At 37.7% G+C, this 72,089-nt stretch overlaps 1 protein-coding gene across 1 annotated transcript; it reads left to right on the forward strand.

The window, feature by feature from the left end:
* The first annotated feature begins 35,731 nt into the window (after positions 1–35,731).
* Positions 35,732–40,827, forward strand: LOC145086048 (Thioredoxin superfamily protein). The gene is made up of 4 exons (XM_079023762.1): positions 35,732–36,133; positions 39,024–39,126; positions 39,989–40,150; positions 40,513–40,827. The coding sequence occupies exons 1-4, from the start codon at positions 35,871–35,873 to the stop codon at positions 40,672–40,674; spliced, it is 690 nt and encodes a 229-aa protein (XP_078879888.1). The 5' UTR covers positions 35,732–35,870; the 3' UTR covers positions 40,675–40,827.
* The last annotated feature ends 31,262 nt before the right edge of the window (positions 40,828–72,089 follow it).

Raw genomic sequence — 72,089 nt, forward strand, 5'->3', positions numbered from 1 at the left:
TGACTAATTCAAGACATATAGGTGTCAATATATGTAACAACCCGTCATTTCAGGTCATTGAAAATCGAGTCTTGTAACCTCTTTGAAAAAGTAATTAGAATATCATCGAAAAATGAAGTATTCAAAAGCTCTGTTTGGAGTACGCTATGTAGTAGATATCGTCTTAAGTTTTCCAAGCATATAAAGAACACTAAAATCCGAGTTATAACGAAGAAGTTATGACCATCCTAAGTTTTCCGACAAAAACCGGCAATACGAAGTTACGTAAAAACGCAAAGTTTCAATAAAATACTTTTTGACCTTAGTTGTCTAAATGAAAGTCATAGATATCGTTAAACTGCAAACGTACATAAAAAGAACGCCCAAAACGGACATCGTATGAAAAAGTTGTGAATTATTAACGAATTTTCTTACCCCGACCTTTTAAAAATAAATAATAAAAATAATTTCGGAATTTGCCGACGGAATCTAAACGAAAGTTGTAGATCTTAGTCTCACCTACGTGTGAATATAAAGAACGTCGAAAACGGAGTTCGTATGAAGGAGATATGAATTTTTGAAGTTTAATAAATAATTAATATATAAATTTAATTATAAACTCTTGGTAATATGCGAAGAGGAGTCAGCAGATAGGGCCGAAGTACGCCCCGCGTACCCTCGTACGCCCCGCGTACTCAAATCTAAGGCCCCGATTCGTCCACGTCACACCCTATGCGAGCTACGCCCCGTCCCATCCGAACTCCGGGGCAGTCGAGGACTCGGTCATGCATGACGCATGGGTACGCCCCGCGTACCGAGGCCTCTCAGCCCCTATAAAAGGGATGCGAGGGTTCCGGGAAAACTTGCTCATTTCCTCTCGTTTCTCTTGCGTTTTGCCTCGTTTTCCGTGCCCGTGCTAACCCGAAGCCCTGGTCATTTTGCCCAAGTCCCGAAGATCGTTTTTACTCCCGAGATTCCCGAGAATCCCGAGAAAAATCCATTTCCGGAGACGAAATTCTGCCCGGTTTCCATCTCGCTTTCTTCAAACCTTCAGGTGAGTTCACACCCCCTACAAACACACTGTAAATACGTTTTAAATGCTTTTTATACTCTTTTAGGGGGGAATACAAGTAAACATACGGTTATTATCGTGTATTTCATAAAGTTTCACTATGCTCATTTTTATCAAATGAATCACTTGTGATTCACTACTACTATGTGAAAACTCTTGTCATACTTTGCATGCACTAGATTTATACAAAGTATTTAGTAATTCCAAAGTATCCTTCGTTGCTAAACCATTTTAATACATTTTAAAAACTTATGATTTATGCATTGTCAAAACTTTGTAAAAAGGATAATCTTTGCATACAAAACTATTACTTTAATACAGACTTAGTTGAGAATCCGTGAGACAAGTACATCTTCAAATACTGCCTTTTTACTAGAAGGTATCGCTACAAGTCCTGCCTATAACCAGAGTCTCCCGTTCGGAGAACGTGTCAAATGTGTATAGATCTATACGGGAAGTCATGATCCCGCACCCTGACTGTTAGCTACAGTCCGTCCTTTGGGGTGACAGTTTGTCATAACGCTACGACGCCTGAAGAACGTCGCTACAGGCATATTATGTTTAGTATGGTTATAAAACTCATCGGATATACAATTATTATAGTACTTCTGATTGATGAATGAGTAGTTATTAAAACTATTATTAATCTAGCAAACTGAAATCTTCTAATAGGTTTTATTATTTAAATCTATGCTTCAACCTTCCAAAGCATGTCTTTTGCTTTCGGTTTTTAGTCTGGGACATTAGGCTAACTATTACTTTAGGAAAATATGGGATTTTCCCTATATACAAAACAAACAACTAATAGGAAAATAAGGGATTTTCTTGATTTAACAATCTATATTATTCAATACATATATTCTCATGCATTTCACACTTTTATAATAAAATAAGGGATTTTCTTGGAAAACATACACTCAATTTGGAATGGCATACAAACTTTCTAAACCACTTATGAACTCACCAACTTAATTGTTGACACTTTCTCTTTGAAATAACTTGTATTCTCAGGGAACCGCTAAGCAGGTTTGGAAATCAACTTTTGGGGATTAACGCGCTGGCGTTAATTACTTCTTTTGAAAGATGTTTATGCATTTATCTTTTGAGCATGTAATGAATGCAATGATGTGAACATTTTTAAAACCTTTATATATGTATGGTGGTGTGTACTTTCCTTTCTATGAACTGTTATAATACTAAATATGACGTCCTCCGCCCCCGAACATTTCCGCCGTTCTGGTTTGGGGGTGTGACAATATATGTTAAATAGGATCCATTTGTGTGCTCAAGTCTTCACTTGACACTTAGCATCCTATACCATCCGTTCATCCAAACCACTCACTATAGGTGAGTTCATACCCCTTAATTAAACTTTTAAATGTTTTTAAATGCTTTTATGGGGGGATACAAGTTGAATCATGTTAGTTATTATATCAATCACATGTGATTAATAACTACCAAGCTATGGAATTACTACACTTTTAGCTGTTTTACTAAGTATACAACTTCAAAATGAATTCTCAAACGTTTTTACATGTTAAACTCTCTATCAAACTTGTTTGCTATACTAAATCTTTCCTTTCAAATTCTCTTATAACTATGTTTCAAACAAAGTATTTCTTATACTTTAAACTGTTTATGTCAACAAACTGCTTTTAGATCATTTTATAAATTGACATCAAGTCATCAATTTTATTATTAAATTCTTCAAATGTTTTAAAACCCTTTTTTATTGCTTTTATATTGTCAAATGCATGCCTTTATATGTATAGTTATGTAAGTAATGTTTAAAGGACTTAGGACTGCTAGCTCACTTTAATTCTTTTTCCTTATTTGGATGTGGCCTTAGGGTATCGGTTATTTGTCCGAATGTCATCTAAATATTAGTTATATATTATGTATACATATATAGACATAAAAGTTCTATCAGTCAATTCAGTACCTGTGGGGCAAAGGCATACTTTCGGTTATACACATACATTACTAGTAACTATACAAGGTATAGTTAGGAGATACTACTTACTATTCCTAGTACAATGAATCACACAAGAATCAGTTCATTCATGAGTCTATACAAATATACTATTACATACTATATGAAGAGATACTGTTACATACTATATGAAGAGATACTATTACATACTATAACAGAGAATACTAGACAGAGAATAGTAGACAGAGAATATTTTAACAGAGAATACTATACAAAGAATATTATAACAGAGAATACTATACAAAGAATACTATATAGAGAATACTATACATAGAATACTATTACTATAACTAGATTAAGAGATAACATAATGTGAGATACTACTTCATCACACATCGACCATTTCGTTATGTCACGTTTTGTAACCAGAATCTCCTGGAGGGAGAGTGTGAGTTTGCGTATAGATCTATACTGGATTGACTATCCTACACCTTTGTTGTTCGCTACAGTGGGACTTGCAAGTCTATGGGTGCCAAATGTCATTTCTTTTGATGTCTTTCATCGTTGTATTTTAGTCAGATTAGTATGGTAACAATCACATCACATTTTGCCTTAAACCATTGGTTTTAAGGTAGTTATTACTTCAGTGATTAATACAAATAATACTATAGTACACATATAAATTTACCCATTATTTTCAAATTGTGATCTTCTCACATAAAGGGTAATATAAGGCTATATTTTCATAATAATAGTTCTACATGGGAAAAACCTTCATTCTTACAGAGAGGCAAACTTTCAAAACAGTCGGGTCTTGGTAGAAGACTACTTTTTATACTAATAGGAAATATAGGATTTTCTCGGGTTTCATACTTATACAAACTTTTTCACTAAACATTTACTAGTTTTTTCTTTACAAATTTACAAAACAATGACACTAAAATACTTATGAATTCGCCAGCTTAAATAATAAAACATTTACTAGTTTTTTCTTTACAGTTTTTTCTTTACCAAGAGTTTATACTTTAAATAATAAAATATTTAACTAAGTATATGTGTCTGCATTCATACAAAAATCAGTGTCACAATGACAAAAAAAAAGTATTACGATTGTTGAATATCACAAGTAAGCTCGGGGATGTATGGTTAGTCCTGGGAATGGCATAGCCTAATCAACTATGCTAGTCCGAGGAGTGATTAGCATATGCCCAAGAATGGTTGTGATATGGCAACTAGTCTAAAAACTTACCAACACTTCCACAATGAAGACATTAGGAGTATCCTGTGTTACTATAATTACTTAGTTGAGAACTAAAAACATCTTCATTAGTAGGTCAATAGTTGCTAAGTGGATACACTAAGGTTATATGTAACTAGGATGTCATAGACTTAGAATTTGTGAATTTTTGCTTTACCCCTGTTCCTTGTGAATTTGGAATTAAGGTCACTTATTCGAAGGCCTATCCTACTTTGATTACATATGACTAGTATGCACTTTACAAATAGTGAAGTAACTGTTGAAGATTATCTTATAATTATCTAGTTAGTACGTTTAATAATTATTTCGTTACCCCAATTCTCGCGTAGATAACATGGCGGGACTCCATCCCCACAGCGACCCGTACCTTCCGAACGAAGGCAATGATGGATGGTTCGAAGAAGAGCCAGAAGATGATCATCAAATCCCTTTGGATGATCACCATGCTGAAGGCTTTTTGGATGGTGCTAACTCCGAGCCCGAGATTGAGAACCTACCCCCGGTGGCTCCCAACCCAAATCCTAACCCTCGTCCGGCTTTTCAAGGCCTAACGCCTCCTTGGGTAGAATGTTTGGAGACATGGAGCGAAGAGCAAGATCAGCCTCTTCCATTCAATGGAGACCGAAGCTTCTATAACCTGAGCGAGGGAAGCTCAGGAGACAGGGTTCTGTCTATCCTGGTCTACAGGGTTGCCCGAAATGAAATACAGGGCAGGACAGCTCTCCATCGCATCACAGAGGTTGATGCCAATGCAAGAATGCATACCAGCCGTACCACCCATCTTGAAGATGCTCGTGAGAGTTCTGGGAGAGACCATGAGGCCCTGCTGCAAGCACTAGCTGAAACTCGAGCCGAAGTTATAGAGCTGCGAGTGCGCCAGAGGGTGTACGAAAGACATGTGCTAGATATGGAACGTCAACTGGCTGAACTAAGGGTTCACCAGAGGTATGACCGTCACCTGTAGGAGATGTTATACTTTCTTTACTTGTAATAAGGAATCGTTTTTCTGTCTATGCCCTATGTAGCACTTTTCTATGTATCTACCCCAGTACCATAAGTACTTTTAGATAGGCCTTTATGTTGTCAAAACTTTCCTACTACAGATATGATATAAGACCCTTTACAAGGTCAATTTTCCCAAACTTATTACATCATAAATATCAATGATATTGATAGTTGGCTAATTCTTGTGTCACTCTTTGTTCAAATACTTTCATCATACTATCGTTGGAGTCTATCTGCAACTCACTCTAGTTAAGTTATTGGACTATGGTAATTTAGCGCCGGGATCATTTCCAATTCTCTTTCAAAGGTTGGATCATGTTATCCACCAACCAATGGTACCCCGGTTTGGACGACAAACGTCTTGTGACCATTCTATGAACTTACTTCTACTCTTTACTAGGACTGCATCATAGGGATGTAGGTCAAACCCTCGGGAACATACTTCTACTCTTTACATGAATGATCGGAATACATCTAGGTTCAACCACAATCACTCACAAACTCCTTTTCTTTCGTATAACAGAATCATGCCGTCATCCAGAAATAGTCAACCGAGCAACGAAACCCCTATCCTTCATATTGGCGCCGCTACATTCCAAGCCGCAGTAACAGCTGTCGTGGCAGCTGTCCTTGCAAACCTCAGCTCTGGTAGCGCAAACAAGGCTGGCAAGGGGGTTGATAATTCTAATCATTGTATCGATCCGGGAAATCAACAAATGATAACAGTCACAGGCTTGCAAAGCTGTAAAACCGAGAAGAGGAAACGAAAGCGTCAAGCCCAAAAGGAGAGCAAGCGATCCCAAAGACTTGTCATGCAACAGCAACAAGTGACAACCCCTGCCACTTCAGCACCGATCAAACCATACGAGGGAAAACTCCCGAAGTGAAACAAATGTAGCTTTCATCATAATGGGGCTTGCCATGAAATGCAATGCTGCAATTGCCACAAAATAGGGCACCATGCTCGTAGCTGTGGAGCACCGGCACGACCCATCACTCAAGTCCCTGACATCGGAGTCAACCAAGCTTGCTATGGTTGCGGTGAAATCGGACACTTTAAAAGGAATTGTTTGAAAAGGAGTAACAACAAAATAATCGCGTCCACATAACTCCGACCCGACACATCACCTCCACCACCGATGCTGGTGCAAGCCAGATATGTCACCTATGCAGTGAGATAGGACACCTTCTGAAGGATTGTCCAATATCAAAGAACTCTGGTGCAAACGGGAAGATACTAAGGATCACTGCTGCAGGAGAGACTACTCCGGACCCATGTTGAAATACATGGGAGTTTTGTTATATTGAACTCATAAATTGTTAAACACTAGTGCAACTAGAGTCTTATCTTTTGCGAGATTCGGCCAGTCAAGGAGTCCTCGTGCTGCGTATACTTGTTTTTGTAGTATACCTTGTTCGCAGCAGTAGTCTTGTAGTCAATCTAAAGTATTGAAACTCTGTTAGAAGTTGCACTGTTGTGTTGTTTGTAACATCATTTATGATCTAAGTCTAATGCCTCTTATTCCGAATAGTCTGACATTATCGTACAACTTGAGTCAATTTGATCCTCACAATACCAGTTTTGTGCGTACATCTCTTTCTCCATAATCGCCTTCCCAGCCAAGCCATCATTCCAGAACTCTGAGGTACTCATGCATAGAGTACCTTATGATTCGTTTCCTTCCCGAAGAAACCTCAGCAAACCTTCCCGGAATACCACTCGTACAGTACGTCAAGTTCAACCCGAAGACCTATACGGTTAATCTATTGCTGAAGAAAGTATACGCAAGGGTGGTATATAATCAAGGTTCTACAGACTTAGAATTGATGATTCCGCTTTAACATCTTTTCCTTGTTTGGATGTGAGCTTAAAGAAGAATCATTTATTCGACTGCCTTTTCAATCTTAATTATATACGACTCGTATACACGAAGTTGCGATTGATGAACCAAATACGAATCCTAAAATGAACTTCAAGACGGAGACTACTCAAGACTACGAGCGATCGTGTTGTCATGCGAATAAACTTAGAATCCAATCAAATACTACCCCTGTAACCAAATCGCCTTATAGTCTAGCACCTACAAAGATGCAAGAACTGTCCGGTCAACTTAACGAACTGCTCAGCAATGGCTCTATAAGACCAAGTTTCTCACCCTGGGGAACTCTAGTCTGGTTCGTCAAGAGAAAAGACGGATTAGTTAGTATGTGCATCGACTAGTGGAGACCTCAACAAGATTTCCATTAGGGGTCGTTACCCTCTGCCTCGTATAGATGAATTGGTTGACCAACCGCAAGGAAACGATTTAGCTTTCGGAGATGGACCTGAGATCCGAATATCACCAGTTACGAGTGTTAGAGAAGGATGTCCCGAGGACGACCTTCTGAACTCGATACGGACACTATGAGTCCGTAGTCATACCCCTTGGATAAGACAAATGCGTTTCAATATTCATGGACTAAATGAATAGGGTGTGTCGTCCTTACTTGGATCAGTTCGTCATTGTCCTTATAAATGACCTACTTATCTACTCTCGTAGTAAGAAAGAGCATAGAAGCATCTACGACTCAACCTACCCCGCGAACTTAACAACGTACATTCTACCTTCCACGTCTCAAACTTGAAAAAGTGTCTATCCGATGAGACTCTTGTAATCCCACTCGACAAGATCGAGTTCAACGAGATCCTCACCTTCGTGGAAGAACCGTAGTGACCATGGACCGAGAGTTCAAGCAAACGAAGCAAAGCTGCATCCCATTGGTGAAGGTTCACTGGAAAGCCAAGCGAGGACCGGAATTCACATGGGAGCGCAAGGATCAGTGAAACTGAATATCCTCATCCCTTTTTACTTGATTATTCGTAGCTACTTCCTTGCTTAAACTCTAATTTCGGGATGAAATTCCCTCTAATGGGGGGGATGATGTGACAACCCGAAATTTTCTATCCTGTTCAGTCAAACACTTTAATAGAAGTCAAAACTGTTTCTGCTAACTTCTAAGCTTTTTGGAGTCAGTTTGAGTGTTCTAAAGCCTAGTACTGCAAGAGATAACTGGAGAGAGGATACTTTAGGGTAAAGTGTGCACCATTTATGTTCCAAAACTCCAAGAGTTTGGAGTTTACGGCCCAAATGGTACTGGGGCCGTAAACCCTAAGGACAATATAAGTGACACTTACTCATGTTATCACTTTTTCACATTTTCAAGTTTAGAAACCATTTCTCTCTAGAGTATCATCCAATTCTTCTTCCAAATCATCCAAAATGTAAGTGTTTTTTTTGTTTGATTTGTGTTTATAACCTTTCATCTAGTTGTTATACTCCATTTCATCCATGAATTCTTCATGTTTACTTAGATCTTCAAGTGTTCTTAAAAACACCAAGAACACACATTAGTGTTCTTGGACCTTAAACACCCAATCAAACGTCTTGATTGTAAGTACACTTATCCTAGCTTGTTATACACTTCAAATGAACTTGTTTACACCAAGAAAAACCAAAGAAACACATGATTAAAAGTGTTTACGGCCAAGGCATGTTCTTGGGTCGTAAACCCTAAAAGATGGGGCAAATTGAACCTTAGTCCCTCCCTAAGCCTTGGACACTAGTCTAGATCACATCCTTGAAGTGCTTAGGACCTTAAGCATCAAAAAGACCATGAATACATAGAGTTTACGGCCGTAAACCCATGACGAATGGTCTATGGGCCGTAAACTCTATAAAGGAGTGAGATTGTGCCACCATGACTTCCTAAGGTTTAGACTTGAAGTAAGGATGCTTCTTTACGACTTATAAGGCCTCAAGACACAAAATGGTACCTAATTGTCACACCCCAAAACCGGAACGGCGGAAACGTTCTGGGGTGGATGACGTCATGTCAAGTATCACAACATATGCAGTATAGTAATCAAAGTACAACAAGAATTGCATTAATAGTAATAGTTTTACATGGTTTACATTGTATAGAATCATCAAAGTAATACAGAAACTAGTATAGATGCAGCTTGGCACAAAACCGTCTTCAACAGAAGCTCCTGGAATGTACCTGTCTAATGCTGACCTGAGAATACAAGTTATTTGAAAATCAAGTATCGGTATTTTTACAAATGTTGGTGACTTCATAAGTATTTAGTGTCATTTTATTCAAATAAATTTATTAAAAGTAGCATTTTGGTATTAACAGTGTATTAGAGTCTTTTCCAGAAAATCCTATATTTTCTTAAATAAAAGTAGTCTTCTACCAAGACCCGACAGAGTTATGTGGTAAAAAGTAAGTTTTCCCTTAAACACTATCATTATCAAAATACGGTGTTTTACTTTAAAGAAAGTAGAAGAATATCAAGGAAAAATAACATATGCCTCAGCAGTGAAGACTGCTAACTAAGGCAAAGAAATCATAGACTCCAGGAGAGTGTCGAATGGGCGACACGCCTGGCTCATTCTAACAAAAGGGAGACACAGACCCCAGACGGTATCAAATGAAAGATACGTCTAGCAAGGTCTAAAAACAGTGAACACAAACCCCAGACAGTATCAACTGAATGATACGTCTAGCAAGGTCTGAAAACAGTGTATACAGACCCCAGACAATATCAACTGAATGATACGTCTAGCAAGGTCTAAAAACAGTGTTGTGACAACCCGATATTTTCAACTCTTTGTAATGACCTAAAAAGGGTCAAGTATTGTAACCACTTCTGAGTAATAAAATTTACTTTCATAATAAAATGTACAAATAGTTCTATTTAAATTCCTTCTATGTTTAAATGTCTTTAAACCATGATCGTACGTAAAAAGAACGCTCAAATCCGACTTCATATATCGAAGTTATGATTTTTCCAAGTTCAGCTTAGCATCAGACAGCTAAAAACTCGAATCGGAGATCGAGCGACTTTTGGCCGGAATGACCTAAACGAGAATCGCAGGTCTCGACAATGGTATTTCAGCGGTAAAAAGTCTGGCAAAAACCGACATCAGATAAAGAAGTTATGAATTTTCAAAGAAATTCCTTAAACACGATGAGTTATAAAATAAATAATAAAAAAATAATTTCGGAATTTGCCAACGGAGTCTAAACGAAAGTTGTAGAGCGTAGTCTCACCTACGCGTGGATATAAAGACCATCAAAAACGGAGTTCGTATGAAGAAGATATGAATTTTTGAAATTTATTAAATAAATTATATATTTATTTAAATCAAAATTCAAGCCTTATCCGAAGAGGAGTCACCGTCCTCATCCGAGGTACGCGCTGCGTACCCCTGTACGCCCTGCGTACCCGAGAGACTTCGCCTCTGATCGTCCACGTTGCCCTATCCGAGGCTTCCGACCCGTCCGACCCGCCCGTCCGACCGACCCGTCCGACCCGCTGTCCCATCCGACCCGCCGTCCGATCCGACCCGCCGCCCCATCCGATCCGTCCCATCCGAAGCCGAGGCAGTCGAGGCTTCGGTCATGCATGACGTACGCGTACGCGCTGTGTACGAGCGTACGCCCCGCGTACGAGGCTTCTCAGACCCTCCTATAAATAGAATGCGAGGGCTTCCGAGAAAAATGCTCATTTCTCTCCTTTCTCTCACAATCTTGCCTCGTTTTCCGTGCCCGTTCAAACCCGAAGCTCTGGTCTTTTTGCTCAAGTCCCGAGGGTCGATTTTACTCCCGAGAATCCCGAGAAAAATCCGTTTCCCGAGACGAAACTCTGCCAGGTTTTCCATCTCGCTATCTCCAAACTTTCAAGTGAGTTCATACCCCTTAATTTACCTTTTAAATATTTTATAAATTCTTTTATATGCTTTCAAGGGGGGGATTACAAGTAAAACACACGAGTATTATCATGTGTTACATAAAGAACTCTTTTATATGCTTTCATATATTCAAATCACATGCGATTTACAAACTTTTAAGGAACTTTCATATATATAACATATGTTAAAATAGCATTCTATCTTTTGAAATATAAATTTGTTGTAATGCATGTATAAACTAAACTTTTCTTAGATTATTTGTATACTTTTCTATCTTAGACTCTACACCAAAAATCTATGCTTTCATAGCAAATGATTTCTTTTCTAGGTATTTCTAAACAAACGAGACATACTTTTAGAAAACTATAATAGGTATAGTTTTACGAACAAATTTCTAACTCTTATGTACTAGAAACATGAATTTCAAGAAGTCACTTTTGTGTACAAGAATAAACGTAACATTTTAACAAGTAGATCTATTTTTATACCACGGTTTTGTGAGACACTAACTTCATGTACGTTCGAGTACACATTTCAAGTCCTGTATTATATACCAAAATCCCTTGGAGGGGGAGCATGGTGTTTGTGTATAGATCTATACGGGCTTGACAACCCGCACCCTGACTGTTAGCTGCAGTCCACCGTTTGGGGTGACAAACGTCATAACATTCCAACGCCTGAAGAACGTTGTGTATAGGCATTCCGAGTCAATAGTATGGTTATAAAACTCACATGGGGTATTAAAAATGCATTGATTTACTAAGTTTTTCAAACACATTGGTTATTTTACGCTTACATACATTTTAGAAACAAACATTGGTCTTGAGTGAAGGCTACTTTTATACTAGTAGAAAATATAGGATTTTCTAAACACAAACAAACAAAGACAAAACATTTCATTTCATACAAACATTGTCACTTAAATACTTATGAAACTCACCAGCTTAAATGCTGATCTACTCTTTCAAAATTACTTGTATGTCCCAGGAAATCAGTAATTTCAGGTATTCATTACGCTTTTGATGAAGGGATGCTGCGGCGCCAGTTAAATCTCGTATTTTTGACATTATATTGTAATTGGTTTTGAACATGTAACTTCAGACAAATGTAAACTTTCAATTATATATATATATATATATATATATATATATATATATATATATATATATATATATATATATGATGGTTGTATTGCTTTCTTTACTATGTATTCATTTGTTACATTACCACATGAAGTCATCCGCCCCCGAACGTTTTCGCCGTTCAGGTTTGGGGGTGTGACAGATTGGTATCAGAGCAATGTTTATAGTGAACTAAGTATATCGAACCACATAAGATATACAAACTATAAATGCTTAAGGGACTAATACTCTCTGACAAAACAAATTTTCTTTTTATGCTTAAGCAGCATTGCGTTCAACTTAAATTGATAGTTCATTTAAGTACAATTACATGCATACCACAAATTATGTTCATGTTATCCAACTATACAAGTATTTAGACAAGTTGACACTACGATTGAGACTCGATATATGTAATCAGATTTTGGACAAATATAGCGTGATCAACTATATTTGCCCGAGATTGGACCAACGTATATCGAGGAATGATCGTAGCAAGCAACAAGTCAAAACTTACCAAACCATTACTGGAATCAAACACAAGAATTTAAAAACTATAGGAGTATTTGCTATCTAAACTAGTTTAACTTACATGTTTTACATGTTCCAACTTTATTCAAATTCTTATAACCCTATTTCTCGTACAGTCAAATGGCTGGATTTCACCACCCTGGCGACCCCTACTTTCCCAACCAAGGCAACGGAGGATGGATCGAAGATGATCCCGAAGAGGACGAGGAACCCATAGAAGTGGGTGATGACTCCGGTATCGACTCAGAGCCGGAAGTTATCGATCCACCACCCATTCAACCTCCCGTCTTCGTAAGGAACTTTCAAGGACCGACTCCCGTCTGGGGAAGTCACCTCCACCATTGGAGACAACAGCAAAACCTACGCCCTCCCTACGGCATGTGCCGGGACTTCTATGATGTCCGCGGCGGAGGTTCGGCTGATCGAGCACTCCCGGTAATGGTGGGTAAGTTAGCCAATCAGTCCTATCAATCTGGAGTTCAAGCTAGTCGACTCCGGGATGTCAACGTGGAAGTGCAGGTTCACACTTCTGACATCTGTAGGCTGGACAAGATACAAGACAATGCTCAACTCCTAACCGAAGCATTTCAAGCGCAAATGATTGCAGCCCTCGCCGAACTGAGGGAACAACAAGCTGCTTTTGATAGGCGTCTAATGGAGTTAAAGCAATCAGATGCGGAGTCAAGCTCCAAGCGCAACCTACGTCGCAAGTAGTGCTTGTCAAAGACTCAAATTTTGTTATAGCTTAGGACATCGGCTAAAAGTCTTTAAATTTCTCGAACTTTGTAATCGGAGACCCTTATAGGGGTCAAATTTTCATGATCGTTGTAACAACTTTTATATTAATATAAGTGACACTATTACTACTATGTTAAGTATTTCGTTCGAACCTTGAATGGTCTTTGTGAAACCAAATACTTGTTTCATACCTTCAGTCTTACAAATAACTTTCATTCTTCTATTTTAAGACTCATACTATCATCTGTTGTTGAACTATAGCGATTTAGTTCATGAGACACATACATTTTCTATTCGATCAAGCGTGTTAGCTTCCAAACCTGACACCTTTGAAAGTGCTAAGGAACTGGCACAATCTCTGATTGACTACGGAGGTCATCAGAACTCAACCACTTCTGCACCAGAACCACAGAAAGGAAACAACAACAACAACAACAACAACAACAACAATAGCAGGAAGAGAGTGTGGAATAAAGGGAAGGGTGGGTCTTCCCAGGAATCCGCAAAGAAACAACTGGTTTCAGTGAATGTTGCCACTGTACCTACTACAGCTCCTACAAATACCTACCCAACAAAGCCTTATGTAGGTAACCTCCCAAAGTGCACCAAATGCAATTACCACCACCATGGACCTTGTCGGGAAATGCAGTGCGCCAACTGCAACAGGAAGGGACACACAGCCCGTTTCTACAAGGACCCCGCAAAGCCGATCACTCAAGTTCCCGGTGCGGGTGTAGGATAGACTTGCTACGGTTGTGGCGAGGTGGGCCACTACAAGAGGAACTGTCCTAAGGCAGCAGGCACCGGAGGTGTGGGACGAGTTTTGGCAATAGGCCACGACGAAGCTGTAGCTGACCCAACTATAGTTGCTGGTACGTTCCTTCTCGATAATTCATATGCATGCATATTATTCGATAGTGGAGCGAAGAGAAGCTTCGTGAGTCAAAACTTTATTCATTTACTTAAACCTAAACCTAGCAAGTTAGAAAAATCATTCACTGTAGAGATGGCCAATGGAAAAACCGAAAACACTAACTGCATATACATGGGCTGTACGTTAACTTTAGACGGCCACTCTTTCCCAATCAATTTCATGCCGGTCCAAATTAAAAGTTTCGACGTCATAGTCGGCATGGATTGGTTGAGTCTTCTTCGCGCCGACATCATGTGCTTTGAGAAAGCAGTCCGTCTTAATCTCCCTAACAACGAAACATTAGTTATCTACGGCGACAAATCTAGTACAAATCTTCGCATCATTTCGTGCATCCAAGCTCGCAAGTGCTTGCGGAAGGATTGTCGAGCATTCCTAGCGCACATCGTTGATACAAGTCAAGAACTGAAGGACATCAAGGGCATCTCGGTAGTACGCGACTTTCCCGATATCTTTCCAGAAGAACTACCAGGATTACCACCGCAACGCCAAGTCGAGTTCAAAATCGACTTAGTTACAAGAGCTACCCCAGTAGCGAAGTCGCCTTATCGTCTTGCACCAGCAGAGATGCAGGAAATTTCCAGTCAACTTAATGAACTCCTTCAAAAAGGATTCGTAAGACCAAGTTTCTCACCTTGGGGAGCACCGGTCTTGTTTGTAAAGAAGAAAGACGGATCGTTCCGTATGTGCATCGACTACAGAGAACTGAACAAACTTACTGTCAAGAACCGCTATCCTCTACCCTGTATCGACGACCTATTCGATCAACTTCAAGGGGCGAACTACTTCTCGAAAATAGATCTACGATCCGGATATCACCAATTACGAGTTCTAGAGGGGGACATTCCAAAGACAGCTTTCCGAACTTGTTATGGACACTACGAATTTGTAGTGATGCCGTTCGGATTAACCAATGCACCAGCAGTATTTATGGACCTAATGAATAAGGTATGCCACCCTTACTTGGATCAGTTCGTCATCGTCTTTATCGATGATATACTTATCTACTCTCAAAGTGAGGAAGAGCATAGTCAGCACCTACGAAAAGTCCTAGAAACACTGCGAACGGAGAAACTCTATGCGAAGTTCTCTAAATGCGAATTTTGGATTCGAAGAGTCGAATTTTTAGGCCACGTTGTTAGCGAGAAAGGTATACACGTGGACCCCTCCAAAATTAAGGCCATTGAGAACTGGTCGGCACCAAAGACACCTACAGAAATTCGTCAATTTCTAGGTCTAGCTGGCTACTATCGCAGATTCATAAAGAACTTTTCGAGCATTGCGAAACCTCTTACTTCATTAACCCAGAAAGGCATGGCCTTTGACTGGGAAGCGAAACAAGAGAAGGCATTCCAGACACTAAAGCAGGCCTTGTGCACCGCACCGATACTATCCCTCCCCGAAGGGATAGAAGACTTCGTAGTGTATTGCGATGCGTCAAATCAAGGACTTGGTTGTGTTCTTATGCAGAGAGGGAAGGTTATCGCTTATGCCTCTCGACAGCTTAAGACACACGAAGTGAACTATACGACACACGATCTCGAGTTAGGAGCAGTAGTATTTGCTCTGAAGATCTGGAGGCACTACTTATACGGAACAAATAGTACTATTTTCACCGATCACAAGAGCCTTCAGCACATTTTCGATCAAAAGGAACTCAACATGCGACAACGACGATGGGTTGAGTTACTAAATGACTACGAATGCAAAATTCGTCATCCTGGCAAGGCCAACATAGTAGCTGACGCCCTCAGTCGAAAGGAATACACTGGTCGGAGGGTCAAATCTCTGACCATGACTATCCATTCCCACTTATCCACACAAATTAAGGAGGCACAAATGGAAGCTTTGCAACCTGAAAATGTGGCGGGTGAATCCCTGCGAGGAATGGAAAAGAATCTAGAAGTCAAGGGTGGCGGAGCCTACTATCTCATGGACCGAATCTGGACCCCGAAACATGGTGGTTTCAGAAACGTAGTCATGACCGAAGCTCATAACTCAAGATATTCTGTTCACCCGGGTTCAGATAAAATGTATCTGGATCTTAAGAAACTGTACTGGTGGCCTAACATGAAAGCAGAAATTGCTACCTTCGTGAGTAAATGTCTTACTTGCGCTAAGGTTAAGGTCGAGTATCAGAAACTGTCAGGATTACTACAACAACCAGAGATACCAGAATGGAAGTGGGAGCGGATTACTATGGATTTCATAACCAAGTTACCCAAGACGACAAGTGGACTCGATACCATATGGGTCATTGTCGATAGATTGACCAAATCCGCGCATTTCCTACCCATCAAGGAGACTGACAAAATGGAGAAGCTTACAAGAACTTACTTAAGGGAAGTAGTGCGACTGCATGGTGTTCCGATATCCATTATCTCCGATAGAGATAGTAGATTCACTTCAAGATTCTGGCAGTCACTACAAAGTTCCCTGGGAACTAGGCTAGACATGAGTACAGCCTACCACCCACAAACAGACGGACAAAGTGAGAGAACAATACAAACTTTAGAAGATATGCTGAGAGCCTGTGTGATTGACTTTGGAAAGGCATGGGATATCCATTTACCCCTTGTCGAATTTTCATACAACAATAGTCATCATACAAGCATAAAGGTTGCTCCGTTTGAAGCCCTCTATGGTCGAAAGTGCAGATCCCCTCTGTGCTGGACTGAAGTTGGCGATACTCAGTTAGCTAGAGGAAGAGTTCCTGAAAGCACTCTCACCGGTCCAGAAATCATACGAGAAACGACAGAGAAGATCGTTCAGATTCGTGAACGATTGAAAGCCTCTAGAGACCGACAGAAAAGCTACGCCGACCAAAGGAGGAAACCTTTGGAATTCCAGGTAGGAGACCACGTCTTATTAAAGGTCTCACCGTGGAAGGGTTTAATACGCTTTGGAAAGCGTGGGAAACTAAATCCAAGATACATAGGGCCTTTCAAGATTCTTGCCAGAATCGGCCCTATGGCTTACAAGCTTAACCTACCGCGCGAACTTAGTAACATCCATCCAACCTTTCACGTCTCAAACTTGAAAAAGTGTCTGTCCGACGAGACTCTTGTTATTCCACTCGACGAGATCGAGATCAACGAGAGCCTCAACTTTGTGGAAGAACCAGTAGAAATCATGGACCGAGAGGTCAAACAAACAAAACAAAGTCGCATACCCATCGTGAAGGTTCGCTGGAACGCCAAGCGGGGACCTGAATTCACATGGGAACGCGAAGATCAGATGAAACAAAAGTACCCTCATCTCTTTCATGTTCACTAGTATCTTTACTACTTTAAATTTCGGGACGAAATTCTCTCTAACGGGGGGATCATGTGACAACCCGATATTTTCAACTCTTTGTAATGACCTAAAAAGGGTCAAGTATTGTAACCACTTCTGAGTAATAAAATTTACTTTCATAATAAAATGTACAAATAGTTCTATTTAAATTCCTTCTATGTTTAAATGTCTTTAAACCATGATCGTACGTAAAAAGAACGCCCAAATCCGACTTCATATATCGAAGTTATGATTTTTCCAAGTTCAGCTTAGCATCAGACAGCTAAAAACTCGAATCGGAGATCGAGTGACTTTTGGCCGGAATGACCTAAACGAGAATCGAAAGTCTCGACAATGGTATTTCAGCGGTAAAAAGTTTGGCAAAAACCGACATCAGATAAAGAAGTTATGAATTTTCAAAGAAATTCCTTAAACACGATGAGTTATAAAATAAATAATAAAAAAATAATTTCGGAATTTGCCAACGGAGTCTAAACGAAAGTTGTAGAGCGTAGTCTCACCTACGCGTGGATATAAAGACCATCGAAAACGGAGTTCGTATGAAGAAGATATGAATTTTTGAAGTTTATTAAATAAATTATATATTTATTTAAATCAAAATTCAAGCCTTATCCGAAGAGGAGTCACCGTCCTCATCCGAGGTACGCGCTGCGTACCCCTGTACGCCCTGTGTACCCGAGAGACTTGGCCTCTGATCGTCCACGTCGCCCTATCCGAGGCTTCCGACCCGCCCGTCCGACCCGCTGTCCCATCCGACCCGCCGCCCCATCCGATCCGTCCCATCCGAAGCCGAGGCAGTCGAGGCTTCGGTCATGCATGACGTACGCGTACGCGCTGCGTACGAGCGTACGCCCTGCGTACGAGGCTTCTCAGACCCTCCTATAAATAGAATGCGAGGGCTTCCGAGAAAAATGCTCATTTCTCTCCTTTCTCTCACAATCTTGCCTCGTTTTCCGTGCCCGTTCAAACCCGAAGCTCTGGTCTTTTTGCTCAAGTCCCGAGGGTCGATTTTACTCCCGAGATTCCCGAGAATCCCGAGAAAAATCCGTTTCCCGAGACGAAACTCTGCCCGGTTTTCCATCTCGCTATCTCCAAACTTTCAAGTGAGTTCATACCCCTTAATTTACCTTTTAAATATTTTATAAATTCTTTTATATGCTTTCAAGGGGGGGATTACAAGTAAAACACACGAGTATTATCGTGTGTTACATAAAGAACTCTTTTATATGCTTTCATATATTCAAATCACATGTGATTTACAAACTTTTAAGGAACTTTCATATATATAACATATGTTAAAATAGCATTCTATCTTTTGAAATATAAATTTGTTGTAATGCATGTATAAACTAAACTTTTCTTAGATTATTTGTATACTTTTCTATCTTAGACTCTACACCAAAAATCTATGCTTTCATAGCAAATGATTTCTTTTCTAGGTATTTCTAAACAAACGAGACATACTTTTAGAAAACTATAATAGGTATAGTTTTACGAACAAATTTCTAACTCTTATGTACTAGAAACATGAATTTCAAGAAGTCACTTTTGTGTACAAGAACAAACGTAACATTTTAACAAGTAGATCTGTTTTTATACCCGGGTTTTGTGAGACACTAACTTCAAGTACGTTCGAGTACACATTTCAAGTCCTGTATTATATACCAGAATCCCTTGGAGGGGGAGCATGGTGTTTGTGTATATATCTATACGGGCTTGACAACCCGCACTCTGACTGTTAGCTGCAGTCCACCGTTTAGGGTGACAAACGTCATAACATTCCAACGCCTGAAGAACGTTGTGTATAGGCATTCCGAGTCAATAGTATGGTTATAAAACTCACATGGGATATTGAAAATGCATTGATTTACTAAGTTTTTCAAACACATTGGTTATTTTACACTTACATACATTTTAGAAACAAGCATTGGTCTTGAGTGAAGGCTACTTTTATACTAGTAGAAAATATAGGATTTTCTAAACACAAACAAACAAAGACAAAACATTTCATTTCATACAAACATTGTCACTTAAATACTTATGAAACTCACCAGCTTAAATGCTGATCTACTCTTTCAAAATTACTTGTATGTCCCAGGAAATCAGTAATTTCAGGTATTCATTACGCTTTTGATGAAGGGATGCTGCGGCGCCAGTTAAATCTCGTATTTTTGACATCATATTGTAATTGTTTTCAACATGTAACTTTAGACAAATGTAAACTTTCAATTATATATATGATGGTTGTATTGCTTTCTTTACTATGTATTCATTTGTTACGTTACCACATGAAGTCATCCGCCCCCGAACGTTTCCACCATTCAGGTTTGGGGGTGTGACAAGTGTATATAGACCCTAGACAATATCAACTGAATGATACGTCTAGCAAGGTCTAAAAACAGTTAATATAGTGAATACAGTGAATATAGTGAATACAGTGTATAAAACTCGTTACCTTAAGGCCATGAATTATAAGGTAACCCCGAGATACTCGTAACCATACTGATAGACAGTAGAGAAGTTGACACCCTGCAAGCGTCGGTATGAATATGACATTTGTCACCCCTTGGCTTGGTAGGCCGTGGAATGTAGCTAGCAGTCAGGGTGCGGGGGTGTCAATCCCGTATAGATCTATACACACAATGCCTGCTCTCCCTACAAGAGACTCTGGTTACCAACTTGACAACGGAGAAGGCCGTGTACTGAAGATGTATCTCGTGTAGTGAGATTTGATGTAAAATACTAGACTAACGATAGAGACTCACAACTGAACTGACTAATGTAAACCTATATGTCTATGCTTGTATACATAATATATAACTAGTGATCAAACGACCTTCGGACGGACATCCGATCCCACCAGACCACATCTCAACGAAGAAAAGGAAATAGGGTGAACAAGCCTTCCTAAGTCCTTTAAACATTATTTATATATATATCTATACAAGCACAGGCATACATTTAACTATGTTTAAGTGTTTAACAAGTTGAAGCGTATCGTGAATTATAAGCGTATCGTGAAGTATAAGAGTATCGTGAAGTATAAGCGTATCGTGAAGTATAAGAGTATCGTGAAGTATAAGTGTATCGTGAAGCATAAGAGTATCATGAAGTAGGAGTATTAACATGTATAAGTGAAGTAAAAGCGTTAATAAGTATAAGTGAAGCAGAAGCGTTAACAAGTATAAGTGAAGTAGAAGCGATATCAAGTATAAGCGCATCACGAAGTGAAAGCGTTATCAAGTAGGAGTTTAAACTAAGTAGAAGTGAAGCAGTAGTATCTAACAAGTAAGAGTATACAAACATGGAAGAAAAACCTTGATGAAAACTTTGGAAAACCTTCATACTTAAGAAAATCACAACTTGGTATTCTTTTGTAAATAAGTTTGAAAACCTTTAGACATCCTTTGGGAACCTTTCATAAACAAGTTTTAAATGAAACTTTGATAAAACATTATAAGTAAAAGCTGAACAAGTAACGACGTTTTAGAAAACCATTTACAGTATCATTCTCGGTAAAACAGTTAACAGTGTGGTAAATCCTTGTGCATGCGGGTTATCAATCACATGTGATTGATATGATAACTGGCATGTTTAACTTGTATTCCCCCCATAAAAGCATTTAAAAACATTTAAAAAGGTTCATTTTGGGGTATGAAGTCACCTGATGTAAGTGGATCCGACGAAGGTGCCGGTTGGGTGCTCGATGTCAAGTAAGGACTTGGACACACTTAGTGACCTATTAACATATGATAACATATGTTTGCATACAATTAGTACATATAATACAAATTAAACAAGTATACGCATCCTAAAGTGCGGAAAACACTTTGATTAAGTGCTTGGAGTGTCCCGGGTAACATTTAAGGGTGTGTGTGGCCTAGATAGGGAGTTTACTCTTCAAGAGTAAACTCTTTATAGAGTTCACGGCCCTAAGACCATGTCCCCATGAGTTTACGGCCGTAAACTCATGGTGGGAGTGTTCTAGGATGCTAAATGGCCTTATATCACTTGTAGATTTATGCTAAGTCCAAATATAATGCACATGAGTGGATTTAAGGCTTCTAAATGGACCAAATAGGAGTTTACGGCCGTAAGCTCCTATGTACATACTCCTTGGGTGTTTTAAGGGCTTAAATGATAGAGAATAAAATCCTATGCATTTTTCTAAGTCAAATGGGGAGTTTAGGGCACCATTTGGGCATTTTCTAGGAGTTTACGGCCGATGGACCTTTCCTAGGGGGGTTTACAGCCGTAAACTCCCATTTCCTTGGATTAATTGAAGTTTTAAGCCTTTACAACAATGGAATTGCTTCTAGACATTTTTCCAAGGCCATAGGAGGTGTTTGTGGGCATTTCTAACACTTAAACTTGAATTTACTCCCCATGAAGAGGAGTTTACGGCCCAAGCATTTGATTGGGCAGTAAACTCATGTTTACTCTCCAAAAACTCGATTCAAGGTGTTCTAAGTCCGATTCCATAAGCCTACAAGTCATATCTAAGCCTTAGGGGCAATTTGGAGGGGTTTTGGGGCTTAAAAACCCCATTTAGGGGTGTTCACGGTCCAAGAGAGTTCTTGGGCCGTAAACACATGTATTGGCCCCTAATTTATGTTTTAAACATGAATATGCATGTTAGATAAGCTATACAACAAGTTAGGATAGTTTACCTACTAGTTTGGGGCTCGAAACGGACGATTTTTTGCTCGAAAAATAAGTTGTAGAGAGAGAGTAAAAAGGGTGAAATGGAGTTTACTCTCCCTTATATACGGGCTTGAGTTGAGGCTCAGTGGAAATCTACCCGATACTGCCGTTAAACGGGGCTTTTTGGTCGCACCCGATTAAACGGTCGAATTTTGACTTGGTTGAAACTAAACATTTTTAAGGGCATTTTGTGGGTGTTTCTAATTTGTTTCAACCCTTACCAAGTCATTATGAAAGTCCCACATAAATTAACCAGTCCAAAAGTTAATGGACAGTTAAATAAAATGAGGCTTATTAACGGAAAAGGGGTAAAAATGACGGAATAAATTTCGGGTTGTCACATCATCCCCCCGTTAGAGGAAATTTCGTCCCAAAATTCAGGTTTAGGCAAGGAAGTAGGTATGAATAGCCGAGTAGAGGCAGGAGGGTACTTCCTATTTGGTTTGTCCTCGCACTCCCAAGTGAACTCTGGCCTATGTCTGTCATTCCAACAAACCTTCACCTATGGGATGCGGATTCCGTCTCGTGCAGTTAGCGATTTCCTACAGGTATGTCTACAAAGTTAGGGTTCTCAATGGTTTCTATCAAGATGAGTGGGATACGAAGAGTGACATAGGGCAAGCACTTATCAAGTCTAGGAAGTGGATCGATCTGTGGTGAAACTTGTGGAATATCTGAAAGTAGTAGTGGTCTGACGAGGGTTGGACCAATCTCCGTAAGGAGTATCGGATGGTCCTAATCTCTCGGCAGGGTAGAGCTTCTCAGTACTTAGAACATAGTGTACTTCTATGGCGAGATCATCACTGGCGTGACCTCCATTCCGAAGTTCCTAACGTTCTCTCTCTCATACTGGAAGTGTAGGCCTTCAGGTTGGTTCTTAGGAAGCTCGGGTTGTCCTTGGTTTCGCGTTTCCTGCCAATTGGCTTTTAGAGACTTTCTAGATCATCGGATGGGTTGTGTGTCTACGGTATCTGTTTGCTGCAGAGTGTCTATCTCAATCTCGTGCAAAATGAACCTGCACTTCTGATTCTTGAGATATTTCTAACGGAAACCCTCAGGTTCGGGGAGATAGGGTTTCACCATACTAGTGTTGGACTATCTCAGGAGGTGGTTCTACTATTTCTGCGTGAGATAGTATTCGTGGAACACCTGATAGTCCAATGAATCTTGTAAGACATGCCCTAATTTCCAAGGTGTTGGTTTATCCTAGTAGCAGAAAGTGTGTGTTCTTGTATAACCCATCGACTAACACCTAGACTGGTGTCAAGTCTATAATCTCTTCGGGATCTAGGTTATAAGGCTCAACACCACCTACTTTCGCACTTTATTCATGTATTCATGGCTGTGGAGGTTATCCTGTGGTTCTCGGTATTCTAGTGTTCACTTCGGAGAATGCAGTCTATCGTCTATAGGGTGACGGTGACATCCTCCATGCGAGAGGGTGGAGGATCCTAGGCACTACTCATCGGTAACGGGGTGGACGAAGTGCCTGAGTAGTGCGAACATCTTCTGCAACTACTCTTCCGAAAATTCTGAGTTTTCTCGATCTAGGTCAAATCTAGTGAGTATAGGGTTCCATCACTCGGAACTTTAATCTCCTCATCCAGTCTTCTCAGAGTTAAACTTATTGTAGCTTCCAGGGATACGGGATATCCGCTGAGATGCCTATTTCTAGGAATTAAGCATGAATGGATGGTCGTAGTCAATGTCCTTGACTCTTACGAATCAGATTTCCTTACCACCCGAGGGTGTTAGCTACTATGTTGGCTTAACCGAGATAACAACAAATTTCGGATTTGTGGTCATTATAGTAGCTCAACCCGCAGGGGTTCTCTTGACTCTAGTTCCTATTCTATGGAATAGGATGAAGGGTTTTACTATGAGTTTCTTGGTAGGGCTTATACTTGGCTTGACCACTAATACTTGGTGTATGCAAGTCGTATATAATTGAGGTCGGCAGGATGTTCAGTTGTGCGACTCCACCCCAGATCCACAACCCAACGAGGAACAGGGAGTAGGGAGGAAGCACACATCTTAAATCTTTTTTGTCTCAATTATATACCACCCTTATGCATATACTCAATTATAGTGGTCAGTCCCATGAGTTCTATCCTCTTGATTCACGAACCTGATTGCGAGGTGCGAAGGGTCTTTCTTGGGGATCTACGGAGTATGCTTCGGGTGGTTATCGTCTTCTGGGATGCCTGCAGTGTCTTTCGCTTTGGTTTCTTTCTTGTCTAAGAAGGGTTGGTTTACAACGCGCGGTACCCTTCTCCTGGTTACTTCGGAAGGTTTGAAATAAGAGGGACGACTGACGGATCGCATTAGGTTTTATTAATCTTATTTTGTTTAGGTTCGGAGGAACCTTTGTTTTCCTAAAGGGCTATGGAGAAAGTTCTTTTTACACAGCACTAAGAATTTACACATGGTTGCATGAAGTCAAACCATGATCGATAGAGGCGTCGAAGTTGGCATATTCCGACATTACATAGAATGAGGGTCAATAGAGTCATGTGCCGAACAGGCACACAAGTTCTAGGCGTCTCGGGTTTCGTCCCGTGTATCACTGCCGCGGATACTTGGACCGATAGAGTCGACGCGGAACTATAGAGAGTCCTAAGTGTTTTTGAATAGAGTACCTTTTTATGAATGGATTCTCATGAGGCATTTCTATAATCGCCTCACATATACTAGTCATGTATAATTAAGGTGGGGACGACAGTTGACTGAGTGACTCCGCCTTAAATCTACAACCAAACGAGGAACAGGAAATGAGGCGGCCTTCACTCACTCTAGGTCTATCCATCTCAATTATACATGGCCGAAACGTATATGTTTAGCCATTATAGTTTTACCTGATGAATTTTTTTTTGTTTTTAATTTTAGAACAGTGTTGCGACTTTCGCCTTAATGGGGAAATAATCACATTTAGAATTAGCCTTTTAATGTTTTCTGTTAGTTATTTGGGATTGAGAGACGTACCAAAATCTATCGGTTTCCATGATGCTTCTCCCTAAGCATTAGAGTTAGATTCCTCCTGTGTCCTTGTCTTTTCCTTCGGTTGGGTAGTCCCTTTTGAAGTGTCCCATTTCACCACATATGTGGCAAACTGTATTGGTCGCCGCATTGGTGGTTGATGTAATGAACTCAACCGGGGTTCTGCAGACACGAGCAGTATGCCCCATCATGTGGCACCTAGCACAATAGAGCTCCCGGCATACACCATGATGATGGTAGCTACACTTGCTGTAGTGGGGAAGGTTTCCTAGGTATGGTCTCCTAGACGTTGGGATGGAAGGGTTGGCAGGGGTATTAACTGCCTCAGCTCGTTGCCTTTCGGAAGGTCCTTGAGCCGAGGTACTTCCCTCCTTGATCTTGATCTTTCTCTTCAGTGGATTTAGTTGAGGTTCTTGGGTGACTGGGTATGCAGGTGTTGGTTGCTGCTGTCCACTACTGGGATCGGAATTTCCGACAGGGCTCTTGCTAACATTGGCGTTGTTAGCATTTAGTTGAGCCATGACAGCCGTTACGGCCGCTGAGACTGCAGCCTGGAAAGTAGCTTCATCAAATAGGAGAGTCGGTTTCTTGCCAGCGGATGGGTTACGCTTCTTCGGAGGCATGGTTTTTCCTACACGGAAAGGAACACAAGCTGATGAGAGACGATGGTTAACCCTGGACGTATCTATCCTTACTATATTAGGCATAAACCTTTCTCGTACCTCGGGTATTGGTTGTCTGAGTGTCGACGTACATCCCTATGATGTAGTCCTAGTATGCAAGGTAGGAGTATGAGTATCGGAAAAGCCATAAGATGCGAGTTGTTCCTACTAAGTTACCTTTATACTGGGAAAGGTTTCACTCTCCAGCCTAGAAAGATTTGAGAACAGTTCGAAACGAAGACCGCGGGAAGAAAACGCTCATGAATACTTATGGCTAAACACTCTCAATAGAGGTGTTGGGATCCGCTCTAAACGTGTTACTGGAAACGGGAAAAAAGGCGATTTATCTAACACATAGCATGAGTAGTGTAACCACTAACTCACTAAATTGTATTATTTTATGGGTGTATTACCGTGACGAACACGAGGTAAAGACACTTCTCGGGTTCCATATACTGGCTCCCTCTGTCTTTCTCGTATCCCTGACCGGGACCGGCGTTGGTTTCCTTCGGGTAGTTACCTAGGGTTCTCTCCTCGTATGGACATATTGAATCTGTACTCCACCTTCCTTCTGATTCCGACTCTGAGTGTCATCGCTTCAGGATGGATGACTGGAAATCTCGGAAGTTTAGGCGAATTTCTTCGCCGCTGTCCCTAAAAGATATAGGCACTTGGTGAATTCAATAGTCTCGACCTAGTTCATTTATTTCCGAACCGTAAATCTTCTCAATGAACCTCTTCGGGGCCTTAATTCAACTCTTCTACCGAGTACTGAAGTGGTTAGGGTTTTCTACAGGGTTCGTGCGAGAATGGAAATGTCTAAAGAATCCTAAGAGATTATTAACATTTCACTGTGTGATCCATATCGAGTCCTACTACGATTACACAGAGTATACAAATCATATATAGCTTAGATCTGATAGGCCTTCGAATATGTGATATTACTCTATATCCACATCCCAACGAGGAAAAGGAAGTAGGGCGAAACCACACATTCTTAGCATATGGGATCCTTGTTATATATAACCTTGGGAGTATACCCTCTGTAATTGTAGGTATATCAATAAGGATCTTTTTAGTTCCTCACACAAGGTTGTCTATGAATCCTAAAATACCCCTATGGAATTTTAATTCTTGTTTGTTTCTTATCTTCTGATTATGATTCTGGGAGTAATGTGAGTCTTTTAGTATTCTAAAATACTCCTATAGTATTTTAAACTTTATGTTTGGCTCTAGCATTCCTAGTTGGTAAGTCTCAGACCTATTGCAACACCACTATCACTCCCAAGCACACGTTCGTCGCATCTCGACTAAATGTAGTTGATCAGGTTACATTTATTCCAGCTTACGATTACATAACTACCCAGGTTTGACGGTAATGCTCAACATCCGAAGACTTTTATTCTTGTTCTTCTTGTGATACTTGTGTTCGAGTGTTTTAGATTCTGGATGTTCTTATACTTTGATAAAATATGGTTATATTTTAAAGTATAATTCTTGGTCAGAGTGTTTTATCCCTATGTATTTATAGGTTGTATATCTTTTATGAATTGATATACTTAGCTCACTATAAATAGGGGTGCAAACGAGCCGAGCCGAGCCCGAGCCTGGCCAGGCTCGGCTTGGGCTCGTTTAAGTTATACGAGGCTGGAGCTTGAGCTCGGCTCGATTCGAGCTTTCTTTTACTGAGCTTGGCTCGAGCTCGTAAAGAGTTATACAAGCTCGGTCGGGCTCGGGCTCGGCTCGTTTGTCATTTGATGTGCCTAAATAAGCTTAAGCTCAGCTCAAGCTCGTTAAGAAGCTCGTTTACTAATACCCGAAATCCATAATTTCCCAAATATGTTTTTATTTTAATATAAGAAAATAATAATAAATTATATTATGTAAAGGCTCGTTTAGGCTCGCGAGCCTAGTCGAGCTTAGTGACATAGGCTTGAGCTCGAGCTCGTTTAATAAACGAGCTTAATATTAAGCTCGAGCTTGGCTCGGGCTCGTTTAAAACCAGTTTTGAGTCGATCTTTTAACGAGCCGATCCCGAGTAGCTCCCGAGTAGCTTGGCTCGTTTGCACCCCTAACTATAAACAATGCTCTGATACCAATCTGTCACACCCCAAAACCGGAACGGCGGAAACGTTCTGGGGTGGATGACGTCATGTCAAGTATCACAACATATGCAGTATAGTAATAAAAGTACAACAACCATTACATTAATAGTAATAGTTTTACATGGTTTACATTGTATAGAATCATCAAAGTAATACAGAAACTAGTATCGATGCAGCTTGGCACAAAACTGTCTTCAACAAAAGCTCCTGGAATGTACCTGTCTAATGCTGACCTAAGAATACAAGTTATTTGAAAAGCGAGTATCAGCATTTTTACAAATGTTGGTGAGTTTATAAGTATTTAGTGTCATTTTATTCAAATAACTTTATTAAAAGTAGCAGTTTGGTATTAACAGTGTATTAGAGTCTTTTCCAGAAAATCCTATATTTTCTTAAATAAAAGTAGTCTTCTACCAAGACCCGACAGAGTTATGTGGTAAAAAGTAAGTTTTCCCTTAAACACTATCATTATCAAAATACGGTGTTTTACTTTAAAGAAAGTAGAAGAATATCAGGGAAAAATAACATATGCCTCAGCAGTGAAGACTGCTGACTAAGGCAAAGAAATCATAGACTCCAGGAGAGTGCCGACACGCCTGGCTCATTCTAACAAAAGGGAGACACAGACTCTAGACGGTATCAAATGAAAGATACGTCTAGCAAGGTCTAAAAATAGTGAACACAAACCCCAGACAGTATCAACTGAACGATACGTCTAGCAAGGTCTAAAAACAGTGTATACAGACCCCAGACAATATCAACTGAATGATACGTCTAGCAAGGTCTAAAAACAGTGTATACAGACCCCAGACAATATCAACTGAATGATACGTCTAGCATGGTCTAAAAACAATGAATACAATGAATATAGTGAATACAGTGTATAAAACTCGTTACCTTAAGGCCATGAATTATAAGGTAACCCTGAGATACTCGTAACCATACTGATAGACAGTAGAGAACTTGATGCCCTGCAAGCGTCAGTATGACTTTGACATTTGTCACCCCTTGGCTTGGTAGGTCGTGGACTGTAGCTAGCAGTCAGGGTGCGGGGGTGTCAATCCCGTATAGATCTATACACACAATGCCCGCTCTCCCTACAAGAGACTCTGGTTACCAACTTGACAACGGAGAAGGCCGTGTACTGAAGATGTATCTCGTGTAGTGAGATTTGATGTAAAATACTAGACTAACGATAGAGACTCACAACTGAACTGACTAATGTAAACCTATATGTCTATGCTTGTATACATAATATATAACTAGTGATCAAACGACCTTCGGACGGACATCCGATCCCACCAGACCACATCTCAACGAAGAAAAGGAAATAGGGTGAACAAGCCTTCCTAAGTCCTTTAAACATTATTTATATATATCTATACAAGCACAGGCATACATTTAACTATGTTTAAGTGTTTAACAAGTTGAAGCGTATCGTGAATTATAAGCGTATCGTGAAGTATAAGAGTATCGTGAAGTATAAGCGTATCGTGAAGTATAAGAGTATCGTGAAGTATAAGTGTATCGTGAAGCATAAGAGTATCATGAAGTAGGAGTATTAACATGTATAAGTGAAGTAAAAGCGTTAATAAGTATAAGTGAAGCAGAAGCGTTAACAAGTATAAGTGAAGTAGAAGCGATATCAAGTATAAGCGCATCACGAAGTGAAAGCGTTATCAAGTAGGAGTTTAAACTAAGTAGAAGTGAAGCAGTAGTATCTAACAAGTAAGAGTATAAAAACATGGAAGAAAAACCTTGATGAAAACTTTGGAAAACCTTCATACTTAAGAAAATCACAACTTGGTATTCTTTTGTAAATAAGTTTGAAAACCTTTAGACATCCTTTGGGAACCTTTCATAAACAAGTTTTAAATGAAACTTTGATAAAACATTATAAGTAAAAGCTGAACAAGTAACAACGTTTTAGAAAACCATTTACAGTATCATTCTCGGTAAAACAGTTAACAGTGTGGTAAATCCTTGTGCATGCGGGTTATCAATCACATGTGATTGATATGATAACTGGCATGTTCAACTTGTATCCCCCCCCCCCCATAAAAGCATTTAAAAACATTTAAAAAGGTTCATTTTGGGGTATGAACTCACCTGATGTAAGTGGATCCGACGAAGGTGTCGGTTGGGTGCTCGATGTCAAGTAAGGACTTGGACACACTTAGTTACCTATTAACATATGATAACATATGTTTACATACAATTAGTACATATAATACCAATTAAAGAAGTATATGCATCCTAAAGTGCGGAAAACACTTTGATTAAGTGCTTGGAGTGTCCCGGGTAACATTTAAGGGTGTGTGTGGCCTAGATAGGGAGTTTACTCTTCAAGAGTAAACTCTTTATAGAGTTCACGGCCCTAAGACCATGTCCCCATGAGTTTACGGCCGTAAACTCATGGTGGGAGTGTTCTAGGATGCTAAATGGCCTTATATCACTTGTAGATTTATGCTAAGTCCAAATATAATGCACATGAGTGGATTTAAGGCTTCTAAATGGACCAAATAGGAGTTTACGGCCCTAAACAAGGATTTTACGGTCGTAAGCTCCTATGTACATACTCCTTGGGTGTTTTAAGGGCTTAAATGATAGAGAATAAAATCCTATGCATTTTTCTAAGTCAAATGGGGAGTTTAGGGCACCATTTGGGCATTTTCTAGGAGTTTACGACCCATGGACCTTTCCTAGGGGGGTTTACAGCCGTAAACTCCCATTTCCTTGGATTAATTGAAGTTTTAAGCCTTTACAACAATGGAATTGCTTCTAGACATTTTTCCAAGGCCATAGGAGGTGTTTGTGGGCATTTCTAACACTTAAACTTGAATTTACTCCCCATGAAGAGGAGTTTACGGCCCAAGCATGTGATTGGGCAGTAAACTCATGTTTACTCTCCAAAAACTCGATTCAAGGTGTTCTAAGTCCGATTCCATAAGCCTACAAGTCATATCTAAGCCTTAGGGGCAATTTGGAGGGGTTTTGGGGATTAAAAACCCCATTTAGGGGTGTTCACGGTCCAAGAGAGTTCTTGGGCCGTAAACACATGTATTGGCCCCTAATTTATGTTTTAAACATGAATATGCATGTTAGATAAGCTATACAACAAGTTAGGATAGTTTACCTACTAGTTTGGGGCTCGAAACGGACGATTTTTTGCTCGAAAAATAAGTTGTAGAGAGAGAGTATAAAGGGTGAAATGGAGTTTACTCTCCCTTATATATGGGCTTGAGTTGAGGCTCAGTGGAAATCTACCCGATACTGCCGTTAAACGGGGCTTTTTGGTCGCACCCGATTAAACGGTCGAATTTTGACTTGGTTGAAACTAAACATTTTTAAGGGCATTTTGTGGGTGTTTCTAATTTGTTTCAACCCTTACCAAGTCATTATGAAAGTCCCACATAAATTAACCAGTCCAAAAGTTAACGGACAGTTAAATAAAACGAGGCTTATTAACGGAAAAGGGGTAAAAATGACGGAATAAATTTCGGGTTGTCACAATAATACCATGAGTTTACGGCCGTAAACTCATGGGGAAATGACCATGGGCCATAAACTCATGAGTTGTTACCATTTGGACCATAAACTCCTTTGAGAGGCACTACACTCCTTAGATGCAACCCTAATGTACTCCTAACACTTGAATCAAAGTGTTATCCATGTTTTAGTGTGTCTTTATTTGAGTAATTAGTTGTTAATTGACTAATTGGATGCATATATGTGTCAATATATGTTAAATAGGATCCATTTGTGTGCTCAAGTCTTCACTTGACACTTAGCATCCTATACCATCCGTTCATTAAAACCACTTACTACAGGTGAGTTCATACCCCTTAATTAACCTTTTAAATGTTTTTAAATGCTTTTATGGGGGGAGGGGGAATACAAGTTGAATCATGTTAGTTATTATATCAGTCACATGTGATTAATAACTACCAAGCTATGGAATTAGTACACTTTTAGCTGTTTTACTAAGTATACTAGTTCAAAATGATTTCTTAAACGTTTTTACATGTTAAACTCTCTATCAAACTTGTTTGTTATACTAAATCTTTCCTTTCAAATTCTCTTATAACTATGTTTCAAACAAAGGATTTCTTATACTTTAAACTGTTTATGTCAACAAACTGCTTTTAAATCGTTTTATAAATTAACATCAAGTCCTCGTTTTTATTATTAAATTCTTCAAATGTTCTAAAAACCTCTTTTAATGCTTTTATATTGTCAAATGCATGCCTTTATATGTATATTTATGTAAGTAATGTTTAAAGGACTTAGTACTACTAGCTCGCTTTAATTCCTTTTCTTTGTTTGGATGTAGCCTTAGGGTATCGGTTATTTGTTCGAATGTCGTCTAAATATTAGTTATATATTATATATACATATATAGACATAAAAGTTCTATCAATCAATTCAGTACCTTTGGGGCAAAGGCATACTTTCGGTTATACACATACATTACTAGTAACTATAATAGGTATAGTTAGAAGATACTACTTACTATTCCTAGTACAAGGAATCACACAAGAGTCAGTTCATTCATGGGTCTATACAAATATACTATTACATACTATATGAAGAGATACTATTACATACTATATGAAGAGATACTATTACATACTATAACAGAGAATACTAGACAGAGAATACTATAACAGAGAATAATATACAAAGAATACTATAACAGAGAATATTATACCAAGAATACTATACAGAGAATACTATACAAAGAATATTATACATAGAATACTATTACTATAACAAGATTCAGAGATAACATAATGTGAGATACTACTTCATGACACATCGACCATTTCGTTATGTCACATTTTGTAACTAGAATATCCTAGAGGGAGAGCGTGAGTTTGCATATAGATCTATACTGGATTGACTATCCTACACCGTTGTTGTTCGCTACAGTGGGACTTGCAAGTCTACGGGTGCCAAATGTCATTTCTTCCGACGTCTTTCATCGTTGTGTTTTAGTCAGATTAGTATGGTAATAATCACATCACATTTTGCCTTACCATTGGTTTTAAGGTAGTTATTACTTCAGTGATTAATACAAATAATACTGTAGTACACATATACATTTTCCCATTATTTTCAAATTGTGATCTTCTCACATAAAGGGTAATATAAGGCTATATTTTCATAATAATAGTTCTACATGGGAAAAACCTTCATTCTTACAGAGAGGCAAACTTTCAAAATAGTCGGGTCTTGGTAAAAGACTACTTTTTATACTAATTGGAAATATAGGATTTTCTCGGGTTTCATACTTATACAAACTTTTTGACTAAACATTTACTAGTCTTTTCTTTACAGTTTTACAAAGCAATGACACTAAAATACTTATGAATTCGTCAGCTTAAATGTTGATCTACGCTTTCAAAATAACTTGTATTCTCGGGTCACCAGTAGACAGGTACGATGACCAGGTTTTGAGAGGACGGAGTAGTCAAGATTCATCTTTCATTTTGATTACTTATCATGTCTTATTCTATAAAAGAACACTCATGTATTAAAATTTTACTATTAATGCAATGGATGATGTTGTTGCTTGTTTACTACTTTGCACTGTTGTGATACTTTACATGACGTCCTCCGCCCCATAACTTTTCTGCCGTTCTTGGTTTTGGGTTGTGACATATGGTATGTGGTGGTTTTGGGTTGTGACATTCGTGCTTATAATTTTCAGTTTTGGTTTCAGGTACTTCCACTAGCAAGGGGGAGAACTCGGGATGACATCATGACACACACCATAGTTTTTAGCCTGGGATTTTTAGACTCTGATGTTTTGTCACGTGATTTGATACAATATTTTGATATGATGTTTTGGGGATACATGACTTGTAATTTTATTATGATGATGATGAATTATGGTTTTCTTAAATGATTTTAAAATGAAATTTTTGAACCAAATTTTTGGAATGTTTCAGTATGTTTAACATTTTAATTATAATAATAAATGTCTTTTAAAAGTTTTCTTTCATTTATTAATAATAATAAGTGGTTTTAAAATTAATGAAGAATAATTATAAATAATAAAATCAAATTATATAGATCATAGATATGTCATATTATCCATGCAAGTCTCTTTTGAAATGCAAATTATCTATCTTATCAGTTTATTATTTAGTATATGTTTCATATTTTAATAGTAATATTAAGTGTTTCTTAAAAGTGTTCTTTACATATTAATAATAATAAGTGGTTTAAAACTAGAGAACAATAATTTTAAATGATAATAACATCAATTTATAAATTACATAACATTAGCAACAAATAAATTGTATTTTAAATGAACATCATTATTGAAATTAGAAAATAATCGCATAAGTAAAAAATTTTAATTAATCAATCATAACAATTGTTAAAAATAATATTAAATAGATAATTATCTTTAATTTTATTAATGAGGAAGGAGGGTTAATGTCAATAAATAATATTATTCAAAATATTATGTCAAAGTTATTATGAATAACATAACCATTTTAAACATATATTTTTAACCTATGATGCGCAACGCGCGAGAATTCGTCTACTATATAATTATAAAAGAGACATTTTTATTTACATCAGATTCATTTGAAACCTCCATGACTTTTCAATTTCTTACTAATAATTATTATAAAATTATTAATATGTTAAATTAATGCAAAAACTAATTCTAATCATAAATTAACTAAAATATAATATTAAAATATCATATTTTACTTCTATTTATAAAGTTATGACTTTAATCTTTTATCATATTATAGTTAACTTATTAGTTTAGATATGTTGTGTATGTGAGCAATTGTCATTTTAAAGTCACAATTTTGTATAATTTATGATTTTGTGCAAAATAGTTAAATTATTAGTTTCAATATAATGTTAAACGGTTAACTGAAATCAAAATTTTAGTTAAACTTGAAAAAATTGAGAGACTATTTTATAAATAGTTAAAACTTATAAATTATAGTGTTAAACCTAAATTGTAATCCTAAATTAACAAAACCATGAAATAATTTTTTATAATCCTTAATAATTTTCAAATAAATAGCTTAAAAATAACTTACAATAAAAATAGTTAAAAATAATATTATAAAAAAATTATAATGTTATCTTTAAAAAAATAATGTTTGATGGTTTAAATAATTACAATCAAATAAATTTTAAAAATTTTAAATTTTTTAAACCAAATTAAAATAATAAAAGAGTTTCCAAATACGTTATATACATAAATTATATTGTTAAATTTAAAAACAAAAACAATATTATATGTTTTAAATAATTACAGCAATAGAAATTAAAATCTTAAGTAAATAAATTTTTTAAAATTAATTAATCATAAGAACAACTATAAATATCATTAAACAATATATTATATTTAATTATATTCATGGTTAACACCTAAGTACTAAGTAGAGCTTATTGAGAGAATTAAGAGAATATTAGATTTGTCATTTAATTTTTTTTTTAAAAACAACTGAGATTATAGAATTTTTAAAGATATCTACATTATCATATAGTAATTCAAAACAAAACATATTTATACAAATTTATTAAACAACATCAAAATACTCTAAAAATTGTGTCTACTACAACGAGCCATTTTTGCTATAATTAAAAGGCAAGCGAGTGGCATAACACGTGTAGGGCATAATGCAAGTCTATATACTCCAGTCCACTGCTCAACTGCCAAAACTTCTGCTTCAAGTTCAACCTAGTTGACATCGTCATTTAACATTTTCCCCCAAAATTTTCATCCTCCCTCTTCCTCCCATCGCCGCCGCACCACCATGTACAAACCGAATATTCCGGTGATATCCCTACTAATTTTGTCCTTCGCGGCGGTTTTACTCCGATCACAGTCTATATATCCATCGAGGTACGACGGATTCGTGTATAAGAAACGCGCGGCGTCGACGGACACCGTCCTGATTGAGGCCTTCTACGATCCAGTTTGCCCCGATAGCAGAGATTCGTGGGCTCCACTCAAACAAGCCGTCGATCATTACGGCCCCACCGTCGTCTCTCTCATCGTTCACACTTTCCCTTTACCGTAAGTATTCCCACTCTCTTTTTCAATACTCAAGCTACTTTGTTCATTAATGGCGATTCATTTTTCCAGAGCAATAAGTCATAAATTCAGAGCGATTGTGCTTTAATCAACAGAAGCTTGTGAATCTGAAGTCGTGTTTTGTTCTGAATTTGTTGCTCTTGGCTCTGGAAAAAGGGCTAGATATATGATATGCTATTTGTTTATTTCTATTCGAATTTTAGTTATAATTTTATTCTTTTATTGTAGTTTGAAAACATTGCTAAAATAAACGTATTTTCAGTTAGAGTCCCTAAACTTATCGTTTGTTTTCAAACATGTCACTTTTGCAATTATTTTTGTCATTTCAACAATTACTTTATATTTATTGGTATATATTTTAAATAATCAAAGTTAATGACTAGTCAATAATAAATTAATATTAATATAAATATTATAATTAAAAATATTTTTTAAATGGCAAAAAATAAAATAATAATAAATATTATATTTAGTTTAATTTATTGATGATTTAAATATTCGGTGGATGACCCAAGATGACATGATAATAAAAAATACACAACTTTGAAAATGCGATATGAAAAAAACGACAAAAAAAAATACTTGATATGTTATAAAATGAAAAATTGATGTTATTTTTATATATTTTATCAATTACGTTTAGATAAATATACATTAATTTGTTTAACAATATAAAACTATATATATATATATATATATATATATATATATATATATATATATATATATATATATATATATATATATATAGATGTTAAATATTGTTATTTGATTAAAAAAATAATATAATCGAAGTTTGCAAGTCTTTTAAACTGCCAAAGATAGAATATAGGTTGCATTTGATTTTTTGTGATGTGGCATTGTAAATGAGTTTGCAAGCGGCTTTGAAAGGTCATATATTATTTGGTGTTGAGGTGGGTAGCCACGTGGCATCCATGTGGCATTCGATATTTTGTTGAGTAAGTTATGGAAATATATTTTTGTTGAGGTGGGTACCCTCGTGGCATTCAATATTTTATTGAGTAATTGTGAGACTTATGACTTAATTTAAAAAAAATATATATAAAAATTAAAATATTTAAAAACTTTGAATTTATAAAAAAAAATATAAAAAATAATGAATTATTATAATGGAAATATTTTTTATCTTTTAAATTTAAAAAAAATAAATTAATTAATTAATAAGTTTTAATTTTAGGAATTTTGAAAATTAAAAATAAGTTTATTAGTGAAATTAAAAGTAATTATTCTATATTTATTGTAATTATTTCATTAAAATCTAATGTGGAATTTAATAAAATAAAAAAATTAATAAAATGATATGTGTAAAAAAATTATTTAAAATAGCCACAAAATGACATTTAACAAATTAAACTAGAGTGTAAAAAATAACAAAAAAAAATTAACAAAAAAAAAAAAAAAAAAAAAAAAAAAAAAAAAAATTTCATTTATTTTATTAGAGAGGATTACAAAAATCCAAGAAATTTATGTGCCATTCGAGTAAACTATAGAAATGAATCGTGTGGTAGTATACCAACTTTGTCAATTTTGTTTAGTATTGATCTTGATTCATTCCATAGCTATTATTTTTTTTATTTTCTTTATAACTATATTTTAATTTATATTAATATTAAATGTTATTATTATAATAATTACTTTTGAATTTATAAAAAAACAATTAAACCCTATTGAAAAATGAAAACCACCTCTCAGCATGGCCTAGTTGTTTGTACATATGTTAGTTTTGAATTTTGATTGCAATAGTACAACATTTAATGCATAGAGTACATGGGTGATGCGTCTATTAAAGTAGCACGTACAACATGGGTGAGCTCAGTTTTCACTTTTGAAGAACCAAGTTGCCAACTTTCTTTTAAAAATATGTTGATAACCATGAAAAGCAAAAGAAAGCTCCCACATTAGAGGAACAAATATTACATATAGTACAACATATGATGCGTCTTTTTAAAGTAAATGGATATGATTTATATTTTTTTAAAGTAAATGGATTTTGGTGGGATATAAAGTAGTTTTCTTGATTTGAAGTTTTGGGCCTCTTTTTGTCTTTGATTTATGATTGGAAGCGACTTTACTAACTCTAGATCTCCAATGCCAAACAGCACTACAGCACATACTATTACAATCAAAATTATATATTTAAAAAAAAAATCCGTTCCTTTGGATAACTTAGATCAAACGAGAGCTTTTTCTTTAAAAAAAAAACTTTAAATTGAAATTTTCATTATGGAATTTAAAGTTAAAAAACTTATTTTATCTGGCACACTATGAGAGTTTTTTTTTTTTTTTTCAATTTGCTTATTTATGGGACGTATTAATTTTGTTTTAATCATTTTATTGTTGTTTGTATAAGTGTTTATTTTTAACATTTGTTCGAAACCATATGGGACCCACCAAATCATTGGAAAAACTTACGGTCAAAATTTGTTAATTGACAAGCTCTTTTAAAAAAAATGGTTTGAAAAACTAATCGAATAGTGTTTTTTTTTTTTCAATTTTCAGAAACTCCTAAAAATCTCTTGTTATGGATGCTTTTAAAAGTGTTGAGCTCAAATTTTGAGGTAATGCAATAAACACAACTTAGCATAAAAAGTCGGGAAAAAGTGGTTTTCCTTTTTTAATTAACTATTAACAAATTTGTCCATATTTAATTTTTTTCTTAATGTGTCATCATTTTGTCTAATATTTTTTAAACATTATGTATCCAACATCACTTTATCTATACATTACATGATACTAGAAAAAAATAAAATAAATAAATAACATGTAATCTAGCATCATTGTGAATAAACTCGTAATGGTTTTCGAAGTTATGTTTTGCGGTTTATCATTTTTTTTTAATGTTTTTCTACAGATACCACGATAATGCTTTCATTACTTCTAGAGTGTTGCATATTGTCAACGACTTAAATTCTTCGGCTACATACCCTCTGTTGGAGGCATTCTTTAAGTATCAGGTTACAACTCTTGACTCAAAATCAATCATTTACCATATATGCTAAAGTTGTTACTTATTTTTTTTTATTTTTATTTTTTTTTGCTTTTGTTTATTTGCGAAATATAGAAAAATATTACAAACTTTCACCGTTGTATTTGATTTACTCAATCAGTAGTGATTAGACCCTTGTATTTTATTAACATTTTAGAAAAAAAAAACATTTTTGCATTTTACCTAGTTTTGAAAAAGGGATAAATACATAAAAACACAAAAGTATTTTCACTATTTTATCGATTTAGCCACCGAAATATTATTATAATAACCAGAGATTGTAATTTTGTTTTTTTAAGCTCGGTAGCTTAGTAAATTATTTTTTCTAGAGTAAATTATTGAAATCCTTCCTGTGGTTTGGTCAAAATTGCACGTTTGGTCCCTAACTTTTTTTTTGCACTCGGATCGTCCCTGTGGTTTGATTTTGTTGCGTTTTTCATCCCTATGGTTTGGTAAAAATCGCATGTTTGGTCCCTATCTTTATGTATGTAAGGGACGAAAAATGCAACAAAATCAAATCATAGGGACGAAAAACGCAACAAAATCAAACCATAAGGACGATCCGAGTACAAAAAAAAAAGTTAGGGACCAAACGTGCAATTTTGACCAAACCATAGAGACGATTTCAGTAATTTACTCTTTTTTCTAACGAGTCAAAAATAGTATAATGGTTTATGTACTATAGAAAATAGTCAACCAACTAAATGGACAAAATAATGAAAGTACAAGTGTTTTTTTATATCTTTTTGTTTATTTCAATAATTCATTCCAATTTTTAATCATGGTTATACTTTTGTAAGCTGATCATGTGTTTATTGACATATCAACAGAACCAATTTTACAATGCAAAAACTAATAACATATCCCGAGCAGCTGCTCTCGATAAAGTTATAGGATTTGCATCAAGAACACTTGGAAACTCCATCCAATCTGCCATTAGGTCAGGATTCAGTGACACAAAAACCAGTATCAAAACAAGGGTTTCATTCAAGGTAATTAATCCAACCCAGCTTCATGAGTTGTACATTGTGCATAAAATGTAGTACCACAACTAGCTTAAGAAATACATAACAAACATTTCAAAAAAAATAGTTAAAGACTATTTTTTTTTTTTGGGATGGGTTGGGGCTATCCTAATATATTGAGACAGCCCCCATATAGGGACAACCCAATACAGGTTTCCACATTGCAGAGTTTGGGGTTGTCCCTATAAGTGGTTGAGAATTCTTACTTAAGAATTCTCTGTTCCATATAGGGACAACCTCATATAAGTTTCCACACTGTAGAGTTTGGGGTTGTCCCTGTAGGTAGTCGAGAGAATTCTTACTTGAGATTTTTTTTTTTATTTTTACAGTACGGATGTATGAGAGGGGTGTATGGCACGCCATTCTTTTTTGTAAATGGATTTTTGGTACCCGTTAGTGATGATGATATGATCGACTATAATGGATGGAGAAAAATCATCGATCCATTGACTACCAAAGGGAAGAATGAGTATCCTTTGACAATCTTCTGATTTGGGAAGTTTTTTACTTTCCTTTTATGTGTTTTTCGTTTGTAACAATGTTCATATGTGGGATTTCCGGAGTTGTTCTATATTGAATAAAACATGAATAATGTATGAACGTTTCAAATCGAAAGGAAGGTAATTTGTGAATTTTATCTATAATTGTGTTCTGTTATGAGTTATTTATTGCATGGGTGATCGATTTTATACGCAAACATTTTTTTGCACGTCTTTTCGGTCATTAATTATAACGTATGAAAATAGAGAAAATTAGGCATGTGGGGTTTTCCATTTTTGTCTGTTTAAGTACACTTGATTATACAAATAATTGTCCGTTTGTTACTAATTTTAGTACGCAAGAATTTATTGATGTATTGAAGTTTACCGACTAATATTGAAAATGCACGCGTTCATGTACCTGTACCCCATGAAGATATGCATGGGCCCGGGTTTTGAGTTTTGAGTTTTCAAGCAGCAATAGGAGCAATAGGGTCTATTCAAGCAGGTTTTGAGGCCGGACAAAAAAAAATCTCTATTCTAATAAATTATTAGGTTTAATCTCTTATTGACAAGTGGTATTATATTAGAACTCTTCATTAAATTATATGTCTCATATCATGCCATTTGTCAACATATTAATTATCCATTTCGAATTTCAAAATTTAAATTTCTCACCCTAATTATATTAAATTTTAAATTTTTTCACTTTAATTATATTAAATTAATAACATTAGATTAAAAAATAAAATAAAATTAATACAGATTATAATATAATATATTTCACGTATTTATTTAAATCAATGATTATAATTTTATATAGCTAAAACAATATCTCTTAAGTAATACTTTATTTAAAATAATTAATTAATAATTTTGATTTTTTAATATAAAATATTATTTAATTATATAACCGTGGTTTTCACGGGTTATAAACTAGTAATAATAATAAAGCTTGTAATTTTTTAAGCGAAGGGGCACCTCAGGAAAATTTTATTTATAAAAAATAATAATACAAAGTTAGGGACTTTCCACATATGGAAAGGAAAAACCCATGAGACAGCCCCGTACTAAACAACATACCATTTTTTTATTATTATTATTTTAAATTTACGTGCATTTTTAGAAGCAAAGTCATTAATAATAATATTAATATGTGAATATTGTCCGACATATCTTTCTCAATGCATAACATGGTCAAAATATTTGGTTTTTCTTGTGACATTGATGATCTCAACGGGGTTGGTCCGTTGATTTTGAAAACCTTATATGAAAAATAAAAATCAACCCATAAATATATTTTTATATATAACCAAACATTCCTTAATACTATGATAACTTGATAATTATTATAAAAAAACAATTAAAAAATTAGTTAGAAAAAACAAGAATAAGGAATAAAAAAATGATTAATAAAAAATTAAGAAGATGTTGTTTACAAGAATCGAACCATGGTCAATTAAGAAGGAAGGATTAAAGAAGGCACTTTTATTGGTTGTTTGATTTGCTTCTTACTAGGTCCGGTTAGAGGTTACCTCTTACTCGATCCAATACGAATGTTTATTACCAACACCTTTATCCTTTTACCGAGTCCTAATGCCTCTTACCCGATCCTCTAAAAAAAGAGGTTGACCGAAGATTAATGTGACATCATGTTTCTTGCCATTTCTTATTTCAGGGTTGTGCGTTAGAAGTCGATTGTGTAAAGGCTTTGGGCTTTAAGGAGGTAAAGTTTAGACCTTTTAGGAGGTGATAATGATGGTTGCAAGATCTAACCCTTGAATTGTGTTTTTCGACTGAAGCGTTGAAAAGGAAGAGTCATAGACCAGGTTTCTTGCATGAAATACGGATTTTAGTTTGAGAAGTTTTTAGTCCAAAATAACTACGTTAGATTGTGGGGCTCTTCAATATATTTTTGTGCATATAAAGAACGCCAAAATCGAAGTTGAAACGAAAAAGTTGTTGCGGGTTGAATCTTATGTTGGATATAAGATGTGGTAGTATGTTGGGTGTACTGGTTGATAAAAGGTGCACCTCTAAGAGACTACGTCGGGCGTAGGATTTGGTACGCCGGGCGTACACGATCTGAACCCAAACCCTAAATCTGGGGTTTTGAGCCTTATTTAAGTACCTTAACTTCTCTATACCTCTTCTATTCTCAGCCTCTATCTCTCCAACGTCCTCACTTGAAACCCTAATCCTAGTTTGAGCATTTTGAGCCAAAAGTGTTCTTTTAGGTTCCTTTGAAGGAAGAAGATGTTGGTGATAGTGCTTGGAAGCTTGAAACAACTTTGTATCTGGAAGTTCTATTCCCTCATTCATCTCAAGGAGGTACAAAGTTTGTACCTTTATGTCTTCATTGATAGATCTAGCTTAGATGTTAATTTTATGTCCTTTTTGTCCCACAAATTGGTCCATTTGAGTGTGAGTTTTTCTAGAGCTTGTGAGGTGCATTTCCAGGTGTATTTGAGGGTGTTAAGTCATAAAAATGCAATATTGGCCTTGTTCTTCCATTCATGCATGAGTTATGAAGCTTAGAACCTTATGATAAGTTAGGGTTTTGGATTTGGACCCTTTCTAGACATGCAAAGTAGTAAAGTTGGAAACTTTTATGATTTAGGATGCCATTTAGATCTAGATTTGAGCTCTATACGAGAGGTCTTGAGAGAAAAATGCTTAATGGAAACATTGGATCCAGCTTGCGTACGTTGGGCGTACTAAGCTTGAATCACATATGTTGAGTGTAGGTTGGAGTACGTTGGGCGTAATCAAATTGCCTTGGACTTTAAGTTTCTTTGATTTTTGTTGACCGTTGACTTTTTTACCAAGTTTGACTTTGGGGAAAACTTGAGGGTTTTGGACTATTGATTAAGATTTTACCTGTTTTGGTGAATAGTGGATTCGTGGGAGCAAGTAGTGCAGAAAGGGAATCACGTATCAATATTTCGGGGTTTCCATTTCAGGTGAGTTCTCTTCACTGTACCTATAGGTCGAAGGCACCAATGCCAACCCATTAATTTTGGTTATAAATTATTAGAAGGATCCCTTAGGAATTGTATTTAGTCATGTAAGATAGACTGAGGACTCTTGATTTCGGATTTCCTGCATGTTCCTTGTTTGGTTGTGACTCTAAAGTAGGATCATATGTTCGGGTGTCTATCTTAACTCTAGATACACATGGTTACGAATTCCTTGCAGAGTTAGTCACGTATCCTTGCGTGTAGGATATTGCTACGCTATAGTAATATGTTATATATATATATATATATATATATATATATATATATATATCTTGGTGTGATAGGAGGCAGCAGTAGTATGTACTAGTTAAAGTACCAATAGGCAGGTTATCGTCTAGTGGAGTGTCTTAGGGCTGTACGTAGTCATGTATGATAGCCCGAGAACTTCTAATCTAGGATTTCTTACATGTTCCGTGTTTGGTTGTGGCTCTAGAGTAGGATCATCTATCCGGGTGACTATCCCACCTCTTGTTACTTATGGTTACGCATTCCCAGGAGGTTTGCTGGTAGTGGAGCAGTTTTGTGAGAGGTCTAGTAGGCGATAGTGAGTCGTATGATTGATATTTTCTATATTATGTGCCTACTTGATTGTTGTTTGCTGTCACACCCCCAAACCAGAACGGCGGAAACGTTCGGGGGTGGAGGACGTCATATTCAATATCATAACAGTTCGTAGAGAGGAAAGTACACACCACCATATATATAAAGGTTTTCAAAATGTTTACATAATTGTATTCGTTACATGTTCAAAAGATAAATACATAAACATCTCTCAAAAGAAGTAATTAACGCCAGCGCGTAAATCCCCAAAAGTTGATTTCCAAACCTGCTTAGCAGTTCCCTGAGAATACAAGTTATTTCAAAGTAAAAGTGTCAACAATTAAGTTGGTGAGTTCATAAGCGGTTTTGAGAAATTATATGCCATTCCAAAATACGTGTGTAACACCCCGTTCTTTAAGTTTTTAATTATAAGTCACTGAGGTTTAAGAGGAAGGGCAGTTCTGGTCTTTTTGGGAATTGGGTTTCTTCCGATGAGGTTTCTGGCTAGTGTATGTTGTTAGAAGCATTAGACTTCCCGTCACCCCGTATGAATCTAAAGTTAATTGGGAGCGGATTAGATGAGAGGAGTTGTGGTGTTTTGAAGATGATTATTGTTTTTAGTTCTTTATGGAGTAAGTGGGATAGGGGCCCATGCATGCATGGCATGCACGTTTATATCTTGAAGTTTGGCTAGGTTGTAACAGCCCGAAATCCAGGTATTCTTCTATTAAGCCCTTCATCGTTGATATGTTGCCAATTAGGGTTTGCATGATAGGCGAGTACGCTGGGCGTACAAGGAGTACGTTGCGCGTACTCGCGCGCTTCATTTGGACGCGTTCATCCTCAGGTACGTTGGGCGTACCCAAGGTTACGCGGGGCGTAACCGGTCCAGATCTAAAAACCCTAATTCATTTGGTGGGGCTATAAAAAGAAGGTGTGGCTCGACTTCTCAGCCACCATCCCTCAGAGAGAAACCCTAAAGAGAGTGTGCATTCGTTCTTTATCCATTTGTGTGTATTCTAAGCTTAGTGGTGTCATTCCAAAGTAGCAAAGGAGAAGAAGAACTCATTGGGAAGGCTAGAAGTTGTGTTCAAGTGTAGATCTGAGCTTTGCAAGGGTTGAAGCTTCATTATCAGGTAAAAAGTTTGGATTTTGTCACTTGGTTCATGTTATATGCTTCAAGTATCATGTTCTAGGGTTTTTGTCCCCAAAGTTGGAGACTTTTTGTGCAAATGGTCTCCATGAGCTTAGATCCATCATACTTCTGGTCTTTTGGAGTTTTAGATTCATAAAAATGGCATCTTGGACGTGAATGATGCACCATGCATGAGATCTAGATCCTTGAGTTGGAATAGAATGATGTTAAGAAGTGTTGGAGCCTTTACAGCCATGCCAAGGCTTAAAGGTCTCGACTTTATGGGTATAGACGCATTAACAGAGCCAGATCTAGAAGTTGGGGTAATGGCTTAACCGATTAAGACCAGAAATGAAGTGTGTATGGACCTGTCTATTACGCTGGGCGTAACTCCCAGTACGCGCAGCGTACTGGTTGGAGACCCCGTCTTTTGAGTTGGCGATGTACGCCCCGCGTACATCAGTGTGTACGCCCCGCGTACTAAAGATGTTGACTTTTGCTGACTTTTAGGGTTTTGGTCAACATGTGGACTTTGAGTCAAGAGAGGGTAAAATGGTCTTTTACCCCTCTAAGGAATGTTACTAAGGGGTAAAGTCTAATGGTGGAGGTCCCGGGCATGGCCCAATTATTGTTATGGACGTTGATATAGGCCCATTTGGCGAAGTGGGCCCAATTTTGTAAATTGGGCAGATATGGGTCTTTGTGTGAGATATGGACTTTGATCTTGGTCCGATAAGTGGATGTATGATTGGCCTAATGTTATATTGTTATGATGGCTAGTTCGGGATTTGCGGTGAGTTGGTGATTCGAGAATCTGCTTCTTCAGTTCAGAGTATCGGCATTCGCGAGGTGAGTTATCCTCACTATATCAACGGGGTCTAAGGCACCAAGGCCGACCCTGTATTGGATGGAAATCCGAGTATTTGTCTGTTGAGATGATATTGTATGTTATGGGCCGGAAGGCATTGTGATGTGGACCGGAAGGTCATGGCCTGGAAAGGCGTATGTGCGTAATTAGTATTTTGGCTGAGACGTAGGGTGATGTTATGCCAATGATCGGCTAGGACGGTATCCTGGTTAGGGTGATGATATGTTATGTGATCTGTTTGATCAATTTGCTGACTGTGAACTATTATATGATTATATGTTATGTGCACCTGGTTGTTTGGACTGGAGTTTGACCCGATATGCATGGCTGTTCTATGTTCCATTATGTTATGTATGCTATTTATGTTATGGGCCGGAAGGCAATATGTTACGGGCTGGAAGGCAATATGTTATGGGCCGGAAGGCGATATGTTTGGGACCGGAAGGTCGTGGCCTGGAAGGGCATATTTGTGGTTGGTATTTTGGGGGTATCTCACTAAGCTTTCGGGCTTACAGTTGTGGTTTAAATGTTTTTTTTCAGGTTCTTCAGGAGACTGTGGCAAGGCGAAGGCGTGATCGTACCGCTCCTCGTGTTTATGTTTATGACATGGATCTGGGAATACTCTGATAATAAATGTATTGAAAACCTTTTTGTAATAACATTTTTAAAATGGGTTGTTTTTGAAAAGTTTAAATTGTGTTGAAATTTTTGGTCGTTACAGCGTGTATGTTTTCCAAGAAAATCCCTTATTTTCTTATAAAAGTATGAAATGCATGAGAATGTATTCGTGTGGAGAAATGTAGATAGTTGAATCAAGAAAATCCCTTATTTTCCTAAAGTAACAAGCAGTCTAATGTCCAAGACCGAAACCGAAAGCAACAGACATGCTTTAAAAGATTTAGGCATAGTTTCATATAATAAAACCTATAAGAAGATTGCAAGTTGATAGATGAAGAGTAGTTTTAATAGTTACCCATTCATAAATCAGAAGTACTATAATAATTGTATATCCGGTGAGTTTTATAACCATACTAAACATAATATGCCTGTAGCGACGTTCTTCAGGCGTCGAAGCATTATGACAAACTGTCACCCCAAAGGGTGGACTGTAGCTAACAGTCAGCGCGCGGGATCATGGCTTCCCGTATAGATCTATACACATTTGACACGTTCTCCCAACGGGAGACTCTGGTTATAGACAAGACTTGAAGTGGTACCTTTTAGCAAAAAGGTAGTATTTGAAGATGTAAACGTCTCACGGATTCTCAACTAAGTCTGTATTAAAGTAGTAGTTTTGTATGCAAAGTTTATCATTTTTCACAATGTTTGACAAAGCATAAGTCATAAGTTCTTTGAATGTATAAAACGATTTAACAATGATGGCTACTTCGGATACTATGTACTTTGTATAAATCTAGTGCATGCAAAGTATAACAAGAGTTTTCATATAGTAGTTATGAATCACATATGATTCATTTGATAAAAATGAGTAAAGTGAAACTTTATGTAACACCCGATAATAACCGTGTGTTTACTTGTATTCTCCCCCGAAATGTATTAAAAGTACATTATAAAGTATTTGAAAGTGTATAAAAGGGGGTATGAACTCACTTGATAGGTTGAAGAAGGTGAGACGAAAACCGAGCAGAACTTTGACTTGAGAAAGCGGATTTTCTCGGGATTCTCGGGATCGTAAAACTTTCTTCGGGGCTTGAGTATGGGAATCGGGGCTTCGGGATATTTATTGCACGGAAAACGAGGCAAAAACGCAAGAAAGATGAAAGGAAATGAGCATTTTCCCCGGAACCCTCGCATCCCTTTTATAGGGGCTGGAACCGCCTCGGTACGTTGGGCGTACGCGTGCGTCATGCGTGACCGAATCCTCGACTGCCTCGGAGCTCGGATGGGACGGGGCATAACCTTGCATAGGGGGCGGCGTGGCCGATACGAGGCCTAGTCCTCGAGTACGCTGGCCGTACGAGGGTACGCTGGGCGTAACTCGGATTGGGCCGGTGACCCCTCCTTCGGATAATACCGAAATTTTATTTAAATTTATATTTTTATTATTTAGTAAACTTCAAAATTTCATATCTTCTTTATAGGAACTCCGTTTTCAACGTTCTTTATATCCACGCGTAGGTGAGACTACGCTTTACAACTTTCGTTTAGACTCCCTCAGCAAATTAATAAATTATTTTTATTATTTATTATTAAAAGATCGGGGTAAGAAAAGTTCGTTAGAAATTCATAACTTCATTATCCGACGTCTGTTTTTTCCAGACTTTTTACCGTTGAAAACCCATTGTCGAGACCTTCGATTATCATTTAGGTCATTCCGGCCAAAAGTCGTTCGATCTCTATTTCGAGTTTTTAGCTGTCTATCGCTGTGCCGAATTTGGAAAAATCATAACTTCCTTATACGAAGTCAGATTTGGACGTTCTTTTTATGTATGATCACGGTTTAATGATATCTAACATAGTAGGTAACCAAATAGGGACTTTTGAACATTTTTATTTTCGAAGTTAATTTCATTACATCGAAAGAGGTTACAATACTTGCGCCTTTCTGGTCATTACATAGATTCGAAATATCGGGTTGTTACATTTGCATATATGTCGACATATTGTGGTGGATACGGTTGAGGCGGACATCTTTTATTCTATAGGCCAAGATACCAGGTGGGGGCTGGTTGTAAGCCGTAGGTACGGAGGCACGAGGGTGAACGGTTGGGTTAAGGTGGTAGGCCAACAAACCCGGGGAATTCAGGTATGATGAATGATTGGGACGACGATATTCCAATCTGATAACTGAGGACCCGATATGCATGCTTGTATATGTTATGTTATATGAGGTATTTTAGGGAAAACTCACTAAGCTTTGTGCTTACCTAGCTGTTATTGTTTCAGATATCATTGATTATCATGGGAAAGAAAAGGTGAAGGATAGATTTATATATGTCTTGGTGTGATAGGAGGAAGCAGTAGTACGTACTAGTTAAAGTACTAGTAGGCAAATTATCGTCTAATAGAGTGTCCTAGGGACTGTACGTAGTCATGTAGGATAGCCTAAGAACTTCTAATCTAGGCTTTCCTGCCTATTCCTTTCTTGGTTATGGATTTAGTATAGGATCATTTGTTTGGGTGGCTATCTCACCTTTGGTTAGTTATGGTTACGCATTCCTTGGAGGCTAGCTGGTAGTGGAGTAGTGTATTGTGAGAGGTCTAGTAGGTAGTAGTGAATCGTATGGTTGATATTACCTATATTGTGTGCCTACTTGATCCTTGTATGCTTATATGTCGACGTATGGTGATGGATGAGGTTAAGATGGTCCTCCTTTATGTTGTAGGCCAAGATACCAGGTGCGGGCCAGTTGTAAGCCGTAAGCGTGGAGGCTTGAGGGAGAGTGGTTGGGTTGAGGTGGTAGCCCAACAAACCTGGGGAATTCCAGTTCGATGACTACAGACCCGATATGCATGCTTGTATATGTTATGTTATGTGCAATATTTTGGGGAAAACTCACTAAGCTTTTTGCTTACCTAGTTGTTATTGTTTCAGGTATCATCAGTTATTGTGGGAATGCGAATGCATGGTTGTACACATTCATCAAGTGCAATGAAGAATCTGTGTTATAATATTACTCTGATTTTACAAATGTACTTTTTAACAAATGGGTTTTCTTAATATGGGTTAGATGAAATGTAGTTTTACCTTAATAAAAATGAAAGTTTTTTGTTGTGAAAATGAGTCTTTATAAGTTGGTATCAGAGCCTTGGTTTGAGTGAATCGGAGGAACACTTGTGTGAATCCAGACTCAAACTAAGATCAGAGAATTTTCACAAAACGTTTGTGAAAAATATTTTTTAATAAAAGGGTTGCATTAGGGACATGGGCTCGGTTTCATGTCATGTTCTTATTTTATTGTTGGCTTGGGATCGGGAATGTGAACCTTGACTTAACAACTTGCTGATATATGAATTGTTAGAAAAGCATGTTAGTGGATAATCTAGGGTTCTTATAGGGACGGTTGGATAGAAGTGCCTGATTTCGGTGATTCCTTATGATATATGGAATTGCTTAATATATGTTACTTGATTGTGTGATTGCTACGTGTATGTTGATTAGTTGTATATGTGGGGGATTAAATAACCCTAGAATGATTGAATTAGCCTTACTTCATGTTCCTTGTTTGGTTTTGGACTTAGAGCATATTTGATTATTCAACAGTCTATCTGATCCTGTACTGTGTACAACTAGCATACATAAAAGCAACCATTAGGGCGAGAGTGAGGATAATCCTAGGAGGAGTACCTAGGAAGTTAGTTGTAGCTCGTAGGAGAAAGTAGGTGTTAGAAAACCTAGGAGTGGTCTAGTATAGTGACTTAGGACCTTGGGATGAATTCTTAGTCAAATACAGATAAGGATGGAAGGTAGTATGGGACCATACTACTGGAAGCATAGAATCCGTATGATATTTAGGAGGAACCTTGAGGCTACTAAGGATCTAATAGGAGTGTGGCATGGTGTGTGGAGCACTGTATTTTGATGTCTGATCTTTCCATGGTATATTTTTAGTATCGTGACTATTGAAGGTTCAAGATCAATTGCTGGTGGTACTGGGAGAGCAGGTTTGAGTGAGGAGGAGATCCGTGGGATCATTGCTGTCGGAGTGACCGAGGCGACTAGGGAGGCGATTCCAGAATTGTTTGGGTCAGTCAAGACCGTTTTTATCAAGTAGTTTGATCGGCGTTATCCAGCCGTCATCCAGGTAGCTATTTCCACAGCCATAACGTTAAGTGTGTCAAACCCAGCAAATAATAGGTGTATAATAGACTCCAAATACACTGCTTTAATGCACCAAAAAATAGTACAAGGCAAGCAGGGTCGAACCATAGAGACACGGGATAAAAGTATATACCTCTTTGTGCAAGGTACTTTGGTCACGAAGGGGGGTTTTGTTTGCAAATGTAAAATAATAAAGTAACAATCTACTTTAAAAGCATGCACAAAATGGAATAAACTTGTAAACAGTTTGATTGAATGGTTCTAGTTCTAGTTCTCAAAGTTGATGTTCAACTTGATTATTACTTGATGTAATTCATGATGGCTATTCTAAATTGGTACTAAAAGATATTAACACGCTTTAATACCTCTCACTTGTCAAATTATCTAACCAAAATACGCTCTTTGACTAGAACTAGCTTTACTAATTCAACCTAAACACGCTCTTAGATTGTATTGAAAAATTGCATTAAGTTTTGTACAGGCTTCACAACAATGATCATTTCTTCTCATATGCTCGGAAGTTTGAAATCATGTGATATATGTTTTACAATAATAAAACTCATTGTTTATTACTAATTATTAACTTAATAAAACGATTAGGTGCCCTAAATGTTAATTAATTGCACAAAAATTCAATTCATGAAAGTGGCCAATCAAACGCAAATCAAATTCAAGGATTCTAGTTTAAATAAAAACATAATCACTAGAATAGAATAAAAAATCAAACATGAAATCATATGCTTAAAGTCAAGAAATAAACATGTTTTGAACAAGAACTAGAAATTAGGGTTTCTTAGCTACACATGGCTAAGAACAAATCAGTCAAAAAGAAAGATGGAATTGGAAATGTTTAATGCTTACAAAAAGAAATCAAAAGTGTTTGCAATGGTTTGGTCTTCTCGAAAGCTCCAAGACATTTCCCAAAATTGCCCAATATTGCCCAATGTTGCTCTAGAATCCGTCCCCTCTGAAATGGCGACGTCCCCCTTGTTTTAATAAAGCTCACGTGCATTCCATAAGACCATGCATTTCTAGCATCGTCATGCCTTTTTCCCATGAGTTTTTGGCATGACCATTTCTCTGGACCCTGTGTTTTTGGTATGGCCCATGCTTTTGCTAAAAGTCCAATAAGGCTTCACCGTTGGCTCCATCTTCAGTCTAGCTTCACCATGAGTCATCTTGCTCAAATATAAGATGAGAAAGGACAAACATGACCCATGTTGGTGTGACATGAACCGTGTTTCAAACGTAGTCCTTTGCAATGATGATAATGCAACAAGGACTTGGGTTATTTCTTCATGTTTTCTTCCATGGCATGACCGGTCCATCTTCTCTTCATGCTCCATGCTTCAAGCATCCAAGCTCCAAGCTCCATGCTGTCTACAAAATAAATCAAGAAATAGTGAAGTGTCGGGCATTCTTAGAGAAATATGCAATTGCCCAAATAATTAACTAAATGCAAGAATTATGAAGTAGAATGCTATGAAAGGACGGAAAAAAAACATGCAAAATAAGTGCATAAAACGCACCTATCAAACCTCCCCCCAAGCATAGACCTTTCTAGTCCTCAAGAAAGAACAAAATTAAGAATCACCCTATAGAAGACGATAGGCAACTAAAAAAAGAAACTAAGATGAAAAGAATGGAAGAAACAAAAAGGAACTAAAGGGAATCAAGAGTGAACGCATGCAATAAAAGAAGAACTAATGAAAATAACATATGCACAAAAAGATTAACAAAGCTTCAATATATATATATATATATATATATATATATATATATATATATATATATATATATATATATATATATATACCTTAAAAAGCATTTAGCATATTTTGCTGAATTTTAAGAGGTACCATACTTAAAACATCATATACAACAGTTTTATGCATAAAACCTTATTTGGTCTTGAAAAAGTCAAGGAACATAATCCGTTGTTTGACTTAGCTTTTTGACTCCGTCGCCATTTCCCATCCCGTCCAACAAACTCCCCACTATGTTGCCATTTCCTCTGCCCTATAGTGTTATACCTTCATCTCTCTCCTTTGTACTTTCGCATTCACGGCGAACTGTACCGCACACCGCACACCCGACCACCTGTTTCTTCTCCTACCCCTCAACTCTCTCTCCGACTCCATCTCCACACCATTAAGCGCAACCCACCACCACTACCACGACCACCACTAAGCGCCACCAGTGTCTCCACTTCCTAACGACAGGTCTCGTGCCTTCGTTTCCCTCTGGTCCTATCTAACCCCCTATCTCATAGATTTATTAATTTTCATTTAAAAGAACAAAACCCACGATCCCCCTCTAACCCTGGAATCGATTTTACTGCTTTATCGCTCCTTACTATTCTTCATGATTATTCTTGGTTCAGGTATTGGGTCTGCCATTCCCACTGTGAAAACAATATCTTTCCTAATAAATGTAGCCACTATCTAAAGTAAGTATTGGACTTAATATATAAATTGATTTCACTGCTGACTCATTTTTAGAAATGGTTTTACTACTCTGTTCCATATTAACTTGACAATATTTACAATTGGTTTAATATATAAATTAACATTTAGGGATGTGATCAATTACTTCATGAATTAGTGTGTTTATGAGGGTGTTTAGATAACAGAAAGGTAAGAAGGAATCATCAATTTTTATCGGGTTGAGTTTTTTTGCGGGTTCAAGGGGTCTCTTCCTGAAGGGGAAGTATTCATGAAATCACTGAGTTTTTATTTTACATTTATTTTTTTATGAATTACATATATTTATGTATGTTTTTCAATTCATTGGTTATGTATTAATCTTTGAGTGTCTGGATTTATAGGAGGCGAAGGCTTTAGCTGTAGAATCATACCTGGAAATTGATTTTGGTGGTATGGTTTGAAACATAATCAGTGAAGTAATTAAATATTGTTAATGTTTATGTTGGTTTTGAGGACTAGACATCATTTAATTGAAAAACAAAAGAAATAGGGCATGTGGTAGATTGTGACCCGTGACATTTACAGCCACTTCATTAACCACTATTACCCTTGACACATTTCCAAAGCTTCATTAAACTTGAAGCAAGACTTGACTGATTCTATAGTTTTGAGAAAAAATAGTGTGGGACTAGGTTATTTACTTTTTGGCTCACAAGAGTGATTTAATGGGAATTTGCAAGCATCAGGTAATAACTTGATTACTATTGTGGGTATTATATGTTATTATAATTCATTAGGTTGTTTAATGGTTTTTTGCTTGTGTGGTAGGTGAAGCCAGTTGCCTTAAAGATGGAATTAAGTTGCCTTAAGTAAGAAATGGAAAGAGAAGTGAGATAAGTTGCAGCATTGGCAGCGAGAGGCATGTGAAGGAGTACATACTTCCATCAGGTTACATCTTTATAGTACACTATTATTACTGGTGCAGTAATTTTATGTATGTTATAACAATATTCAAATTTTGTTGTTTGTTTTTTTTACGGTTTGTGTTTTATTCTATTTTTATAAGTTCTATTTTTACAACTTGTGTTTAGCTTGTTGGCCTTCTTTAAAAAATTTATTACGTTTCTAAAATAAATGATTGGTTAGGGTTTAAATTAAAATATGATTTTAGCAAGTGAATTTGGCTTTAGCTTGAAAACCTATCAAATAATTTAAAAATGGAGTTTACATGCTACTATATTCACTTATATGGATACACCTTTGATGACATGTCCTCCCATCTTAATCTTATTTTTGAAGTGATTTCAAAGTAAAACTAATTTACATAAGAAACCTTTTCGTCTAGATTTCAAATATTACACTAGAATTTTAAAAAATATCAAAGGTGGTCAAAGACTGTCAACATCAGTCTAGATTGACTAATGTTTTCAAGCAATCTATTCATCCCCTATTTTCTAACAAGTTTTACTTATTTACCTACCTATTGTACGAATATAAACCTAGCTAGAAACTATCCGACACAAAATAGTTTGTCAAAAGGCAGCAAGGAAGTGGCTAGCGCCTGAAGGAAACTAATTGCCTCTAGAAACAAATTTATAAAAAAATATATGCACCCGTCACTTGGCGCGGGTAAACGGCTAGTGTGTGTGTGTGTGTGTATATATATATATATATATATATATATATATATATATTCAAACTTCAATGCAATAAACAAAACAAAACAAACAGATTCAATCCAATTAACCTCATCGTGTCATACAGTCGAAGATGTAGTTGTCTTTCCTTGAGATAACTTAGAATTAACCCTACAAAGATATATATAACATTTAAAACAAGATTTTTAGCCACTCCCTAATACAACTCAACAAAATCAAAAGTTACAACACTTGTTCGCTTTTATAGGTATTAGGTTAGCACATGGAACAAATTATGGTCTTACTCTCATGAAAACATATGATGAAAAACATGCTCAATCATTTTCATTTTACAAATCATGACAATGATCGACTCCAACTAATTGTTGACTAACAACAATCTTTTTCTAAAAAATATTTTCTAAAAATTCCATAATATTTACGCAGATTGGTTACATGTTTCAAACCACTTACACCAGTCAAAATAGTTTACAGTCAGTCTCAATGTCATAAGTTCAAGTTCAAGTCCAAAGGGATCTTTTGACAGCCAAGCTTGTTTCCTAGTTGTAATTATTCATGTAACATTTATTTTTGACTTTTTCTTTTATTATCTCTCTCTCTCTCTTACTCTTTTTTCGTTACTCTTTTATATATTGTCCCTGCACAACTCCTTTGAAGTTCTATTTGCAAGGGCACACTTTCAAAGTATCCGAAGATGCACTCATGCTTAAATTTCAGCTTGACACGACATACCAAGATGGTTTTCACAAGAAGGGCAATACTATGGCATAAACATAGGAGCATAGTTATGAGGGAAGAGTATACATCTATATGTTTAAGTTATTTGCTTGGTCTAATTCTTTATATTTTTGTCATTGACTTTTTCTATTGTTGGGACATCTCACAGTCTATTACCGTGAGAGACTTCTAAGTCATTTTTCGGGGCACAGATATAAACGTGCAAAGTACCATAAGTATAGTTGGAAACAATGTCCCCAGCAGGGTAATTAGAAGGAATAGGTAGAAAGGACTTTTTAAAGCGTTGGAAGATTCGAGTCACTGAAATTTATATTCATTTTATGGTTCTTTTGAATTTGGAGTTTGGGTGTGAAAGAGTATTTACTACTCATAAGATCGGTTGTGTGTTCCAGGGGCTAACCTATACCTATTGTTATGGGTGTCGTCTTCGTGGTCGAAGACCATCCGTTCAAAAGCTCTCGGGATGGGTGCAAGAGCACGTGGAATGGAATCTGTAGAAATACTCTTTGGTAGACACCATTGAGTCTGAGTGATGTCCTATTGGAGTTGGAGGGAGTTGAAGTCCCCAGTAGGAACTCGAAAATGTGGCTCACCCCTGCACAAACTATGTGATACTACTGTCACTTTCTCTACAAAAGAAAGATGATGCTACAAGGACATTGGATGTGATGGTATTGGAGCCTTGCGTGATTTTCTCGAGATTCAGGCACTTTCTCTCAAAATGCTCATCACAAGTAAGGCGGGTGGTAAGATAAGTGATAATCCCGCCACAATGGATAGGGTCGGAATACTAGTGGAGACATTGACAAGTTTGTAAGAATGGAAGGCACCAAACTGTGGTCTCTTCAAGCTGGTGACCATGCACCAAAGAATTTGTAGCTCCATCTTACGGGCTCTACTAACGTCTTCTTGGGGGAAGACAATATTAGCAATAATTCGGAAAGCCACCCTTAAGACCGGATGGATTATTTGAGATGCTTTGGCGCATCGAGCCTCATACACATCAAGTCCCGTGATTTCCTTCCAAAAAGTTTTGGCATGGGTTTTGAAAGGCGTATTTTTCTCTCGTTGAACTTTTCAGTTTCGCCATAAACTTGATTGACAATCACATGGTCATAATAATGAACTTTCGAAGTTGAGGGTTGGTCAGTGTCAACTTTAACCGAAGAATCATTGCATATTCCTTTACCCTTAGCCATTGAAGTGACATTAATGATAGATAACTGGAAACAGTCAACAACTTCCTCCTTCTTAATTTCACTAATATCATCAGAATCATCTTCGATATCAACTTAATTGGTTTGAAGGTTAGATGTTGAATTCTCAGTTCTTTTCAAAATCATGATTTGTTCATTTTTGGTCAAGGTCTCATTTACAATATCAACTAAATCATTAGCATCTAAGCATTCATCAATTTTCACTAGACCATACGCATAAGAGTCATTTGGGACCTTATCAAATTCTGAGATTTTCTTTTCACAGTCATAGGAAGTCAAATCAATTTTCTCCCTTTCGAAAGCTAAAAAGGTCAAAAGCTTCCTATGTTGTTTTTTGCTAATGTCTGACGAATGATGCAATGCAGTTAATTTTCCATACAAACGCTTAGCCGAATTACAGTAAATATTTTGTTGTTTAAGCAAATTCTTATTATCAGTTATGAGAGAATCTCTAGCACACATGACATTAGTAATTTGTAATTCTAGACTATCTATCTTAATCTTCGTCGACTCCAAACACTTCTGAGTTTCTAGTAGTTGAATATTGAACTTTTTGCATCACTACTAGTAGTGATAAGTAAATCATTAACATAAGTAATAGCTTCATCAAACTCAGATAAACTAGAATTGTAAGCACTAGAGGGAATATTAAATAATTGGAAAAGAGAACGTACCTACGAAGTCATTGGAGACTTGTGAGCAGTGGTAGAAATGAAGCATTTTCTTGTAACCTTCTCTTCATCCTCTTCCTTAAAGCTTGCGAACATTGCACCGTGAGTCGGGTTTCGCATCTCCTCGTCATCAGATCCTAACGGCCATGTTTGATACGTACCCTCCTCATCATCCATACCCTTCCCCACAAGAAACATTCCATTAGTCTTCGCTCTCACTTCCTCAAACCTCTCTACGCAGTAGGCTTCATCTTTGATTCTACTCTTCTTCTCATCCCTCTTTCGCAACATGCAATCACTAGCCATATGATTCACTCCATTGTAGTAATGGCAATCGAATCCAAAGTCTCCCTTGAGTTGTTTCTCTTTCTTCACTTCCTCAAACTTCACATCCTTTTTCTCCTCTTTCTTCTCCTCAATTACCTTCTTCCCAGAAGAACTTCCTTTCATCTCTCCTACTCTCGGCTTCGGATTAAATGGTTTTTTAAAGAATTTCTTCACACAATTATTCGAATAGAAGGCCACTACTTCGTCATCAGAATTGACGATTAATCCTTCCTCTTTCGAACTCTCTTTCTCAGCAGTTTCTTTCTCAACCTCTCTTCCAGCAGCCTTCGACATCAGGACAAGAGGACCACCCAAAATGTTCCTCGTTTCTTCATCAATCTCATTCACTTCGTTTTCATGTGCCTTCAACACATTGTAGAGATCATTTAGAGAAAAATAGTCAAAGCTTTGCTGAGTTTTTATCATTAGGATGATATTTTGCCATTCCTTATGAAGACCCATGATGAAAGTCAAATTGAACTCCATTGTAGACCTTGTAACTCCATACCTGCTATATTTGTATATGAGTTCACTCAGACGGTCATAATAAAGCTAAATGGATTCTCCTTCCTTCTGCTTAAACTCTCCCCAACTCTAATAGACACTGCTTGACTGAGCTTATGTTTGCTTTCTCGATGCCTTGGTACTTTTCCTTCAGTGTATCCCAAATCTCCTTTGATATCTTGCAACTACGCACATAGTTGTATACAACTGGTGGAAGAGCACCACGGAGTTCACACATACATTTTTTCTTATTTTTCAGCAGTTTCTTAGCTTGTTGAGCAACGTCTTGATTGTTAGTAGTAGTTCCAACATTTTGCATCATAGTAAGAGAACGAACTTTACCAACGATGCATTTCCAGAGATACTCATCGATTCCATTCGGATAGTCCTCCATTTGTTCTGCCCATTGATCATAGAACTCTGGAATCAACATAGGAATCTTTGTTGATGAGCCAAGAAGATGAGAGTATGAGGTCATTGTGTTCATGTTAAAATTTGTTGTGCGGAAGGCTTTTGAGAAAAGCTTCAAAAATTGGGATCTAATGGTGAAAACTTTCAGAAATCAACAATGAATACTCGATTTGACAAAAAAAAACGCAGAATCGAATCAAATCAGATGATCTACAATGATTTTCAGAATCAAAAGAGCGAGAAATTTTGAATCTGAAACGAGACTCAAAAACTTTTGAAAACTTAAGAAAATCAGATCAAAGCTGAATGAATCATGCTCTGATACCAAATGTAGTTGTTATTAATCGACTATATGAAATGAGATCAGAGTTTAGAAAGAATTATGAACACGAGATGTAAATATGATCTGGTTGGATCGATTAAGCTTTTGGAATATATAGAGAAAATATAGAGATTACAAGTCGAATATTGCTAGAACTCGAGAGCTACTCTAACTCTAGTACTCATCCCATATTTATAGGGATAACAAAAGCTTACAAAAAAAATATAAGGGACTAAAACATTACAGTTTCGAAACGTACGATGCCCTTATTCAAACAAGCTTTTGACACTAAGATTTACCTAGACAAACTTCGACATCTCACAACTTCATTCGACCTCAACAAGTTTCGACAATTGAGTTTGTGATGAAAATCAGTTTCCAATTATCGACATAAAGAGAAATTGGCTCTAGTACCAATGTATTGGCTCTTATTCAAACAAGCCTTACATTTTACCTGCTCTTCCATTTTACTTTTATCCTGCAAATTAAGTATGTTTTCCTTTTGATGCTTACACATCTTTAGTGTTGTTAAACAAGTATTCCAATTGTTTGACAAAAAGCCCAATTGAGATAATGTCTTGTCTTTTAAGGAGGAAATTAAAGATCTTAAATTTGCACTACATAATGGAAAACTTGAGCTTGAGAAAAAAGATGTTGAACTCAAGGCTTTGTCTACAAAGGTTAATGAACAAGATCAAACACTAAAGCTAGTGAAACTCCTGTGACTCTCACAACCAAGGAACCATCAGAACCCTTAACATAAGTATGTCATCATCTCACAAGATCATCATTGTTATAATATTTTTTTGTACTGATTTCTATTGTTTCATTTGGGACTTTAACTTATTTAGGTAATTGTAAAACCCACTAAGAATACAGTTCAAACCAAATATGCAACTACAACTCTCGATACATAATTGTCTTCCCTAAAATCTGCAACACCAGTACATACTAACTTTACAGTTTTCAGTACTTTTAATTTCTCTTTTATATTAAAATATAATTTTACTTATATTCTTAAATCTTTATATTAGGAAAATACAAAAGCCACCAAAAAAGCTGTTGAGTCTAAGACTTCCACTATCAATCCTGAGATACCAACAGTTTCACCAAAAAAAACCTCTTCACCAAGTCAGTGTTTTTTTACATGCTGAATATACATTATAGCCAATCAAGTGTAGTCTATCATATCCGGATAAAAGGAAAATTTGTTGCTTGTGGTACCGTTCACTTATCATCTGAAAGACAAATCATTCATGGAGTTCCGCTACAAGATGATTGCTATAAAGTTTCATTGATAAATTGGTAAAAAAAGATTCATTTCTACCCCATGAAACTGCAAAATTCAAAACATTTTGGCAGGCATATAAAAGTTTTGTTCCATGGCCAAAACACCTTGTGAAAGCCGATTCAAAGGTTTGTTTATGTTAACTTCTTTGTGCATTACTCTTTTTTTTCTTCATAAACTAATCTACTAAGTTTTTAATGAACTCTTTTTTTGTTTCAATGTTGTTGGTATAGGTACCAAATATGATATCACCTCAAGACCATGAACTTCAAAACTCAAAGAAACGGAAACCAACTTACATATCAACTGATACCCTTCTCAAGAAGACAGGGAGCAGTACCAACAAGATGAATGCCTAGTTATCTTTAGTTTTTTGTTTACGATGTTTTTGCTTTATTTACCATATTTTAATACTTGCAATTAGTAAAAAAATTGGTATTTTAATTACGAATTTAATGTATGGATTTGGATTTCTATTATTACTAATATCAAATTCTGATCTTTGATATTGTTTCATATTGTTGGTTTGGTTACTTTAATTTATATTATTTTGATGTGTCTACAATATAGAAAAAGTAAAAATAAAATTGAATTATTATTGCTTTAATATAGATGTGGTCATGTTTTATAGTTTTTCAATGTCCTAAAATTATATAATGTTGACTTTACATCATTTTTGGACATGTGGCTAAACGGTTAATAGTGGCCATAATTTAAAATAATTATGAATCTACAATTGTTTTAAAATCATGTTTTTCTAGAGTTTATGTGATTATAAGTTAAACAATAACAACATAAAAAAAATTATGGGGCAAATAAATATCATAATTGATTGTTTTTGTGACTAATTATCAGCAAATCGTCACTTATGAAATTAATTACATGTGGTCAATTAGCAAACATGAAAGATACCCAATAGTCTTTATATGATACCCAATAGTCCTTAATTTTAAGAAAATGCATGTTTTTATAATATTTATGATTGTATTTCACTTAACTGTGTGTCTCTATACGATACACAATAATCGCCAAAATTGAATTTTTTGTGACTAATTATTAGCAAATCGTCACTTATAGAATTAATTACATGTGGTCATTTAGCGAACATGGTCATGCTCACCGTAATTACATATTTGCAAAAGATACCCAATAGTCTTAATAAACTTTAAATTGCGTGACAATATATTAGAAAAAAACCACACTAAAACAACATGCATGTCGCAAGTTGGTGATATACAGCAACTACAGTTACTAAATAAATGTGTCTACTAACGGTTTAACGCCACAATAATGGATAAAATGATTGCTTTTAGGAACAAAATTCTCTACGCAATTGCCACACTTTTATAATACGGCCACATGTTTTCATATCATACGGACACTATATTTTAAAGTGATCATAGTACTCATACGATGGCGTCACCTTTCGTCACAATTTCAGTGAAAAAATAAAATGTCACTATACGCATATGGTCACACTTTTATGGTGTGTCTGTAGGTAATTTTTGTACTAGTGCTCTCCCATCCCACAGAGATTGATAGATTCCCAACCCATCTTACCTTCATAAAACATGAACCAACGATGACATGTGTTTACCAATACTAGCGTTCCATTACTAGCCAATCTCGATGATCGCCCAACTCTTGAAATCCAGATGAATACTCCCTGAACTCTTAGCAAGTCCGATAACCCCAATCACTTCCTATGATACCACACCAAATCCTTAAGTCCTGTATATGCTAGTGACAAAGACCATAAACCTTGCTATAAATTGGCGAATCTTCACCCAAACTCCCCATCCTCCGCAGAATCTCTGAATTCTAAATCAATGAGTTTGATAAAGCTTCATATTTTTCAAATATACATTTTGCCTACTAAACGTTAATCAATAATTGGTTATAATATAAGCGAAATATCGTACAAAAGTAGCACAATAAAATGCAATGTTTAATATAAAAAAGTATTTACGAATCTTAAATTAAAATGATTGGTTTCAAAAAAGCACAAAGGGTAGGTGAGTATAATCTAACATGTAAAAAGATGATATTAGATAAAAACTTAACATGATATATTGAAAAATATAAGATGACACTCAGTTGAAAGATAAAATATATAAATAGTTGGAACTCTAATACATTATTAAGAGCGCATTTGGTTTATATGCCTAGAATGCATATTATCTTATCTGACGTAATCGAAATCTATCAAAAAATCATATTCAGTTCATCATATTTGATTAAATTATTTTTTGTGATGGAGACATGGAGTAAAAATAATCAAATTCTATTAAACTTTTTGGAAAGATTATGAAAATTACAACTGTGAAAGATCATACTTCTCCACTTCATATAGAAGTGTTATAACTCAGCGTCGGTGCACATTACTTAGGGTTATTGATATAACAGGTTTTAAGTTTGTTATGTTTTGTCCCTGTTGTATCTATGACGATTTTATTTTTTCATTTATATCCGTAAGTTTTCCATGTATTTTCATTTTTATCCTTTTTACATGTAGATATACATATGCATATGCTTAGATGATATGATTCGATTTGCATGTTGGTTACTTTTTTTTTCTAGTTTTTCATATTATAATTCTCTTAATCTCCACTTAAGAAAAAAATTACAAAATTATTTTTGTCACGCTTCGATTTTACTTCACTTGTTATCACTAAAGAAAACTTGGTTTTGATTAATTCTCTTATTGCTAGTGGGCTTTTAGGAGTAAGGCATTTTTTTTTTATCTAAAATCCACACGCTATTAGTTGTTAAACTAATATAGTTTTGTTGTTAGAAAAAAAAAGTTGTTACTTTAGTTAAATTTTTTACATTATACTATAAATTCATAATTAGTTAAAATCATAATGATATATTGTTAGGGGTGTCAGACCCAACAAATAAAGGGGTACGATATACTCCTAAGTAACACTACTCTATTGCACTAAAAAGTAGTACAAGGCAAGTAGGGTCGATCCACAGAGACACGAGACAATCAGTCTATACCCTTTTTGCGTAAGGTACTTGTTCATAAAAGATGAAAGAAAAAAAGGGGGGTTGATTGCAATGATTAGAGAAATAAAGTAAAATCACAAGTAATTGGCTGAACGAGTAAATTAAATTCAGATATTATAAAGACTCCAACTTCATGTATGAGAGTTCAACAATGTGAATCCAAGATGACAAGACCTTTGTTTCATTCTATCTAAGTTGGTACTTAAAAGTGTTAACAAGCTTTAACACTTTCCATTCACCACAACAATTAACCAAAAGAAGCTCTTTGATTAATCCTAATCTTACTAACCTAATCTAAACAAGCTCTTAGAATTAGATTGAAAGATTGCATGAACCTTTATGTGACTATTCCCAACAACACCCAATACTCCTCATAAGCTCGGGAGTGTAAAAGTGTATGAATAAGATTTACACTAAATTCATTCATTAGAGATCAATTTAATGTTTGTTACTTGTTCAATTCCACAAAACAATTACGGATTTTGTAAAAGAGATAACTGGAACGACCTAACCCTAATTCAAATGGCCAATAAGAATCACAATTAGAATCAAACATTCGATTGAAGCAAAATCAAATTCATTAGATAGAAATTAAGAACAAACATCAAGTCATACGATTAGATTCACAACTAGAAAGTCAAAACATGAGTTGGAGAAATTAGAGTTCTAGCCACACATGACTAGAACAAAACCAGAAATCTAGAAGATGAAATCAAGAATTAAAATGCTTACAAATACGAAATCAAAATGTTTCCAAATGCTTAACGGACAATCCTTGCTAAAAACTTAAACTCCTTCCCCTGAAAAAATGCTTTCTCTCTGCTCTGCTTCCCCCAAAAATGACCTCATTCCCGAAATAAGAAAAGAGGAAAAACTGCCAAAAGACAGTTTTTAAGTCGAACACGCCCCGTGTCGAAATAGAGCAAATCAACACGGGTCGTGTTGAGTGTAAGTACGATGCTCAAAAATGCCCAGATAGCCCAACACGCCCCGTATCCATATAGGCTAAATGTGTAACACCCCGTTCTTTAAGTGTTTAATTATAAGTCCCTGAGATTTAAGAGGAACGGTAATTCTGGTCCTTTTTGCGAGAAATGAATTTCACTCGAGAAGGTTTCGGGCTGGTGTATGTGTTAGAAGCATTTGGGCTTCTCGTCACCCCCAAATGAACGTAAAGTTATTTGGGAGCGGGTTTAGATTAGAGGAGTTGCGGTGTTTTGAAGTTGATCATTGTTTATAGCTCTTTGTGGTGTAAGTGGATAAAGGGTCCTAAGCATGCATGGCATGCATGCAACATTTGGTGAAGTCTGGCTGGGTACGCCCAGCGTAAAGCGGCGAAAAGTTGCGGGTGGCCGGGTGAGTACACCCAGCGTACCAGGGAGGTACGCCCAGCGTACTCTCAGAAACCCCAAACCCTAATTTAGGGTCAGCCACTATATAAGGAACATGTTGGTTCACCCCTTAGCCTCCTTATGCTCATCTTCAACCTCAGAGAAACCCTAGATCTCGTGTTCTCTCCATTTTTTGGTGTGTTTGACCTTGGAAAGCTCTTTTTGGCAAAAGAAAGGCTTGAAGGAGAAAAGAGAAGTTGTCAAAGAAGAAGAAGAACGTGTGGAGCTTGTAGATCTGAAGAGATACCATCCTTTGGAGCTTGTTTGAGGTATAAAGCTTCTTGCTTGACCTTCATATTGTGTAGATCTATGTATTTTGAAGCTTTGTCACCATTCTTGTCCCAAAAGTCCCCCCTTGTTGCATATTTCGATTTGGTCAAGATTATCTATCCTTTCAGACCTTTGGAGAGGTCTTGAGTGAGAAAAATAAGGTCCCAAGGGCTGTAGTTGTTCCATGTGTGAGATATATAGGTCTTAATGGATTAAGACCTTGGATTAAGAGCTTAAGGACGTCCCAAGTGATAAAGTCTGAGACTTTATGAATTCTAATCATATCTGGCCTATGGATCTGAACTTTGGGCTTAAGAGCTTAAGCCATTAAGAGGTTAAAAGGACTTAATGAGCATTTCAGTTACGCCCCACGTAACCTTTGAGTATGCCCCGCGTAGCGGGCCAAAGCCCCGATCCTCATTTGCGTTTCAATGCAGTACGCCCAACGTACCAAGGAGGGTACGCCAAGCGTACTCCTCCTGTTGGACTTTCATATTTGGGCTTTGAGTTTGGGCCGTTGATGGACAATTGGTTATTGGGCCAAGTCTGGGAATTTATGGATAGAGTATTTTGGGCCCCAATTATTGTTATGGACATTGGTTCTAGGCCCATTTGGTGAAGTGGGCCCAATTTGGTAAATTGGGCCAATGTTGGACTTTGTATGAGATTTGGACTTTGGTCTTGGTCCGATAAGTGGTAGTATGATTGATCTAATGTTTATTTTGTTATGGTGGTTAGTTCGGGATTTGCGGTGAGTTGGTGATTCGAGAGTCTGCTTCTTCAATTCAGAGTATCGGCATTCGCGAGGTGAGTTATCCTCACTATATCGACAAGGTCTAAGGCACCAAGGCCGGCCCTTTATTGGATTGAGATTCGGATGTTGTTATGTTATTGTTTTAATATGTCTGCATCCTGGTGGTTAGGAAGGTATATGCTAGAGACCTGGTTAAGGTCGGTTTCCCGATATGTAGAGTGATGCTATGCTAGTGACCGATTAGGTCGGTATCCTGGTTAGGGTAATGATATGTTATGTGATCTGCTTGATCGGTTTGTTGACTATGAACTGTTATATGATTGTATGTTCTGTGCACATGGTTGTTTGGACTGGAGTTGGGTTGAGGCGGGTCCTGCTTTATGCTATAGGCCAAGATACCTAGGGCGGACCGGTTGTTCCGAAGGCCCAACGAGCGGTCCGGATAGGCTGTAGGCCCCGCAAGGGCGGACCAGACGTGCCGAGGCTCGGAGAGTGGACCAGGCCGACTGAAGGCCCGATGCGGGCGAACCAGTCATACTGTAGACTCAGAGAGTGGACCAAGTGGGTTGAAGGCCCGGTGCGGGCGGACTAACCACACTGCAGACTCGAAGGACATGACTAGACACAGAGGGTGGACTGAAGGCCGATACGGCGGACCAGTCACACAATAAACCCGATATGCATGGTTGTTCTATGTTATGTTATGTTATGTATGCTATTTATGTTATGGGCCGGAAGGCAATATGTTTTGGACCGGAAGGTTGTAGCCTGGAAGGGCGTATATGTGGTTGGTATTTTGGGGGTATCTCACTAAGCTTTCGGGCTTACAGTTGTGGTTTAAATGTTTTTCAGGTTCTTCAGGAGACCGTGGCAAGGCGAAGGCGTGATCGTACCGCTCCTCGTGTTTATGTTTATGGCATGATTCTAGGAATACTCTGATAATAAATGTATTGAAAACCTTTTTGTAATAACGTCATTAAAATGGATTGTTTTTGAAAAGTTTAAATTGTGTTGAAATTTTTCGTCGTTACAAGTTGGTATCAGAGCCTTGGTTTGAGTGAATTGGAGGAACATTCGTGTGAATCCAGTCTCAAATCAAGGAGAGTTTTCAAAAAGAGAATTTCAAATGGTTTTCAAATTAAGTAAAAAGAGGACGCGGAGGTACTATCAGCCGGAGCCCGTAAGTAACCCCAAAATACCATACATGATAATTGTTTTGAGCATTGATAGAACATCATGCTAGTGCTAGGCTAGGGATCTTCAGGATTTCATGATAATGCTGCCTGATTTGTGATGCCTGTAGCCTAGGGTTTCCTTTTAGGAGATTTCCAGTGTTCCTCTAGTGGTGAGGGTTGAGTGCTTGTTTGCATGTTTTCTCTAGGGCGTTGTGGTAGTACTTCTTACAAATATGGGTAGGTGTGGAAGGTAGTATGGGCCCGTACTACCGAAAGCACAGGACCCGTACGCGTATCAGGGAAACCATGACCTCTAGGGTTGGGTTGAGAGTTGGTTCCCGGGATAGTGGGAAGTGTCTGAGGTTTTGTGGTTTATTTTCAGTATGGAGATTTCGAGGCATGCTGGGAGCGGATCCGGGTCAGGATCGGGTGCAGGAGAGGGAGTTCTAGACGGGTCAGTACCGCCCGAGGTTATCGGTCAGATAAGTACGTGCGAGTTGGATGCAAGGATTCGTGAGATCCTGCATGATGAGGTCGCTGCGTTGTTCCGGGCCGAGTTGCCGGAACTGTTTGGGTCGATCAAGACCGCCATGGTTGAGTATTTTGATGAGCGCTATGCAGCTCTCACGGGGACGGCTGCCGTGGCGGCTACAGCGGCTGTAGCAGCGGCAGGGGGAGGAGCTGGCCGGGGTTTTCAGTATCGGGACTTCGATAATACGAAGCCTCCCACCTTTGATGGAGTTCAGGACCCGATTGTTGCTATGAGATGGTTATCGGACGTGGAGGGGTGTTTCTTCACGTGTTCATGTCGTGCTGATCAGAGGTTGAGGTGTGCTCTGAACCTGTTAAGGCTCGGGGCGAAGGATTGGTGGAGGCTGACCACGGGGTCATATTTGGATGTGCAGAGGGCTGCGGTTTCATGGGATCAGTTCAGAGAGATGTTCAGTACTCGTTATGTTCCGCAGGTTGAGAGAGAAAGATTGGCTCAGGAGTTCCTCGAGCTAAAGCAGGGTTCGGAGTCGGTGACGGATATCACCAGGATGTTCACTGAGAGGGCGATGTTTTGCCCTGAGTTCGCTTCGGAGCACGCTCAGATGTCCCGATATCTGAGTATGCTCAAGAGAGATATCAGACAGTTTGTGTCTACATAGAGGTGCGAGACCTTATTGGAGTTGCAGGAGGCCGCCAGGCGGCGTGAGTTAGAGATTGAGTTGCAGTTGCGTGAGTTGAGGCAGGCTCCGGTGCAGTCGCAGCCGGCGCCGAAACGGTCCAAGACCGTTGATTCTAGGGTAGGAGAGCAGAGTAGTCACACTTGTGGGAAGTGTGGGCGGGGTCACACCGGAGTTTGTAGGTCCGGTGGCGCATGCCGCAAGTGCGGAAAGGAGGGGCACTCTGCGAGGGATTGTCGACAGTCAGTGCAGACTCGGGATTTTAGGATTTGCTATCATTGTCATCAAGTGGGACACTTGAGGGTCAACTGTCCACAGATTGCTGCAGGACCAGTGCAGGCTCCAGCACCGGCCACCTTGAGGATCACGGGTGGAAGCCAGGGTGGAGCGGAGCCCCCAAGGGCTCAGGGTCGTGCTTTTCAGCTTACAGCAGAGGAGGTCAGAGCAGTGCCGGATGCAACCGCGGGTATGTTTCTTTCTTGATGTCTTTGTTATCTGTGATTATTATGGAGTATTGTTTATCTGCTAGTCTATTTGTGTGGCTTCCTGTGTGGTATTCGTTGTTCTTTGTGGGTTATGGTATGGTAATGGGTTTAGTATTGAGAATTTCGTTGGTTATCATTCATGGGGATTATTGCGGTAATCTGGCGTCCGATCTGAGGAGTGGTTAGCTGCAGATTGAATTTCTTTCGAGCTCGGGTTGATCAGTGTTGATATGTGCTGTTGTGAAGGTTGCTCGTGCTTGCAGGACGCAGTTCGCATGTAAGTGATTGTGTTGTGTACGGATGTTTAGCGAGGTCGGTGATGGCGACCGGTGACTGATAGTCAGTGCTATAAGTGGGGGAGAATTGGAAATTCTCCGGAAGGTCGACGGACATGAGAGGTTGATTAGCTGCTTGGGTTTCAGCGGTATTTCTGTCAGTCGAGAGCAAGCTGGTATGGGTGAGTAGCAGGCATGCAGGGCGGGATACAGACCTATGGCATTGATTTTGGCGGGCCTGGGTTCAGGCTGGGATCGAGTATGTATGATGGATATAGGGTTCGGAAGCCCTAGCGGGCTAGAACAGTATGCATGGGAGGATTTCCCGGGGAGATAACTTGGAATAATGGATGCTAGTCGAGCGGTCCGGATAAACTGAAGGCCGATAGGCGTACCAGTCAGGCCGAAGGCTCGAGGGACGGTCCAGCCAGACTGAAGGTCCTAAAGGGCGGTCTAGATTGGCTGAAGGTTTGAGAGTGGTCCAGATCGGCTGAAGGTTTGAGAGTGGCCCAGATTGGCTGAAGGCCTGGTAAGGCGGACCAGTCATGTTGAAGACTCTACAGGTATTATTGGATCGATTCGAGGAAATGGGTTGGGTATATTAGGATGTGTTAGCAGTAGAAGGTCTGGCCCCGGGTATTGATTGTGATTAGTGGAGATGGTGCATGGACTCGAGAGTCCTTGCGAGCAGGTTCAGGACATGTGTGTCGCATGGATAGCGGTCATGCTAAGGGAATGTAAATCCACGAAAGTGGAAGTAGCAGCGCAGGGTTATGGTGGGAGTGGCCCAATTATGGTCATTGAGTAGCAAGATTACAACAGTGGTATGGGAGCACATCCGGGTTGGATGGTTGCTGAGGCTCGGCAGTAATGCATGGATGGAATTTCGGAATTCTAGATAGATTTGTTTATGTAGTGAAAATGCATCCGGAAGGGTGTTTCGAAGTGGGAGCAGTGTATCGGGGTTTTCCTAAACCGAGGACACTAGAGTCAGTTTGGTGCAGTTATGAGATTGCGGTGGAGAACTCGTGGGAGTTGCTCTAGGGCTGAAGCTTGTGTCATCCTGACAGCAAGAAAGATAAAGTTGGGTGTCGGATTTCGGTGGTTGAGTCTTGGTTAGCCTGGCTCGGTGAATGCCAGGCGGTGCATTTCAGGGATAGTTTCGGAGTAGAGTTGTCGCAGGCTTCGAGGACGAAGCCTAATTTAAGTGGGGGAGAATTGTAACACCCCGTTCTTTAAGTGTTTAATTATAAGTCCGTGAGATTTAAGAGGAAGGGTAATTCTGGTCCTTTTTGCGAGAAATGAATTTCACCCAAGAAGGTTTCAGGCTGGTGTATGTGTTAGAAGCATTTGGGCTTCTCGTCACCCCCGAATGAATGTAAGGTTATTTGGGAGCGGGTTTAGATTAGAGGAGTTGCGGTGTTTTGAAGTTGATCATTGTTTATAGCTCTTTGTAGTGTAAGTGGATAAAGGGTCCCATGCATGCATGGCATGCATGCAACATTTGGTGAAGTCTGGCTGGGTACGCCCAGCGTAAGCTGGACGTACGCCCAGCGTAAAGCGGCGAAAAGTTGCGGGTTACCGGGTGAGTACGCCCAGCGTACCAGGGAGGTACGCCCAGCGTACTCTCAGAAACCCCAAACCCTAATTTAGGGTCAGCCACTATATAAGGAACATGTTGGTTCACCGCTTAGCCTCCTTATGCTCATCTTCAACCTCAGAGAAACCCTAGATCTCGTGTTCTCTCCATTTTTGGGTGTGTTTGACCTTGGAAAGCTCTTTTTGGCAAAAGAAAGGCTTGAAGGAGAAAAGAGAAGTTGTCAAAGAAGAAGAAGAACGTGTGGAGCTTGTAGATCTGAAGAGATACCATCCTTTGGAGCTTGTTTGAGGTATAAAGCTTCTTGCTTGACCTTCATATTGTGTAGATCTATGTATTTTGAAGCTTTGTCACCATTCTTGTCCCAAAAGTCCCCCCCTTGTTTCATATTTCGATTTGGTCAAGATTATCTGTCCTTTTAGACCTTTGGAGAGGTCTTGAGTGAGAAAAATGAGGTCCCAAGGGCTGTAGTTGTTCCATGTGTGAGATATATAGGTCTTAATGGATTAAGACCTTGGATTAAGAGCTTAAGGACGTCCCAAGTGAAAAAGTCTGAGACTTTATGAATTCTAATCATATCTGGCCTACGGATCTGAAGTTTGGGCTTAAGAGCTTAAGCCATTAAGAGGCTAAAAGGACTTAATGAGCATTTCAGTTACGCCCCGCGTAACCTCTGAGTACGCCCCGTGTAGTGGGCCAAAGCCCCGATCCTCATTTGCGTTTCAATGCAGTACGCCCAGCGTACTCCTCCTGTTGGACTTTCATTTTTGGGCTTTGAGTTTGGGCCGTTGATAGACAATTGGTTATTGGGCCAAGTCTGGGAATTTATGGAGAGAGTATTTTGGGCCCCAATTATTGTTATGGACATTGGTTCTAGGCCAATTTGGTGAAGTGGGCCCAATTTGGTAAATTGGGCCAATGTTGGACTTTGTATGAGATTTGGACTTTGGTCTTGGTACGATAAGTGGTAGTATGATTGATCTAATGTTTATTTTGTTATGGTGGTTAGTTCGGGATTTACGGTGAGTTGGTGATTCGAGAGTCTGCTTCTTTAATTCAGAGTATCGACATTCGCGAGGTGAGTTATCCTCACTATATCGACAGGGTCTAAGGCACCAAGGCCGGCCCTTTATTGGATTGAGATTCGGATATTGTTGTTATGTTATTGTTTTGATATGTCTGCATCCTGGTGGTTAGGATGGTATATGCTAGAGACCTGGTTAAGGTCGGTTTCCCAATATGTAGAGTGATGCTATGCTAGTGACCGGTTAGGTCGGTATCCTGGTTAGGGTAATGATATGTTATGTGATCTGCTTGATCGGTTTGTAGACTATGAACTGTTATATGATTGTACGTTATGTGCACATGGTTGTTTGGACTAGAGTTGGGTT

This window comes from Lactuca serriola, chromosome 2 (assembly GCF_051521515.1).
Source record: "Lactuca serriola cultivar US96UC23 chromosome 2, Lser_US96UC23_V15, whole genome shotgun sequence".
NCBI classification, from domain to species: domain Eukaryota; kingdom Viridiplantae; phylum Streptophyta; class Magnoliopsida; order Asterales; family Asteraceae; genus Lactuca; species Lactuca serriola.

Coding starts and splice junctions, on each gene's coding strand:
- LOC145086048 (XM_079023762.1), top strand. CDS start 35,871: ATGTACAAACCGAATATTCCGGTGATATCCCTACTAATTTTGTCCTTC. Junction 36,134..39,023: donor GTTCACACTTTCCCTTTACC/GTAAGTATTCCC, acceptor GTTTTTCTACAG/ATACCACGATAATGCTTTCA. Junction 40,151..40,512: donor AAACAAGGGTTTCATTCAAG/GTAATTAATCCA, acceptor TTATTTTTACAG/TACGGATGTATGAGAGGGGT.